The sequence below is a fragment of the Aquarana catesbeiana genome, linkage group LG01 (assembly GCF_042186555.1).
Source record: "Aquarana catesbeiana isolate 2022-GZ linkage group LG01, ASM4218655v1, whole genome shotgun sequence".
Lineage (NCBI taxonomy): Eukaryota > Metazoa > Chordata > Amphibia > Anura > Ranidae > Aquarana > Aquarana catesbeiana.
The window spans coordinates 243,222,463-243,294,551 of NC_133324.1; the positions used below are offsets into that span (position 1 = coordinate 243,222,463).

Sequence of the window (72,089 nt, forward strand, 5' to 3'; positions counted from 1 at the left end):
AAAATATACTGTGACCACCTATCCAAAAATATACTGTGACCCCCTATCTGAAAATTTACTGTGACCCCCTATCTCAAAATATACTGTGACCCCCTATCCGAAAATATACTGTGACCTCCATCCAAAAATATACTGTGACTTCCATCCGAAAATATACTGTGACCCCCATCCGAAAACATACTGTGATCCCCTATCCGAAAATATACTGTGACCCCCATCCAAAAATATACTGTGATCCCCTATCCGAAAATATACTGTGACCCCCATCCGAAAATATACTGTGACCACCTATCCAAAAATATACTGTGAACCCCATCTGAAAATTTACTGTGACCCCCATCTGAAAATATACTGTGACCCCCTATCTGAAAATTTACTGTGACCCCCTATCTGAAAATATACTGTGACCCCCATCCGAAAATATACTGTGACCAACTATCCAAAAATATACTGTGACCCCCATCTGAAAATATACTGTGACCTCCATCTGAATATTTACTGTGACCCCCTATCTGAAAATATACTGTGACCCCCTATCCGAAAATATACTGTGACCCCCTATCCAAAAATATACTGTGACCCCCTATCCGAAAATATACTGTGACCCCCTATCTGAAAATGCTAATGTTTGTTCCCCTGACTTCTTGACCCAGAACAGTCATGCAGCAAGTGAAGTCATAAGTCCTGATCTGTATGCTTGTCCTGGGTCAGGGGCTCATCATGTCAATCAGACAGCCGGGTCAATCCTGACAATATTGTCTAGATTCTTCCTGAGCTTGGAGCGGCTCTGCCACATCAGCTCACAGTGGGCAATAGCCTGCTATCAGCTGACTTTGGGTCACAGGAGAACAAAAGTAAGTGTACTCCTGTGACCTAGAAGAGAAGTATGGCCAACAAAGTTTTGGACATGCTTCTCTTTTAAGGTGGTGATAAAATGCAACTTCATGAGAAAAGAATAGGGCTAACACTTATGCATAATTCCTGCCACTGACAGCAATCATGGGGCACTATTTCTTCCACTGACATCAATGATGGGGCACTATTCCTCTCACTGACATCAATGATGGAGCACTATTCCTTCCACTGACACCAATGATGGGGCACTTTTCCTCTCACTGACACCAATGATGGGGCACTATTCTTCCCACTGACACCAATGATGGGTCACTATTCCTCCCACTGACACCAATGGTGGGGCACTATTCCTCCCACTGACACCAATGATGGGGCACTATTCCTCCCACTGACATCAATGATGGGACGCTATTCTTCCCACTGACACCAATGATGGGGCACTATTCCTCCCACTGACATCAATGATGGGGCACTATCCTCCCACTGACATCAATGATAGGACACTATTCCTCCCACTGACACCAATGATGGGACACTATTCCTCCCAATGACACCAATAATGGGGCACTATTCCTCCCACTGACATCAATGATGGGGCACTATTCCTCCCACTGACACCAATGATGGGGCACTATTCCTCCCACTGACACCAATGATGGGGCACTATTCCTCCCACTGACACCAATGTCTGGGCACTATTCCTCCCACTGACACCAATGATGGGGCACTATCCCCCCCATTGACACCAACAGTGGGGCACTATTCCACCCACTGACATTAAAGAGGACCTTCAGTCATTTTTTTCAACTTTCCATCTATTAAATCTTCAGCCCTTGTTGTTTTAACTTTGGATAGTAAAACATTTTTTTTCTGTCAGTAAATACCTTATACAGCCCACTTGCTGTTTCTTGTCTGGTCATTAGCCTAGGCTTATGACATCATGTACAGCTCTCTCTCTCTCAGTCTTGTGAGAGTTTGCCAGGAAGTGAGGAGGGATGAGTCATAAAAGGGCCAATGAGAGCTGCCGGGCTGGAAGTCGTGCCTCTATGTGTCTGTGTAAATCCAGGAAGTGAACAGGCAGCAGCTTCAGCTGCCCACAGTTAAAAGGGTTGCAGCCAGACTGGGTGGTATAGAGGGTGATATAGTGCCCCAAGGGCTGGATAAAGGCAAACAAAGGCATCCAGCCCCGGGGCCACAGTTTGGAGACCACTGGTCTATAGGTAGCAAGTATGGAGCTGCTTAAATCACCTACTTTTAATTGTGTATAAATTCTGCTTAAAGCGGAACTAAACCTTCAAAAATACCTCCACCTTCCAGCGATGTGGTGGTTACATCCCTTGCAAATTGCCATCTCACTGGATACTTCCAGCACAGGGTTTTTATCCTCTTGATTGGCCGATGGGGGAATGACATCATCCCGCTCTTGCACATGGGAGTCAGTCATTCTGGCACAGCTGGATTATGCCAGGAATGCAGCTCAGGGTACATTCAATAAAAGACTGTGAGCAGGCAGGTAAGTGTGTGTTATTCCAGAAGAGACACAGCATGTGTCCCCTGCTATAAAGAGCACGTTTTTTTTTAAGTTAGAGCCCTTGCACACTGGGGCGGTTTGCAGGCGCTATTGCGCTAATAATAGCGCCTGCAAACCGCCCCGAAAGTGCCGCTGCTGTCATCCCAGTGTGAAAGCCCCGAGGGCTTGCACACTGGAGCGATGCGCTGGCAGGACAGTAAAAAAAGTCCTGTCAGCAGCAGCTTCGGAGCGGTGAAGGAGCGGTGTGTATACCGCTCCTTTACCGCCCCTGCCCATTGAAATCAATGGGACAGCGCGGCTATACCGCCGGCAATGCGCCTCTGCAGAGGCGCTTTGTGGTGGTATTTAACCCTTTCTCGGCCGCTAGCGGGGGGTAAAATAATAAAAGCGGCGTTTTACCGCCGACGCCGCCCCCCGCCCCAGTGTGCAAGGGCTCTTAAGTTTAGTTCCACTTTAATTTCCTAGCAAGGATAAAGCTGACAATATGGAAATTAGCAGCTCTCGCTTTGCCCATGTGCCAGGATAATGGACAGTGGCTTAGGGAGCTACATTAAATATTTAAAAGAGAATTATGTTTTGATGGCAGCTTCAGCAGCTTTATCCCTGGCAGCTTCGGGCCCGGTATGGAAGGGCTGGTGGTCCCCCCTTATCAGCTGCCTTGATGAGAAGGCCTGGCTTGCACTGATGTTGGACAAGAAGACCTGGCTTGCAGTCTCTGCTCTAATTCATCCCAAAGGTGTTCTATCGGGTTGAGGTCAGGACTCTGTGCAGGCCAGTCAAGTTCCTCCACCCCAAACTCGTTCATCCACGTCTTTATGGACCTCTATTTGTGCACTGGTGCGCAGTCATGTTGGAACAGGAAGGGGCCATCCCCAAACTGTTCCTTCAAAGTTGAGAACATGAAATTGTCCAAAATGTCTTGGTATGCCGACGCCTTAAGAGTTCCCTTCACTGGAACTGAGGGGCCAAGCCCAACCCCTGAAAAACAATCCCACACCATAACCCCCCCTCCAACAAATGATTTGGACCAGTGCACAAAGCAAGGTCCATAAAGACACCTGAGTCCGCCATGACCACCATACGCTGGTTTTTACTGTTTGGAGTTTATGCTGTGACAGCTTGCTGTGCTGTGCTGTTTTGAGCTTGAAGTGAATTTTAAAGATGTGAGTTTAATGGTGGAGGAGTGTGCTATTTTAATAAATATCATTACATTATTGCACTATTGGATCATTTTCTTTTTTTCATGTGGAGAGAGCTCCTTATCATTACACTCCGCATATGTAAAGGTGAATTATTGGAGACCATTTATTTCCCCCTTCTGTGTGGGACAAAGCTTTGTAGCCCAACACGAGAGTGTGGGCGAAAGGAGCTGGTGAGTTTATTAACCTAAGGGGAGTGGATTCACAGTCACAGAGGTGCGGTGGAAGAGTGTTTAAAGTGGAGATCTACACTGCATCACGTCACGGATCAATACTTTTTGGATATTTATTTATTACACATTTGTGGACTTATTTTACACTGGTTTACTTATATTCTTTAACTCCTTGTACACATTTTTTGTGCACAGTTATGATATTCACTGAATTGGTTATGCGCACTATATTTGTGGATACAGATCACATTATTTTGATGCACAGGAGTAGGAAGGAGTGATTATATAATTGTACCACTGGTTTATTTTATGTTATTTTATTTATGATTAGGTTTCTTATTTAGCGCTGCTATTTGAATTCATTTGGGGCTAGATTTTGGTGAATCAAATTTTTGCATTTATGATTTATATACTTTAAGCAGCAGCTCAAATTTAGGCTGTTTTTTCCATTAGCGCAGCGTTTTGGGTATAGGAGGGGGCGGATTTTCTATACACCTAACTCTGACATAATGTAACTAATAGACTTGTACACAATGGAAAATTTTGTTTCGTTTTCATTCGTAAAATACATAACTTTGTTCTGTTATATTCGTTATGTTACGTTAATTCGTTTTCGGATAATTCGTTATTCCTGTAGTGTTGATATTCGTTATACTGAATCGATTTGTTTTGTATGTATATCAATTCAATTCACTATTTATGTATGTATATATATTCGTGATTATGATTCGTAGTTTGGAAAGTCGTTTGTTTATTGAATCAATTAACACACACAGTAACGGGGGGGATTTACTAAAACTGGTGCATTAGGAATCTGGAACAGCTGGCAATGGTAGCCAATCAGCCTCTAACTTCAGCTTGTTCAATTAAGCTTTGACAATAAAACCTGGAAGCTGATTGGTTTCTATTCAGAGTTGCACCAGATTTTGCACTCTCCAGCTTTAGTAAATACTCCCCAATATCTCTTCTCCTCTGCTCAAATAAAATACAACACTGTTCTCACTCAGTTCTCAGGAATGCACTTTGCCAGTAATCCAACCTCCAGCACAAAATGAATCAGCTGATTGGACTGTAAGATTTGAACTTTTGTTTCATTAGACCTTTAACGAATTAACGAATCATGTTCATTCATTATATCCGCTATAATTTCTTCGGACATTTTGGATGCATCTGAATGTCTGAAAGATGCAAAATTTGGCCGAATTTCGATTAGTTACGAAACGAATTGCACATCTAGTAACTAATAACAGTAAAAATAGGAGCGCGCCATGGATGCTTCCTGCAAGTATCCTGGTGCTACACACAAGGTCACCTGCAGAGAGTTTGCTGAATTGGAGTCAAGGATATAGCTGCTTTCATAGGTGGAATCACTGCTATCAATCAAAGAGTCTGTGCTGCTGTGCTATTGAATAGCAGAACGGCTTGCACTGTTAATAAAACTTCATGTCTGAGTGCAGATATTAACCGCTTCCAGGCCAGCCGCCGCAGTTATACTGCGGCAGGTTGGCTCCCCTGCGCGAAACCACGTAGCTGTACGTTGGCTCGCGGGGGCCGGATAGCGGGGGTGCCGATGCTCGTGGCCGACGGTTGCGATGACCGCCGTCCACGAGCGATTGTGACCAGGAGACACAGAACAGGGACGAGTGTGTGTAAACACACACTTCCCTGTTCTGTTCTGACAGGAGTGACAGATCGTGTGTTCCTATTGGCTAGGAACCACGATCTCTCACTTCCTGTAGTTAGCCCCTTCAGTTAGAAACACCTCCCAGGGAACACAGTTAACCCCTTCACCGCCCCCTAGTGTTAACCCCTTCACCGCCAGCGACATTTTTACAGTAATCAATGCATTTTTAATCACACTGATCGCTGTATTAATGCCAATGGTTCAAAAAATGTGTCAAAATTGTCCGATGTGTCCGCCATAATGTCAGCCTAAACTGAGAAAAAATTTGCTTTTTTTAAAAAAAAAAAAATGGGGATATTTATTATAGCAAAAAGTACAAAATATTGTGTTTTTTTCAAAATTGTCGCTTTTTTTTGTTTATAGCGCAAAAAATAAAAACCGCAGAAGTGTTCAAATACCACCAAAAGAAAGCTCTATTTGTGGGAAAAAAGGACGTCAATTTTGTTTGGATACAATGTTGCACGACCGCGCAATTGTCAGTTAAAGCGACGCAGTGCCGAATCGCAAAAAACGCTCTGGTCAGGAAGGGGGTAAATGCTTCCGGGGCTGAAGTGGTTAAAGAACTCCTTCAAGGAGTTGCTGACATTGGAACACTATCCACTGCTGGAGGACAGAGGGGCTGAAGTTGGGCTGCAGAGCCAGTAATACAACCACAGTACTCCCGAACTGCCAAGCTACAGAGCAGAACCATAGACATTTGGATATTGCGGCTGATCCCAGGAAAGCAGATAGAGTAGCAGAGTTGATAAAACTGGTTATGGAGACACAGAACTAGTGAATTATTACCATTCCGCTCTGCCTCCCTTAGTCTTTTTTTGCTGCATTAAAGACAGCGTTGATTAGGTATATTGGGAAAGGTGTCATTTGGTGGTGTGAGCGGCTGAGTGTCCCCTAAAAGCTAATTGAGAGTCCTGGATTTAGATGATATCGGTGGCACTTGTCTGGATCCATCAAATCCATATCTGTCGACCATAAGTGGGCTGCATACTGCATGGCTATATACTCCCTCTGGTGAGTTTGCATTCCATATGAGGAAGGCAGAGTGATACACGGATTCATCAGTTTTTGTCATTATCAAGGGTGATTTATTTCACTGTTTCACCATATATTTACTAAATACTATTCTATGAGATTTTTCTGTTTATAATGGCTGGATTGGATTGCATATGATCTGGAGGATGTGACAACATTTGACACCAGACATGAACCTATATGAAAAAGTACATCTGCATTGTATTGCATAAAGTGTGTGGGCTGTTCTCTTAATTGAGACAGCATCTAATGCCGCGTACACATGATCGGAAATTCCGCCAGCAAAACTCATATGAGAGCTTTTTGTCAGAAAATGCGACCGTGTATATGCTTCATCGGTCTTTTGCTGGCGGAATTCGAGCCAGCAAAAGATTGAGAGCATGTTCTCTATTTTTCGGTCTTGAAAAGTCCCTATCCAAAAAAAGCGATCGTCTGTACAAATTCCAACACGGAAACAATTCGACGCATGCTCGGAAGCATTGAACTTAATTTTCTCGGCTCGTTGTAGTGTTGTACGTCACCGCGTTCTTGACGGTCGAAAGTTCAGAGAACCTTTGTGTGTATGCATGGCAAGCTTGAGCGGAATTCCATCGGATAAACCATCCAAGTTTTTTCCGACGGAAAATCCGCTCGTGTGTACGGGCATTAGTCTGGTGAGTGGCCATTTCTTCTATTTTTGCACATTTAAAGCATTGCACTTTTATGGACTATTTAATGGACTATTTGAATTTTTCTACCAATATTTTGACTTTGTATAACTGCACTTTATATGGACTTGTATGGATTATTTAATTTTATTTATTGTTAGCCCTGCAACTTTGTTTCAATGTAACTAATAAGAATACAGCACATTCAGAGAGCAAATGAAGTTATCGTCTCACAAGATTTCTGTCAACATCAACAGTTATATTTTTCACTTCACAAACAGATATAAAAAAAATGCATTCAATGGTATATTTAACAGGGCAATAGGATAATTTAATTGTTAGAGTTTACATACAGTACATTTTAATTTCCACCACATTGTGCAGCCAGGCAGGTGACACATCTGTTCCCTCAGGAGAGAGACACTCACAAGATGACTGAGTATATGCTTCCTGAAGTCTGTATAACTACCTAGTCTCTGTGTTCAGCATCACCAGTCACATTTCTGAGCCTTTTGGCTCAGAGAAACATGTTAATTCTGACATTCATTATGTTAGGTTTTCTTTATGGAAGAGGCACTAAAAAGCCTGCAGTGGGATTATTTATAAAGTCCTTTCCTATGAACGTTGCTTTCAAAGGCAATCAGGGCATGTGGCCTGCATGTCTTGTTGTGGACCGCAAGTTGCGATGTAGCGCCAGCCATTTTTTCAGGTGAGCACTAAAGTTTTAGCCCCGTGATGTCATTGCCTTGCGTAGTGGGTCTACCTCCTGTCCTGTTTCCTGTCATTTGCTAAACACAACGTCTGCCAGAGTACCTTGAACTTACCTTCTCTGCAGCATTTGGTCTTTGGTCAGATACCTGCAGTCAGTTTGTTGTCTAGGAAGTTGGACCTCAACCACTGGGCCATGGTGTGCTGTCAGGATGCAACCTCCCTTCTCCAGGGCCTCCAGCATCAGCCTCCATAGTGCTCCCAAACCCCTCACAGTGCCCCCGAGCCTGCTGCAGAACCTCCAGCCCTCAATAGTGCCCCAAAGTTCCCCTCAGGCCCCTCCAGAGATCTCATCCCCCACAAGGCCATCAAATCCTCTCCTCTGCAGGTTTTTTTTAGCTCACTCCGCAACCCTCACCCCCCTGCTTCACAGTGACATTCAGAGCCTACCAAAATGTTAATACATGTTTTCCCATGCTTTAGTTTGTGAGTATAAAAACATTATTTTTACTGTCAGGAGATGGAAGGTTTTGGAAGAATTTACCAGGCCTTGGTTTCAAAAAGGTTGAGAACCACTGGTCTACGTTATGACCCCAACTGCTGTGACAGGTCCACATAACTAAGTTTCCTCCAAGTTTTCTTGTAGTGAACTATAACCCTGATGTTATGATTTAAAGATAAATTGATATTCAGAAGTGGACTATAATGTCTTGACAAATATAAGCCTGTTGGGTCACCTTTTCCTTTCCAAGAGTACTGCTTATATAAGAACATAACACCAACTACATTTTGCAGATTACGTAACCATTTCCACCGCATTTCCTTGACGCAAATAACATATGGAAAACGTCTTTCTGGTGCAGATGGTCTGTAAAATAAGGATCATCCTGCAATGCAGTAGAAACCACATTACGTGGTACAGTAAAGCAAAAAAGACACCAAAACAAGTTCATTTTGCAAATAGTTTGCATTTAGTTAACTCTATAGTTAGCAAACAAAAATACAACTGTTTTGACTGTACAGTTTGCATCCCAAATGTCTGAAATCTGCTCATCGCATGAACTGCAATGCGTATATGAAAATAAGATTTACAGCATTAAGGTTTTAGACCAGACATGTCAACTAATAATCTGATTTGCTGTGTTCTTTACATGTATGATAAACCATGCAAAAAAATTAGAGTTTGTTTTCTTTGTAAAAAAACATGAATAAAATTAGTAATTGACTGATATAATCATTGTTATCATGCAGTAACACACTGGCAATGTGTAAAATGCAAATATCCCTACCATATCAATAAGTTAACTATGGGGTTGATTTACTAAAAACTGGAGAGTGCAAAATCTGGTGCAGTTGTGCATAGTAACCAATCAGCTTCTAATTTGAACGTGTTAATAAATTAAGCTCTGACAATAAAACCTGGAAGCTACAATGCACATCTGCACCAGATTGTGCACTCTCCAGTTTTAGTATATAACCCCACAGTGTGTTGCTGCTGCCTATTGATTACTTTGTTTTTACTCTCAGTCACAACCACAAAAGAGAGTAGTCACATTCCTGGAGTAAAAAGCCGCAATCTATGTTTATTGATTTAAAGGATAAGTTTACTTTTTTTTCTAAATTCCAGCTCCCCTATGTACCAATAAAGCATCAATGTACTTTTTTGCAAAAATATCAAAGCTTTCCATTAAATCTACAGACACTCACTTCACTTGTCCTCATCAATGTTTCCAAACGTATCCATTAGTTTTGCCTTACTTCCTGGTCAGATTATAGGTCATGACCAGGGCTTTTTTTCTCAAACAATAGGTGCTGGAACTCAACCACGAGCCCCCCCCCCCCCCAAAAAACCCCATCAATAGTGGGTGTGGTCATATTTCACAAACAGTAGAAGTGTCTTAAAGGGGCATTAAATATCAGGATTGCATTACATACAGAGTGCAGAGTTCATGGGGGTTACACACAGAGTGCAGAGCTGTCACTTGTAAACACAGAAACCAGACTTCTGTGTTTACAAGTGATTGTGGTGAGCAGGCACCAAAGGGTCTGAGCCAGAGTTGGTGGAACTGAGTTCCACCAAGTTCCCCCTGAAAAAAAGCCCTGGTCATGACACAGGAAGGAGTTGACCAGCTGACCTTATTAGCACACACCCTGCATCATCCACCCTCCTACCTACCCACCCACTCCCAGTTGCACATTTTTTAAATGAAATGCAATCAATCAGTGATCACCTTTCTCAATAAATACACAATATACAGTCAGATTGCACAGTGTATGGTCATCTTTATACAAGTACATAGGAGGGAGTGGACAGAAACACTCAGCTGTCAAACACATCTCTGCATAGTGGTAACTCGCATTCCCACATGCGTTTTTTTTTTTCTTCTTTTAGTGAGGTGGGGAAGTGTTTTGGAGCATTTTCACTCATTACGCATAGGGCAGCCCATCCACCAGAATGGGCTGCCCCACACACAACAATTGCCCCACAGAAGCTTCAGGACTTCTTTTTAGAGCGGAGCTTGGTGCATTTTTAAATGTGATTATTGGTGCAGTGCATTTCTGAAATGCAAGGAAACCCACAGATGTGAATGGAGCCTCATAATTTTCACTTTCAGGCCCCATTTACATCTAGCATAGTGAGAGCGTACATTTTGTGTCTCGTTTTTCCTTTGACACGCATAGGGCAGCCTGTTGATTTCAATTGGCTGCACTACATGTGGCTTATGGGACATTTTGGTGTTGTGGGTTGCGTGTTTTTTACTGTGCATTTTGCAGCATTTGCCACTCGTTTTTTCACATGGCAAAATGTGTGTTTGCTTCTGTGTTTGGTGTGCCATTAACAATTAAAAGCGCAACTAGTAATTTTAGGTGTATAAAGATGGCCATACACTATACAATCTGATGGTACAAACATCCATGAGGACAGTGAAGTAAGTACAATCACTGATTGATTGCATTACATTTAAAAAACGTGCAGCTGGGAATGGGTGGGTGGGTAGGAGGGTGGATCATGCAGCGTGTGTGCTAATGAGGTCAGCTGGTCAACTCCTTCCTGTGTCATGACCTATAGTCTGACCAGGAAGTAAGGCAAAACTAGTGGATTTGTTTGGAAACATTGAGGACAAGTGAAGTAAGTGTCTGTAGATTTAATGGAAAGCTTTGATATTTTTGCAAAAAAAGTACATTGATGCTATATTGGTACATAGGGGAGCTGGAAAAAAAGAAAAGTGAACTTATCTTTTAATGCACAGCAGACCACATGAACGCCTCCCCCCTCTGATGCATTTCACTCATAATGAGTTTATTGATAGTGTTTATGCAGTCTTATTTAGTGATAAATAGTTATATTAAAGCGGGGGTTCACCCACACCGCCAAAAAAAAAATATTAAAAGCCAGCAGCTACAAATACTGCAGCTGCTGACTTTTAATACATGGCCACTTACCTGTCCCGGGGTCCAGCGATGTCGGCAGGGGACGCTGAGAACCCGCTCGGTTCTCGGCAGCTGCCGCCGCCATCCTAGATGAGGGAATCAGGAAGTGAAGCATTGCGGCTTCACTTCCCGGTTCCTTACTGCGCATGCGCGAGTCGCGCTGCGCGTCCCAAGTGGTCCCCGCTCTCTGCTGGGAGCTGTGTGTTCCCAGCAGACAGCGCGGTGGGGACGGGAAGAGGCATAGACTCCCATGGGAGTCTATGCCAGAAGTGTCTATGTCTATGCCAGAAGTGGGTGCAAATACCTGTCTTAGACAGATATCTGCACCCCCCTCCCCCCTGAAAGGTGCCAAATGTGACACCGGAGGGGGGGGGGTTCCGAAAAGCGGAAGTTCCATTTTTGTGTGGAACTCCGCTTTAATGATAAATAGTTATAAAGTTATATTGGTAGCATTAGTTTATTATTTGAAGCTATTACTTCACTGGAAGATAATTAATTCATGGATATTATTACCTCTTATTGGGCTTATTTAGTCATGCAGTAGAAAAGCTAGTGATAATGTGAATAGTGAAAATGGCAACTAATCATGTTTCTATTTATTGTAGTCAAAACATCTAGTAATGTTATGTTGACTATTGGTTAAGCCGCATTTGGCCAGATTTAATAAAGTAGGAAGTTAATTTCAGCTATATTCACATCAAACATTCAATATGGTGAGGAACAATCCCATTTTTTACAACTCCTCTGCTCATTGAGATTGGGTTGGGCAAAACCGGGTTTTTTATGTTCAGTTAAACGATCCCACTTTAGATTGCATACAGATAGGAGAGACCATGACACATATATTTTGAAATAAAACATTTCCACAAATTGAAATTCATTTTCATACAACATATTTTACTATACCCAACAAAACAGACAACATTATTAGAAAAATACATCCATTCAATTTTATTACTTTCACTTCATTTACTCTTAGGAACTATATGTGTAGAATTCAGCATAAAACGCTAATGCTAATTTAGAATTGCTGCACAGTAGAGCAGGGTCATCTCTAAACTTGGTGTAAAAACACTGAAGAAAAACTGTGAAAAATTGTACAATTTATTTATTGGCATAGTAGTATCACAGCAGCCACCAGATGCCTTTAGATAACAATAGCAAAGGGTATAAAATATACCTTGGACACATGTCTGTCCTAATTGCTTGTGAAAGAATGGGCAGCTTTGCTGGGCCTTTATCTGCTGTCAGCAGCTATGCCTTTATGTAATCTGGCCTAGGTAGATAACAATTGTAAACACCATCTTACAACATATAAACTTTCCCTTAGCAATAACTTTACTGGAAGTGATATTTCCTTTAACAGTTTTTCGTATTTGTACATATAATATACAAGGCTTAGTCTATCATAAGGCAAAAGCAAAGGTGTATAAGATATTTAAAGCGGTGTTAAATTCAAAAACATTTTTTTACATTGCAATTTACCAATCCTCAGCTGTCAAGGCTGCATTTGTTTTATTTTTATTTGTTTTTTGGCTTTTTTCCTTTACTTTTATGTGGTGATCTGGCAAGTAAGTGGCAGTTAGAGTTCTGAGACAAACCATTTACCATTGACAGGGGCGCAAATTCTTTTTCAAAAGGAAAAAAAACTGTTGCTGGAACAACAGTTAGCAGGAGCTCAACCTTAAGGCTCGGTTCACACTTGTGCTATGCAGGAACCGGCGCGATTCCAGTGCGGGTTCCCGCATAGCACCTTGAATCGCCAGCAGTTCCCACTGCCCTTTGCAAAATGCTGTGGGTGTCAATACGAAGTTAATGACACCCCCAGATTGGTTCGCAGTGAGAACTGTGGAATGGTGCAGGAATCAGATCGTGTGTGAACACAGGTGTGAACACCCATGCGATCTGATTCTAGTGCGGACCAAAAAAAAGGGTCCTGCACCACTTTGGTGCGAATGCGATGTGAATTTAGCCATTCAAACTGTATGGCTGAATATTCACCGCACAGACATCTGCACAGCAATGTGTTATGAATCACATGTGAGGTCTGACATTGCACAAGTTACCGAGCCTTAAGGAGAAGTACAGTCAAAGCTTGTTTAGCATAATTCTCCTGAGGATCACAGGAGTGCAGAATGAACTGTGATCTGTTTTCAGCTGAGAGCGGGCTTAAGCCCGCTGTCGGCTGATTTCACAAAGCCGGTCCAGGCTAGGGCAAAATCGGGACAATAAAGTCAGGATCTGCCTACATGCCTGGACCGGCACCCGGCTCAGGTTCTCAGTGACCACTGAGAGCCTGAGCCAGTTTCTCCCGTCCCCTCCACAGCCCAGTGCTCCAGTGAGTGAGGGGGGAGGGGCAGAGCAGACAACGATGACTGACAGTCACCAGCTCTCTGCTCGGGGAGCTCTGAGAACTGAGCAATCAATGGTATTTGATTGCTCAGTTCTCAGTCTTACAGCCAGCGGGGGACAGATGCAGCATCGGACCGATGCTGCATCTACCTAGCTAAGTATGGTTTTGAAAAAAAAAAACATACTTTTCTTTTAATTCAGTAGTTAAATCCATCTAAATTTGCTAGTTCATCCAATGGTGTCACACCCGTTCAGTTTTATTGTCCGTTCAGTGTGCAATTCGAATAAACCGATCAAGCCAGCAAACAGTCCAATAGTCATGACTTCCCTTTTGATCAATTTGGACTTGATTTAGATGGGATTTGATCTACATCAGTCAATCAGCCAGGGCGGTGAAAGCAAACATGCGATTGATAATTTACGATCATATCTTCCAACTATCGTTCAAAATACACTTTCCTGTGTGGGTCATATAGATCAATCATTCCTATCAGGAAAGATCAATCAGAAAAGAAATCAATCATGTATCAAAGGGTGTATGGCCACCATAACACTAGCCTCTCCCCAGATTGACAATGTTGCTGTCCAAGGGTATCTCTGTTGCTCTCCATCCAGAGTGCAGACACCCTAAGACAGGTGGCTGGATCACTAGATGAAAATAAGGGAGGAAAAAAATGCATTTAAGGACTGTAAGCTGCACTATATCACTTTTTTTGTTTTTGGGTTTAATACCACTTGCAATGGCCATTAACATAGTTGGACTATAGTCATTGGAGACAGACAGAGGAGTAAGGAATAAATTGCTTTAAGTCTACCAGCAGTCATCTTCTTGCAAAGTAAAAATTTCATTTGAGGACAAGAAGGTAAGTTGTCCATCCAGCCACCAGGAGAGCTCCGATCAGCACAGTATAACTGAACAGCACAAACGCCAGCATCTCTTTCAGCACCATGAGAAAGTGGACAGCGAACGAATCCCTGGGATCCATACAGAACAAGGAGACCTCCTCACCGATCCTGTACAAACAATCACCATATATACTGTAACATAATACACATCACATCCTTCAACTGTAAAAAATAAAATCATACCAAATTTATGGCACTTTGTAAATTATAGTGGAGTGACTAGGACAGCACTGCAGTGCAAGTTTAATGATATGTCAAATTACCGACAATATTTATTCCAACCCCCTTATTATTCCCTATAAGCTGCATCTATCAAAATGACATATTTATTCCAGAATTATGTGGAGAATGGTATGATGGGAAGAGTGATAGACAATTCTGTAGCTCGCTTTTACTGTAGAAGGTTTATTGACCAAAGAGAGCCATAAACACGAAATGGAGGGCAAAGAAGATTAATATTTAATGCTATAATTGCTTAGAATGCACTTGCTCGGCAGTGCTCTGATTTTAAACTGCTGGAAGAACTTTAATTGAAAAAAAGAAAAGTCAAAATAATAAATTCAATACATTTTCTATGGTTTATACATTGTAGTTGACAAAAAGGTCAATTATCTATCTATCTATCTATCTATCTATCTATCTATCTATCTATCTATCTATCTATCTATCTATCTATCTATCTATCTATCTATCTATCTATCTTTATATGTATAAATATATTAAATCATTATATCTATCCCATCTTCCTATGCTGTTCTAAAATAAAGTTTCACTTTGCTCTTTTCTACATTTAATAGAAAACGACAAATGAGAAGTTTCCGTAAATAGCAAACTAGTTTGAAAAGCAATATAAATACTATTCTGTATAGAGATATTGCATAGAAAATAATGCTTACCTTATACTCTGCTTCCTAAAGCAAAGTTTGCGTAGCTCTTCTTATCTTTGGGTCCTGGAGCAGCTGAGTGATGCTGTCTGCTCCTCTTCCTGTCTGCTAATCTCCAGATCCTTCAGTAATGTTCCTGTATTCAGTCTGTACAACTAATGGACTAGGTGTGGTCACAGACCAATTATTACAGATGATAGGCAGTTTTGTCTTTGTGGCTTTCAGCAAATCCATGTCTATTTTTAACAGATGCAGCTACTCACATTGAAGTTAATGTTTAAATAAGTACATTAAATCTAAAGTATATAGGGAACAGTTAGGCTTTGTGATTTAGAAGGATGTTTTTAATATAGTATTTTTATTTTATAATTATTATTACTATAATGTTATATAACAGCTACTCTGTCCTTGCAGATAGTTAAATACAACAACATAATTTATATTAATTATATTCACAGGACTTCATATTAATGTCACATTTTTTGCACCCTTTTGCACCCTTGGTTATCTGTCACTTTACTGATTAAAGTGACACTAAATGATATGTTATTCTCCCAATATGATCCATACACATAGTGTATATAGAAGAATACCACGCTAATGCCGTGTACACACGATCGGACATTCCGACATTAAAATCCTGGATTTATTTCCGACAGATGCTGGCTCAAACTTGCCTTGCATACACACGGTCGCACAAATGTTGTTGGAAATTCCAAGTGCCAGTGCGGCTCTTCTGCTTCATTCCAAGCATGCGTGGAATTTTGTGCGTCGGAATTGTGTACACACGCTCAGAATTTACGACAACGGATTTTGTTGTCGGGAAATTTGAGAACCAGCTCTTAAATTTTTGTTGTCGGAAATTCCGAAAAACAAATGTCCGATGGAGCCTACACACGGTGGGAATTTCCGACAACAAGCTCACATCGAACATTTGTTGTCGGAAATTCTGACCGTGTGTATGCAGCATAATAGTCTCAAAATACTAAAAGGCTGCTAGCGCCACAAAAGCACAAATTGTGTTAAAAATCATATAGTGAATGTGCAGCGGTTATAAAGTGACAAAAATGACATATGGGGACCCCTACTAATAGGGATCCTCATAGATCCTACACAAGTGTGACAAAGTGAATCTCCTTATTAAGATAGTAATTTAAATGTAGAATAAGAAATTGATAACCAAAGGTTTACATATGATAAAGTGTCATGTGCAGTTAAAGCGCAAATGGTAATCCAAGATATGTTATATATTCGCAATAACATTATGTGTTCATAACCATAACACAAATAATGATAATTGTATCAACAATAATAGGAAAAATAGTATAGAGGAAAGTCCAAAGTGGTACTGCAGAAAAGTCCCAATATAAAAGAAAGAATATTCCAATGGTAATGGCTGGCAATCCCAAAATTCATAGATAGGTCACCACCAGTGGCGGCTGGTGCTCCATTTTTTGGGGGAGGAGGTGGCAAACAAACTTGGGCCCCTGTGTAGGTTGGTTAGTGGCAGGAAAGTCAGCAAATGGTTGCTGCGGCTCCAGAGGAAAGTTTGCCTCTGAGTCCCCAGCGTCAGGCATTTTTTTTTTGTTCACTGGCCCCTGCTGTGGAGAGGGAGCGTGCTCCATGTCCCATTCGGCCTCTCCTCCCGAGGCCACCATGCTGCAAGCTTGTGTGAGCCGTTTGGGCTGTGCAGAGTTCGCCGAGTTCCCTGTTGTCTCAGCCCTTCGGGCACACAGTGCGGGCTGTCATCTCTACTGGCACAGTTGCTGGTCGCTGATCCCCAGTGGAACTCCCCTGTCAAGTGGCCATACTGACTCGTGGCCAAGCTCCGCCCTGACTCCTGGCCAATTGGGTCTCAGGAACCGCTTTCTGATTGGCCAGGAGGAGATGCAGGAAGAAATTAGCAAATATTAATTCACTAATGTCACACAAGTGGGTGAGCTCGGGACGCATAGCTCTGCTCCCTAAGCCTAATCTTTTTGAAGCCAATTAGAGCCTCAGGCTCTAACCACATGCTTCAAAGAAAACAAAACCCATTGAAATCCATGCGTCCGGCACCCTGCATGGAGATTAAGGGCTGGGCGCATGGATTAGGGGGGCAGTGCCCCTGCGCCCCTAATGAGCAGGTCACCAGTGGTGAAGAATATCCACCACCTTTAAAGATTAGGTACGCTTACCTGAAGCTCATGGACCCAATCAGCCTACGCTATTGGGTCAAACAGGCAGGGGTGAATATACATCAGTAGAGGGATGTTTCCATAGCCACTCTCCAAAGGACACACTTTAAAGGAGTTGTAATGGCGTTTTTTTATCTTAATGCATTTTATGCATTAAGATAAAAAACCTTCTGTGTGTAGCAGCCTCCCCAGCAACCCCCAATTACCTACCTGAGCTCCTTCTCTCTCCAGTAATGTCCATGATCCCCTCAGTCATCCAGTACACTCCTCCTGATTGGCTGAGACAGAGCAGCTGTGCTATTGGCTCCTGTGGCTGTCAATCAAAGTTGGTCAGCCAATCAGGGGAGAGAGTGGGCAAAGCCAGGTCGGGGTTCCGTGTCTGAATAGATACACGGAGCTCTGACTAGGCTTGGGTGACCCCTGTAGCAATCTGCTGGCACTCAAAGAAAGGAGGGGCTCCACATGGTGTAAAATTGTAATATTGAGTGTCAGAACACTTACATTCAGCTGGTAGAAAAAGCGTTTATCAGTGAAATCATACAGCAAACAGCATGAAGGATGCAATGGCCTGGACTGGACTCGATCCGACACGTTTCGTCTACTTAGACATCATCTGGGGTGATGATGTCTAAGTAGACGAAGCACACTGGGTTTTACCTGACTTTTAAATAAATCTTCAATATTATGGGTTTACACTATGTGGATGTATTCTGTTTCCTTTTTGGATGGAATATTACCTATGTGGTACTAAGAGGAAATGACCCATGCTTGATGGTGGAGTTGGTAGTCCCTTAAAGTTTCCTTAAAGCGTGTCCTTTGCAGAGTGGCTTTGGAAACATCCCTCTACTGATGTATATTCACCCCTGCCTGTTTGACCCAACAGCGTAGGCTGATTGGGTCCATGAGCTTCAGTAAGCGTACCTAATTCTTAAAGGTTGTGGATATTCTTCATCGTGGTGACCTATCTATGAATATTGGGATTGCCACCCATTACCATTGGACTATTCTTTCTTATATTGGGACTTTTCTGTAATCCAAACACATACACTACTTAATGGTCCTACAGTCTATTCTTCATGAAATGGTTTCTTTCTTTAGTTTTCTGCCTCCTCGTAACATCTGCCATGTGCTCCTTAACCTCTAATGTTCACTCTCACTTCTGTTTAGAATAAGCAATGCATGCTAATTGTCATGCGCACTGCCCTATATGCACTACAAATCCCATAGTTCATCTCAGGATTGAACAAGAAAGCGTAGCTACATTCCTACATACGGGGGGACCATGCAGACTAAATGTGGCCACCATCTAAAAGGAAGCTGGATCACAGCAGCAAAAAAAGAGGAATTTGGAGATTTGGAAGAGGATGGAGGTGACAGAAGGTGCTTTTTTAAGTTTGAAATGCATACTTGAAAATATTTTTTTAAAACTAGAGATTAGTGTTACTTTAAAGTAAAGTTCAAATTAAACTAAGTAGCTATGCAAATAAGAAGTACCAAGATGGCCAGGGAGCCCAAGGCCTCATTCACACAGGTGTACTTAAGCATACATTGCCTGCGTTCTTAGATCTGCTCCCCCACCCACACAGCTGTCAGTCTGGGAGCAGTGGCTGTGTCCATGCAGCGGTTGTGTTCCAATTGACATGAATGGGACTGTCTGTACAAGGATGCACAGAACACCAGTGCATGCCTATGTGGGCAAACACGGCCCTTGCTCATTCCATGTGAAGGAGGCTGAAAAAACATATTCTGTATTTCCACTAATTCGTGGTTATATATTTAGTCAGGTAAAAATTATTATTATTATACAGGCTTTATATAGCGCCAACAGTTTGCCCAGCACTTTACAATGTAGAGGGGGGGCAGTACAATTACAAATAAGGTTCAATGCAGAAGGGACGGGAGGGCCATGCTCGTGGAGCTTACAATCTAAAGGGAGGAGAAGGTGGTACAAAAGGTAAAAGCTGAGGCGGGAGCTAAATATGAGGCATTGCAAAAAATAGGAATTTACCCCCAGAAGGTAAAGGGGCTTTGGAGGCAGCAGACAACAATGAAGATGTTATATGGTATAAAAAGTAGCTTTATTAATGCATGAAACATCGGAGTAAAAACATGAACTGTGTACTCATTATTTACAAGTATATACAATCATATTGGTACCATTGTTTCATGTATACAAAATTCTCCTACAGCGCATGCATTTCCTCTGAAGAAGACCCGATGGGGTCGAAACGTGTCAGGAATATCCAAGCGCTTTTTCAACACATCATTTATGTATATATACTTCTGTGCCCCTTTTATAGCTCGATGTACACATTTCATGTTTTTACTCTGATGTTTCATGCATTAATAAAGCTACTTTTTATACCATATAACATCTCCATTGTTGTCTGCTGCCTCCAAAGCCCCTTTACCTTCTGGGGGTAAATTCCTATTTTTATGATTCTGGGGTGGGCAGCCTCTCCTTTTCCCAGGTGTCTCCTCTCCCTTTGTACATGACTGGGTGGTTAAACACCCCTTCCCCCATTTTTGACACCTGAGTCAGGACATGAACTGTTAGCTGCTATTTGGCTTATGATTAGAGTCCAATTCATATATTTGTTTGTTCATACTTTTTTCAGAAGAACGTTCGAATGTCATACACAATGAGTCAGTTCGTAGGTGACAAATGGGATGCTTTGATGCAAAATTATGAGGCTACTTTTGCACAGGGAGAGCAGAAAAATCTATCTGCTTCCTCCCTGTTCCAGAAACTTACAAAGATTTTGGAAAAGAAATCGGCCTTGTTTTGGCATATAAAAACCTTCAAGGAATATACTGAAGCACAGATTAGCCCTTCTGAATTAAGAGGCCCTCTGCGCGCTTACTGTCTTGTATCCAATATAATATATTGAAATCGCTTTGTTATCCCCCTTTTCTCCCTCTTGTCTCCATGCGATTTGTACTCAATGCGTTTTTTGGTTTGTTTACATAATGTTTCAATTCAAATATGTCCTTTTATTGCATGTATCCCCCTAGGAGGTGGAAGATTAGCACAAATAATTTTGCAATAGAAGGAGATAACGTGTTAACAAATGCAGGGACTCCTTAACTATGAGCCAATAAGCTCTCAGTGTCTAGAACAAATATTCTTATTCCATGCCTTCGGTATGAATCAAAATATGTGGTTATAATTGATGTAACAAATAGAATGATTCCATCGGTCATGGGCTGATACTCAATATCCCAAGTGCCTTTTAAATCAATCTGTTACAGGGTACATGTGTGTCTTGCATGCCCTTTCCATTTAGGTCCACATCTGGTCCACCGGTTCGACCGCCCCCCCTTTATGGGGGGGGTGGCGGTTGCAGTGCCAAGCTTCTTCCTGGCAGGGGGAGACAAGCGTAGTTATCTGCGCTTATACACATGACCATCAGAGGGTTTGACCCTCAGGGACGTGTACTCCCCCTGCCAGCGCCATTCCGAACCCCTCCAGGCACCATTCCCGTGCCTGCGCGCGCATTCCGGGGAGCACGCATGCGCATGATGTCACGACGCCACGTTATTACGTCAGAGGGGCGGCGGTGCCGGAACTCAGTTCTTCGGAATGCCGGGTGACATATACATGGAGTGCTGACAGTCAGCACTACTTCCGCACAGGTGAGTAGGGTGGGGGTGGCCGGCACACACCTGCGATCTATCATCAGCAACCAATCAAAACCAGAGGCCGTTACTTCTTAAAGACTGCAGGTCCCCCACAAGGGATCTGCATTTGATACCCAAAGCTCTATCAGGAAACACTACTTCCATAAGAGGCTCCTGAAACTCAGGTATTTATCAACTCCCATATTAGACTAACTCTTGCACTGTTAGCCTGATTGTAACATATCTTGCAATTTCATACACAGCCACAATATCTTCTTTGGTGCAATTTCCCAGATAGTTTTTTGCACATGGGGCACCGCCGTTTGTCTGGCACTTAGAGGTAAATCTCAGATTCGCATTCTAAACACTTTCACAATTTCTCACTTATTATATTTTTACCCTCACACACTGCTATAGTTTTCCTCCATCACTCACTTATCACTTAATTGCACTATATTCCTTTTTTCATTTCTCACTTTTTTGCACGATATTCTCAATTGTTTCCTTTTTAGCAGTCTCCTTATATTATATCATAATTTCTTCCGACTATCGCACCTGTTCACCATTTTTTTCTTCAGCACCTCCCCCATCCATTTAACCCTTCCCTCTCCCCCTGTTCACTTCTGACCATCCTTTTCTTTCTTTTCTTTCTCTATCCTTTCTTCCTTTCCTTCTTCTTTCCCCCTCTACACCTAGGCCTAGGTATAATTTCTTCCCTTTTCTCTTTCTTTTCCCTGTTTTTTCTTTGTTTCCCTTCTGTTCTTTCCCCTCCCTTTTTCCTCTCTTTCCCCCTGGTCCCCTATTTGTTTTTCCTTTCCTTGCCCCTCTTTTCATGTCCCTTCCTCCCCCACTTTCACCCCCCCCCCTTTTTTCCTCTCCCCCCCCCCCCCCGCTCTTCCCCTTTCCCTTTTTTTCTTCCTTGTTCCTTTTTGCTCCTTTCTATTTCCTCAACTGGTTTGTATATATATTCTTTATTTTATTATATTTTTCCTTTTAACGTAATGCTCATACACCTGCCTTAAAAACCTTGACTAAAATATATAAAGATCTTTACTCTGATACAATTTAGGTCCACCAGCCTGTAGAGAAATTTTATAAATACCCTGATACTTTTATCATTGATCGATATAAATTTTCTAAAAAACCTCTACATGCTTCTACTTATGTCGCTGCTTGCTGTTTAGATCGCGGGTGCTGCTGATCCACATGCCCCTTACCAGGTGTGGGGGTTCTTCCTAAGTGTAAGCCATCGTAAGTCGCACAGCTGCTGCTCAAGATCCCCCCCGGGGGTGGTGGCAGACCGTGGGGCCTTGGTGTTGAAATCTGATGGTAGAGGCAACTTCTAAAATCGCAAGCTCAGAAGATACAGCTATACGCATACCCTTGGGTAATTATGCTCAAAAAGTTTTTCATATATAACTGTGCTCATTATTTACAAGTATATCCAACCATATTGGTACCATTGTTTCATGTATACAAAATTCTCCTACAGCGCATGCATTTCCTCTGAAGAAGACTCGATGGGGTTGAAATGCGTCAGCAATATCCAATCGCTTTTTCAACACATCATTTATGTATATATACTTCTGTGCCCCTTTTATAGCTCGATGTACACAGTTCATGTTTTTACTCCGATGTTTCATGCATTAATAAAGCTACTTTTTATACCATATAACATCTCCATTGTTGTCTGCTGTCTCCAAAGCCCCTTTACCTTCTGGGGGTAAATTCCTATTTTTATGATTCTGGGGTGGGCAGCCTCTCCTTTTCCCAGGTGTCTCCCCTCCCTTTGAATATGAGGCATTGCAGCCAGCAGGTTGAGCTTAATGCCTATGACACATTATCAATTCTGTCACTGGCAGAAAATTATCTGTGATAGGATCACTAAAAGAAAACTAACCTGCTCCCATGTTGTTGCTCCCTCTTTAGTTGAGACATTGAAGAATTTCTCTTATGAAAAAAAAAAAAAAAGAATCTCAAACCAGCAAGGGATCAGTAACTGAGCAACATCATGGTGGTTCAGCTAGCAGGGAACCACACAACAAGAGCACATAAGTACTCAGTTTGTGGTCCTGTCACTGTACATCCCCTCTCCCCTTTCCTTACTCTGATCCTATCCAAGGTTTCAATCATAGACAGAGTGACAGAATGATAGGAGATAATCTCTTCTGTGATCTTTCACTCTTTTTAGATAGCCCATAGTGCTCTTGGAAGCTTTGTCATGTATTACATTTTTATTTATAAAATAAAGTTCCCATGTGTATACAAATTTATATAAAGTATATATACTGTATACAGTTTATATATCCAGAAGATGGTGCCTATTTTTTTTTTACAGTAAGCTAGAACAGTACCCACACATAAAGGGCGGTTTCTACACATTTTTTTTATTATGTTCAGGACTAAAATACATTTTTAAATTAAAGATTGTCACTGATAAAAAAAAAAAAAAAACAGGTTGTCATTTTTGTAATCAATATCTGAAATATTGCACGTGAATACTTGACATCTACAGCCAGCAGCATTCTAGACTTCTTTTCATGTTTATCAGGCTATTCTTTATTGCTTACTGAATAGGTGAAAAGTTGTTGTTTGCAAAGCTCAATATCTTAAGTTAAACAAACAGTGTAATGAATCAGACTAAGGAGTTATGCAACCTCCTCTCTCCACTCTGTATTACTTCACACAGACTTTCCAATAATGCTGTGTTTTCTCCTTATATATTTATTACACTCCTTTATACACTGTAGTGCTATCAATTTATGCAGCATTTTACATATTATTCATACACATTAGTGTAGCACCCTCTAGTGTGCTAGGAGACTAAGGTATTTTTTTTCTCTTGGGCCAGGTACATTTCCAGGCTTGGCTGATAGCCAAGCCGGGGTGTGTTTTGTAATCTGGGTTAGGAGTAGCTCAGAGTGATAGGTGACTCACAGGTGGCATCACTAGGACCTCCTACTTCTTTCCAGAATCTTCTAGTGTTTTCTGGAAAGAGAGGCTGGAGGGGAGGTGGAGCCACCTGGGGTATTTTAGGGAGCCCTGACCAATCCCCAACTTGAATTGGCAGAGGGTAGGCCTCCTTAAATACCTAGAGTCAGCCCAGCTAGGGAGGAGTTGTATCGGGTAGAAGAAGGAGACGGAGTATTAGGCTGTCGGGGCCTTTGAGGGAGCTCCCCAATCTGGGTGGGGTGACTTTGGGCCTGGGCTCAGGTGTGGACGGGACCCTGTTACAACCAACAGAGGTGTCCTGGACAGGAGGAACAGGAAGAGCAAGAGAGGACAGTGGGAGGACACTGCCGGGCAAGTCTCTAGGAGTTCCACAGAGGCAGCCAGGAGGGCTGGTGAGTGTTCACACTGTTGGGAGGACTGGGAGGCATGCCTGAAAGGACTGATGGAGCAGTCTGGGATGGATGCAGAGCCAGTCTGGAGGATGGTGGTGTCATGGGCAGTGGAGTGAGGCAACTGCAGCCAGGAGGGAGCCAGAAGCACTGGGACTTTTCTATTTGCTACACAATACGGGACCGCGGTCCCTGCATGTAAAGGGCATTTGCTTTGGGCCTGGCTGAGCGAGTGTCAGGCCTACAGTGCTAGCTAGTCTGGAGGAGGAAAGAGAGGAAGTGATATGCAGGAGGAGTAAGGAGTGATACTCTGAAGAAAGGAAGTGATGTGCAGGAGGAGTAAGGAGTGATACTCTGAAGAAAGGAAGTGACGTGCAGGGGGAGAAAAGGAGTGATGTATACACAGGATGTATATAAAGTCCCAATTGTTGATGTTTTGATTCCATGGGTATCTCATAAGTCCCCATCCCTATCCACGTTCAATCTCCCTCAATAAAACATAAGAACAAAGCGCAAGGACTGCTTTCATGTCTCTGGATGAATGACAAGTGTGTGCCTGGCTGGGGCAGGGTGACAGCAGCTCCTATGGGGGTACTGCTACATTAGTCTCTGCCTTCAAGGTCTCGATCTCATGCACACATTCTAGGGACAATTTACACAGGAGCCAATGAACTTATCAGCATGTGTTTGTAGTATGGGAGAATACCAGAGTACCCAGAGGACAACTGTGCAAGCACAGGGAGAACATTAAAAAACTCTATGCAGATAGTGTCCTGTGCAAGGCATAGAGTGGGGACGGAAAGTATTCAGACCCCCTTAAATTTTTCACTCTTTGTTAAATTGCAGCCATTTGCTAAAATCATTTAAGTTCATTTTTTTTCCTCATTAATGTACACACAGCACCCCATATTGACAGAAAAACACAGAATTGTTGACATTTTTGCAGATTTATTAAAAACGAAAAAACTGAAATATCACATGGTCCTAAGTATTCAGACCCTTTGCTCAGTATTTAGTAGAAGCACCCTTTTGATCTAATACAGCTATAAGGCTTTTTGGGAAAGATGCAACAAGTTTTTCACACCTGGATATGGGGATCCTCTGCCATTCCTCCTTGCAGATCCTCTCCAGTTCTGTCAGGTTGAATGGTAAACGTTGGTGGACAGCCATTTTTAGGTCTCTCCAGAGATGCTCAATTGGGTTTAAGTCAAGGCTCTGGCTGGACCATTCAAGAACAGTCACAGAGTTGTTGTGAAGCCACTCCTTTGTTATTTTAGCTGTGTGCTTAAGGTCATTGTCTTGTTGGAAAGTAAACCTTCGACCCAGTCTGAGGTCCTAAGCACTCTGGAGAAGTTTTTCATCCAGGATATCCCTGTACTTGGCCGCATTCATCTTTCCCTCGATTGCAACCAGTCGTCCTGTCCCTGCAGCTGAAAAACACCCCCACAGCATGATGCTGCCACCACCATGTTTCACTGTTGGGACTGTATTGGACAGGTGATGAGCAGTGCCTGGTTTTCTCCACACATACCGCTTAGAATTAAGGCCAAAAAGTTCTATCTTGGTCTCATCAGACCACAGAATCTTATTTCTCACCATCTTGGAGTCCTTCAGGTGTTTTTTTAGCAAACTCCATGCGGGCTTTCATGTGTCTTGCACTGAGGAGAGGCTTCTGTTGGGCCACTCTGCCATAAAGCCCTGACTGGTGGAGTGCTGCAGTGATGGTTGACTTTCTACAACTTTCCCCCATCTCCCGACTGCATCTCTGGAGCTCAGCCACAGTGATCTTTGGGTTCTTCTTTACCTCTCTCACCAAGGCTCTTCTCCCCCAATTGCTCAGTTTGGCCAGACAGCCAGCTCTAGGAAGGGTTCTGGTCATCCCAAACGTCTTCCATTTAAGGATTATGGAGGCCACTGTGCTCTTAGGAACCTTAAGTGCAACAGAAATTTTTTTGTAACCTTGGCCAGATCTGTGCCTTGCCACAATTCTGTCTCTGAGCTCTTCAGGCAGTTCCTTTGACCTCAAGATTCTCATTTGCTCTGACATGCACTGTGAGCTGTAAGGTCTTTTATAGACAGGTGTGTGGCTTTCCTAACAAGTCCAATCAGTATAATCAAACACAGCTGGACTCAAATGAAGGTGTAGAACCATCTCAAGGATGATCATAAGAAATGGACAGCACCTGAGTTAAATATATGAGTGTCACAGCAAAGGGTCTGAATACTTAGGACCATGTGATATTTCAGTTTTTCTTTTTTAATAAATCTGCAAAAATGTCAACAATTCTGTGTTTTTCTGTCAATATGGGGTGCTGTGTGTACATTAATGAGGAAAAAAAATGAACTTAAATGATTTTAGCAAATGGCTGCAATATAACAAAGAGTGAAAAATTTAAGGGGTCTGAATACTTTCCGTCCCCACTGTAAATGCTATCCACCGAGCGAGAAAACCCAGTGCCATGTGTGCACCCTGTATTAAATATATTATGTGTAAAATATAATAAAATTGATCTAAATTCATGATAGCTTCCTCCACAGGAACTTGTGTAGGCTGCCACATGCTGCTTACTTGTTGCAAATTACACTTTGACTATGTATTGAAGCCAGGGACAGACAGGCACCTAGTACTTTCAGAAAGTCAGCCTATGTATTGCTTACTGTAGAGGCTTCTTTAATATTACTGTCACAGTACCACTGGATAAGCATCAATATATGGGGGCCGCTCAGGGGAGAATTATATTTTGAATCACACCGCATTCTGTGCAAAAGTTATAAAAACATGTAATTGTTGCAGAAGTGGTAAAAGATAGTTAAAGTGATAGTAAACCCTCAGTTTTTAAACACTTGCAGCAGATGATTTAGCCACATATACAAAGTATGCAGCTTCTTTATCTTTTAATCTTTGCCTATGTTCAAGTTTAAGTTGGTGCCATGAGCTGCCATGCCCCAGGCTTCCTGATTCAGGTTGGGTTCACCCTTCTGCGATGTCAGACATCGCATGTGATTCACATCGCATTGCTGTGTAGATCACATGTGATGTCTATGCGAATTCAGCCATACAGATTGTATTGCAGAATTTACATCACATTCGGACCAAAATGGTGCAGGACCCTTACTATTCTCTCCTTCTCTTTCCTTCCCTTCTCCAAGCTAATAGACTGGTTCCAGACTGCACTGTCCACTGTTAACGTGTTTCTCTGACAACTGGGTGTTCAGGGAAGGAGCACTGAGAGATCAGGAACCAGCAGCATTGAACTTTGTAAACTGCAAGTGCTGGGTAAACATTTTAACAAATAGTTTACTAGGGATTGCTTATTTTATTGTGCTCAACTGATTCTCCTTGCTTTTATGGAAAGATATTTCTGGCTGAACTTACGGGAATCTCTTCAACATAGGTTTTTTTTTTTCTTTTCTTTTCATGTGTTACAAGTAAAGGTCAGACTGAGTAGTTTTAGTTACCCCAAATCAAATTTCTATCCTGTGGCAATGAGAAATGGGATCTTAATATTATCAGCAGCTCTGGTTATTGAATTAGTGCCTCTCTGGCAGACAATCCTTGCATAGGGGCAGAGCATCATGAAGCTGCTCAGGAAGCTTGTTTGTGATAATTGATACTCCAGGGAGATACAGCTTGTGCTAGAGGGTGGACACTACTCCTTGCAGCAGTAACCTCTCCAAGCCATCAGTACACTTTCCAAGCTTTATTATTGGTGAGAAAAACCCAACTAAAACAGAGTGAAAGATAAATTAAGCTGGAGACAAACCTATAAAAAGAATACACAATATAGACCATATAATGTGTGTAAATTATTTTATTTATTTATTTATTTTTTAATTAATAATATTATTATTATACAGGATTTATATAGCGCCAACAGTTTACGCAGCGCTTTACAATATAAAAGGGAGACAATACAGTTATAATAGAATAAAATACAAGAGGATTAAGAGGGCCCTGCTCAGAAGAGCTTACAATCTAATAGGGTGGGGCAGGTGGTACAAAAGGTTGTAACTGTGGGGAATGAGCTGTTGGAAGTGGTAGGAGATTAGTTGGAGACGTGATAGGCTTTCCTGAAGAGATGAGTTTTCAGGGATCGCCTGAAAGTAGCAAGAGTAGGGGATAGCCGGATAGATGGAGGTAGCGAGTTCCAGAGGATGGGAGAGGCTCTGGAGAAATCCTGGAGAGGAACATGGGAGGAGGAGATGAGAGAGCTTGAAAGCAGGAGGTCTTGAGAAGAGCGGAGAGGTTGATTTGGGTGATATTTGGAGACAAGATTGGTGATGTAGCTCGGGGCAGAGTTGTGAATGGCTTTGTATGTTGTGGTTAGTATTTTGAATTTAATTCGCTGGGTGATTGGGAGCCAGTGTAGGGATTGGAGTAGAGGGTTGGCAGACACTGAGCGGTTGGTAAGGTGGATAAGTCTGGCAGCAGCATTCATGATAGACTGAAGAGGGGATAGCCTATGGAGAGGTAGGCCAATGAGAAGGGAGTTGCAATAGTCAAGGCGAGAGATAACAAGGGAGTGAATGAGGAGCTTGGTGGTTTCATTTGTTAAAAAGGGGCGAATTTTAGAGATGTTACGGAGGTGAATTCTACAAACTTTTGACAACAATTGGATTTGAGGATGAAATGACAAGTCAGAGTCTAGGATTACACCTAGTACCCTGGTGTGAGGGGAGGGACTGATGATTGCATTGTTGATTTTGATGAAAAAGTCATGGAGGGGGGCATGGGCGGGGGGGAATATTAATAGTTCAGTTTTAGAGAGATTTAACTTAAGTGGTGCGACATCCATGCTGATATGTCAGTTAGTAAGTTAGTAATGCGAGAGGAGACTGAAAGAGTGAGGTGAGGAGTAGAAAGATAGATTTGGGTGTCATCAGCGTATAAGTGGTATTGGAAGCCGTGGGCGGTTATTAAGTGACCAAGGGAGGAGGTGTAGATAGAGAAGAGAAGGGGTCCAAGAACAGAGTCTTGGGGGACCCCCACAGAAAGGGGCAATGGAGAGGAGGAGACAGAATTGTAGGTGACACTGAAGGAGCGCTGTGATAAATAGGCAGAGTACCAGGATAGAGCAGAATATTGGAGGCCAAGTGAATGTTTATTGAGAAGGAGCGTGTGGTCAACAGTATCAAAGGCTGCAGAGAGGTCAAGTAGTAGGAGTATGGAGTACTGGCTGTTGGTTTTAGCGGTTAGTAAATCGTTAGTGAGTTTTAGTAAGGCAATTTCCGTGGAGTGTTGCGAGCGAAAGCCAGACTGTAAGGGGTCAAGAAGGTTAATTTCACTGAGGTAGGAGCTAAGACGATTGTAGACTAAGCGTTCTAGAAGTTTAGAGGTGAATGGGAGCAACGAGATGGGTCTTAAGTTGTTCAGGTTGGTAGGGTCCAGTGAGGGCTTTTTTAAGAATGGGAGTGATCTGCGCATGTTTTAGAGGGGAGGGGAGGGGAAGGTGCCACTAGAGAGGGAGAGATTGAAGATGTGGGTGAGGAAGCATAGGATAGAAGAAGAGGGTGACCGTAGTAGTTGTGAGGGAACAGGATCCAAGGGACAATTGGTTAGGTGGGCATCCGAGAAAAGTTTTGTAACCTCTTCAGTAGTAGCCAATTCAAAAGAGGAGAGTGTTGAATGTGCTGCTAGGCAAGGTATGTTGGGTGGGGAAGACGTACGCACAGTGGAGATGTCCTCATGAATTGCAATGATCTTGTCTTTGAAGTGATTAGCAATCTCTTGGGCAGTGAGTGAGTTAGTGGGTAGAGGGGGTGGGGGACGAAGCAGCGAGTTAAAGGTTGAGAAGAGCCGACGGGGACTGGATGACAAGGAATTAATAAGAGAGATAAAGTAGGTTTGTTTGGCAGCATGGAGGCATAATTTGTATTTTAGAAGAGCAAATTTATATAGGGTGAAGTCTTGCAGGCATTTGGTTTTACGCCACAAGAGCACGGCAATGTCTCTTGAGATTTCTAGTGTTGTCAGTTTGCCAGGGTTGTAATGGTCGGGGCCTGATACGAAGCTGAGCATGTACACTGTATTTCTTTGGTTGACCATGTCGAGGTCTGTTCTGAGTGGAACTGTCCTGTTAATCCGCTGTATGGTCTTGGCCACCGTGCTGCAGCTCAGTTTCAGGGTCTTGGTAATCCTCTTATAGCCTAGGCCATCTTTACGTAGAGCAATAAATCTTTTTTTTTCCAGATCCTCAGAGAGTGTTTTGCCATGAGGTACCATGTTGAACTTCCAGTGACCAGTATGAGAGAGTGAGAGCGACAACACCAAATTTAACACACCTGCTCCCCATTCACACCTGAGACCTTGTAACACTAACGAGTCACATGACGTCGGGGAGGGAAAATGGCTAATTGGGCTCAATTTGGACATTTTCACTTAGGGGTGTACTCACTTTTGTTGCCAGCGGTTTAGACATAAATTTACACTGTTATACAAGCTGAACTCCCACTACTTTACATTGTAGCAAAGTGTTTATTGTAGAAAATGTGCTCTCAGGTTCTGCAAGGGAGAGCCTGCTCACTACTTGGAGGCATGAAGGAAAGGATGGAGACCTGAGATGAAGTACCAGAGGTGACTCTTGCATGGACCGGGGACCCATAGAGAGCCTGGGAAAGCGTCAAGAGTTCCTGCACCCTCTGTGAGTTAAGTTCAGTTGCTAAAGGAGACAGCGTATGCTACAAAGTACAGATTGCTGGTTCCAGCTTAAAGGCTCTTTTCATGTACTGCTATCTACCTTTTCCTACATTTTTGCCAAAAGAGTCTGCTGGTCTGCTGCTGTTTTTGACTGAGGGTGTCCTGGGCCCTACCCCTCTCTCCCACGTTTTTCCTGTTGTGAGAAAAAAACTTCTCTTTGTTCAAGCATAAAAGTGACTGGTGCCCATCTTTCTACCTTGTGCACCACCCACCATGCCTAGTAACCTGCACCCTCAGGAGGAATGTTGGCCCTCCCTGTCTCTGGGGGTCATCACCAGGCCTCTGAAAATTGGGGGGGAGGGGGGGGCACATTTGGCTTTCATGAGCATCACTGGTTTAAGATGAGGCTTAGGTATGTATTTAAGAGGGGCTGCGGGGGAAGCTGCATGCAGAAAGTTTTTTATCCAACTGCATAGGAATCAGTAAGGTAAAAACATTCTGCCTTTACAACCATTTTAAATAGTATTGAGATATTACAATATTACAGAAAGATTAAAGCTTATCTAAACCCAAAAACAAAAATGGAATATATTGCTGCTTAGGGATGAGCCCGATGTTCGCCCGTTCACCTATTTTAGAACATTATGGGGCGTTCGCGGGAAATTCAAACGCCTGTGGAAAGCCTGTGGAAAGCCCCATAATGAACTGCGGGATCGTCAATGCACTGCGAGATCGCAGTGCATTGACAGCTGCTGATTGGCCAAAGCATGCATCTGACCTGCATGCTTATGCCAATCTCAGCATACTCTGCTGTGGCTCAGGGGGCTAAGTCCACACCCCACACTATGTAAGGCTGCTTACATGGTGGCCGTACATAGTGTAATGAATGAAAGCAGCAAAATGACATTTCTAAAGGAAAAAATTTCATTTAAAACTGCCCGTGGCTGTAATGTATTGTTGGATCCTGGCAATGCACATAAAAATAATTGAAAAAAACGGCGTGGGGCACGCCAAAATTTAAAAAAAAATCGCGTGGGGGTCCCCCCTAAAATCCATACCAGGCCCTTATCCGAGCACGTAACCTGGCAGGCCGCAGGAAAAGGGGGGGACGAGAGAGTGCCCCCCTCCTGAACCATACCAGGCCACATACCCTCAACATGAGGATGGTGCTTTGGGGTCCCCCCCAAAACACCTTGTCCCCATGTTGATGGGGACAAGGGCCTCCTCCCCACAACCCTTGCCCAGTGGTTGTGGGGGGTCTGCGGGCGAGGGCTTATCGGAATCAGAAAAAAGTGTCAAAAAAAGTTTTGGACAAGTCCTTTATTAAGAAATAAAAAAATAAAAAGTGTCCCGTGATGTCCATTCATCTTCAATCACAGCGTCCGACATTCCAGAGAAGAAAAAAAATGGAAAAACTCAGCCTCGATGGGAGGCGTTCCCAAGACTTTTTGCTTTGACAGCTGTTATATAGCTGAGGGTGGGGCCACCTGAAAATACTCTGCCTCCATGGGAGGCGTCCTGCTGACTGCAGCCCTTTCACGATGACAGCTGTTATATAGCTGAGGGCGGGGGTCACCCATTTACGTCACTGGGTGGCCCCGCCCTCAGCTATGTAACAGCTGTCAAAGCAAAACGATGGCAGTTGCGGGGAAGGCTCTCATGGAGGCTGAGTTTTTAGGTTTTTTTTTTCTCGGGAACGTCGGATGCTGTGATTGAAGATGAATGGACATCGCGGGACCTTTTTATTTTTTTTATTTCTTAATAAAGGACTTGTCTAAAACTGTCTCCAGTCATTTTTACTTTTTTGACACTTTTTTTGGTGAATGGGTAGGGGTACAATGTAACTGATACCCATTCAAATAGGGGGGCGGGATCTGGGGGCCCCTTGTTAAAGGGGGCTTCCAGATTCCGATAAGCCCCCCGCCCGCAGATCCCCACAGCCACTGGGCAAGGGTTGTGGTGAAGAGGCCCTTGTCCCCATCAACATGGGGACAAGGTGTTCTGGAGGGACCCCAAAGAACCCTCCCCATGTTGAGGGCATTTGGCCTGGTACGATTCAGGAGGTACGCTCTCTCGTCCCCCCCTTTTCCTGCAGCCTGCCAGGTTGCGTGCTCGGTAAGGGTCTGGCATGGATTTTGGGGGGGGGACCCCCACGACATTTTTTTTTTATTTTGGCGTGGGCTTCCCCTTAATAATAATACAAGACCCAAAGGGCCTGGTAATGGACTAAGGGGGGGGGGAGGGGGGACCAACGCCGTTTTTTTCATTGATTTTTATGTATATTGCTGGAATCCGACAATACATTACAGCCGTGAGCAGTTTTACATGAAATGTTTTCCTTTAGAAATGTAATTTTGCTGTGGTACTGTTATAAACACGGGAAAGATGCGCTACTTTACAGGCAGACTAAGGAGACCCCCCAGGCACGATATTTAAAGGAATATTTCATTTTTATTGTTTCACTTTAAGCATTATTAAAATCACTGCTCCTGAAGAAAACGGCAGCTTTTAAAACTTTTTTTTTGCATTGATACATGTCCCCTGGGGCAGGACCCGGGTCCCCAAACACCTTTTATGGCAATAACTTGCATATAAGCCTTTAAAATGAGCACTTTTGATTTTTCACGTTCGTGTCCCATAGACTTTAATGGGGTTCGCACAAAATTTGTGCCTGTTCGCATGTTCTGCTGCGAACCGAACCGGGGGGTGTTCAGCTCATCCCTGTTGCTGCTTAGCGGTCCTTAGTTTTCAATTTTTTGTCTTTCTTTTCTTTTATTTTTACCTGGTGACCCTGTCGGTAACACACTTCCTGTCTTAAGGTGGCTTCTTTATATTTGGAGGAGCAATGGAGAAACCCTTGAACAGCAGAGGGAGAGAGTGGTATTAAATAGACTTTTAGATTAAAGCTGGATACACACTATACAATTCTGTAGATTTTTTCCTTCAGATTTACCAAAACCATATAATATGAGGTCAAACCTTAAAAGTTTCAATTTGTATGCAATCAGGCAGGCCCTCTTGCACTACACGGTTTTGGTAAATCTAAAAGTTGTATAGTGTGTATGGGGTCTTAGATGGACTTTATAAAAGCGATCAACAAGTTGAATCTGAACTTCAGCTAACACTTTTTATTCAGTTACAGCAACAATTTTTTTTTCCTTTTGGGATAAATGAATAAAAGCGGACCATTGTAAGCACCCCTGTCAGTATTTAAATGGTTTGTCTCAACGCTCTAAGGACTAAGGATGATGAGGGTGGCCTCTTGCACATTTCCTGTTCAAGCACCCCTGATAGTGGAGACAGGGACTGCTAGGGCAGTGGAAGGGTGCAGGTGCCTGGCAGCTGTGGGAGTGAGCTGTATCTTGAAGACACAGGAGTCCTTCCAGTGGTGGCGTGGAGTCTGGTCACAAGCTTTGTTTGACGGGAGCCAGGCAGACAGGTACAGAATCAGGATCAGTTGCAAGGTCAGGAACAGGCAGAAGTCAGTAACGTGCTGGCGGTGGGGTACCAAATCAGGAGGCGGAGCCGTAGTCATAAATCCAAGCCGGGGTCGGTAACATAAGCAAGAAGCAGATATAGCAGGCAGGGGTGATCCAAGAGAGAGCAGCGCTGCCTCAATCTCAAATTCTCTAGGGGAAGTCTACCCTTTTTTCTCCTATCTGGATAGTGAATGTATTGATAAGAATATATGGAATCACTTAGGAGACTGCAGGATAGGATCCTTAATGGTGTTATTACATGTGTTGTATGCCTATATCTGATGTTTTTAAATATCCATGTCCATTCCCCATGTTCTTTGTATGTTATTAATAAAATTCAACTTTTTTACATATTTTTTGTAGTGTATTACAGTTGTGCCTTAAAAGTCCAATTTTTAGCCCCTTGATGCTTCTAACACATTATCGGGGACGTTGGCACAAGTGACCTTTAAGTACCTACAGAGTCACCCTGTATATTAGGTACTTCTATACTAGGATCTCTCTTTTGCGATCCAAGAGAGTTGTCAGATGTAGCCGAGTCAGGAACAAGGTCAGCAGACATGGATAAGAGTCAGGAGTACAGGAACTAAAGCTGAAGACAATCCAGCACTGAAGCCAGGCAGACTCTCAGTTTAAATAGGCTGCTGGGCGCCAGAATCTATGGATGTGTGCGCACGCCAACGCGCACGTGCTCGCATGTATGCGCCAATGCGCATAACCATTCCAGTCCTTGCTCGTCTTGGTCTGTGACTCTGCACATGTGCATTAGCATTAGCACTTGCTGAATGGGAATGAGCCCTTACTGCCAGTTCACACAGGGGCAACACGACTTGCAGGCCGACTCATAGAGGCGACCTGCACACGACTTCAGCGGCGACTTGCAAAACGACTTCTGTATAGAAGTCAATGCAAGTCGCCTGAAGTCGCCCCAAAAATAGTACAGGAACCTTTTTCCTAAGTCGGAGCGACTTGCGTCGCTCCTATTAGAACGGTTCTGTAGTACAGAACGGGATGCGACTTGTCAGGCGGCTAAGTCGCCTGACAAGTCGCCCCTGTGTGAACCGGAATGAGCACCTGCTGCATTAGTTCTCTGACAGACTCGTTCATATTAGCTTTTGTTTCTGCGTTTGGATCGCTCTACAGAGAGCATTTGACAGACAGCGAGGGGGCTTTGTATCTCCTCCTCAGTACCTGCTTTAACCCCTTGAACCCCGCACTAGGATTCTACAACCATGAGCTTTGCAAGTAGTTGCAGAATGCTTGCAGAGCGACAGGGGATACAATTGTGCACATCTCTGGTTGCTGCCTCTGCAGCTAAAAGGGGTAACGGCTGGGGACAGTAAAAGCATCATTCAATCATGGGGTTTTACCTCCCCCAGCAGCTAGTGTGAATGAGCCCTAAAGGCCAGTTTACATTTGTGTTAACCCTCTGAAGTGCAATCTTTGGTGGACCGCTTTTCAGGGAGTGTTTGACAGGCGATGAGGTGGCATTATGTCTCCTCCTCACTGCATGTTTTAACCCCTAAAAGCCCAAACAACCATACTACGGTTGCAAAGTGGTTGTGATGTCAGCCCATTATCTTGAACAGACCTACTGGAAGGATCACCAGGTGATAAAACTAGGTTTTAGGGGGGGGCTCAGAGAAACAAAGACTACTGTGTTAACGCTTATTACAAACTGCCTCATGTAACTTTTGATTTTGCCTTTAGGCCCCTTTTCACACTGGGGCGGGAGGTGCGTCGGTAAAGCGCCACTGTTTTTAGCTGCACTTTACTGTCGTTTTAGCGGCGGTAGTCAGCCGCTAGCGGGGCAGTTTTACCCCCCGCTAGCGGCTGAGAAAGGGTTAAAAACCATCGCAAAGCGCCAATATTGGGAACACATTTTTTGTGGTGGAGATAAGGGGTTAAAAAAATATAAAGACATTTTTATCATTTTTAGTTTTTTTAATAAAAGATACATTTTATAATCTAGTAGTTAAGATGTGTGGAAATTAAAGTGAATTTAAGTCAATTATTCTAAGTGAATAGGGATGCAGTTCAGATGGGAAATTTTTGAGAGACAAATATACCAGCCCATTTCTCAGGCTTCTTCAATAGGGGAAGCAGCAAAATGTTGAAAGCTCAGTAACTTATGGAAACCAATCATAGTCACTTTTCAGTCACTTCAGCAAACAGAGATCTCACTGGTTACTCTGGGTTACTGCAAAATAAAAAATAAATACAAATTTATAAAATGTAAAAAGTGTATGTGTGCGTGCGTACACCACTGTTAGCTGTTAATGTTTTTTGTTTTTTTTTTTAATTTCCTTTACACCTAATTCCTGACAGGCCCAGTCTTGTTTTGAGATGCAAGCGATTATAAAAACTGGGCTAGAAGTATCTCAGTTGGAAATTAGGTGTTGCATACACTGACAGCTTATCATTTTCCCTTGTTACATAATTAGCTGCAATTAGGTCCTCAGTACTTACAATGTTTACATGTTGACTTCTGACACCAAATAGTAAGCCAACCTTGAGAGGGAACAGGCAGGTCTGTAGATGTCTTATAATAACACTTGATATGTGTTTATGACAGTGTTTTCTCATCAGCTCATATTTAATTATGTTTTTTAATCAACAGCTACATACATAGAAATCCTAGAGCAAATAATGTTTTCAATTTTTGTTTTACTCAGAGTAAAATGCAATGTGCGTGATGATGTACAAGAAAACCACCGTGAGGACATAACTTGTGTATACTTTGTTTCCTGTTCTGATCACAAGCCACACCAAATCACAAATCCCAGCAACTAAAAACAACTGCTTGTAATAAAAAGGAACTAAATGGTGGAGGATTCACTGGAGGGTTTAACGCATTGTGTGTAAAGGCCTTTATGTTTTCTGGGACCTGCAATAGCAGAATATTGACCGACTGGCTTATTTTAATGCTAATGGCCCAAAAAAATGTTTTTGGTTACAAAAGGGGCATTAAAAAAAAATTGAATAGCTTTTCCTGACGCCAACATGGCAGCATGCATATGATATAGCTCCGCCCCTATATCCACCCACAGGACCTGTTTATCTCTATAAAAGTCTGACTGAGAGTTACCCCCCCCATTCTCCCTTTTGTCCTCAAAGATCAACACCTACAGACCGTTACAATCAGGATAAGCTCTTACCTGCTGACTATGTCAGAGTCCGTCTGGGTTCAAGCCTCTCCCAGCACGCAGTCCCACATCTTAGGCTGCTAAACGCACCAAGATGGGGAGCCCCTTCTGGTGGTCTTTTTGGACCGAGGTGTTCAGAGGTGTTCTAATCAGAGACGATATCCCTTTGTTGTCTGATTTCCTTTAGATTTGCCGGGAACATGTAGTGCAGGGGCCTGCCTGATTGCATACAAATTGAGGCTCTTAAGGTTTGACCTCATATTGTGTGGTTTTGTTAAATCTGAGGAAAAAAATCTGCAGAGGATTGTATGATGTGTAGCGAGCTTAAAAGTGTTCTTTTGTGTGGATGGGCATTGTCTTCCCTCAAATTGTACTAGCCCTTTTTTGATTAGAACAGAAGCTGGGGAGGACTGAGTCTCTCTCTCTCTCAGGTGCTCTATTTAATGGGCACAAATAGCCAGGTAATGGATGCCTTTGTGATTCAGGCATTCAGAGAGACAGCATCTCATTCTGAGGAACAGTCAATGACAGGTAAGTCTTGCTATTCTAGTAATGAGGATAGAATGAAGGGGGAGCAGGAAAGAATGTATTACTAGGGGATTGGGGGGGGGGGGGGGGTGTTTGCCCAGATTTCTGTTATTTAAATCTGTGCACAGATTTAAATTTGTTCGCGCATGCGCACGGACTGCGCATGCGCGAACTTTCGTTTTCCACCGGAGTTGTTTACCATTCCTTGCAAGGATTTTTTGTATTGTTGAACGCCTGCATGGCATTTTAATAAAGGAACCATAAGTTTTACTACACTATCGGAGCATCTCTTTCTTTCTTCCTGGATATCCATTATCGCTGGGAATGGCTCTCCTCCATGGCTGATTGATCGGAGATTAACCATCTAGCACTTCACAGCAGGATCCATCCATAGAAGGGACAGCATCCAAAGTGGAGATTGATTCATGCCTTTCTTTAAGGGCTGTCCGGTAAGCCTTTAATCTCTCTGGTGACGGGCTTTACAGCGGTGGAAGTCAGATATCCATAGCGGTTCTTTTCATATTTTTCCATGGATGTTTATTTATATTTTGGTTTTGCTTGATTAGAAATATTCACGGACATTATTTTAGTGATTAATGTGCACAGTCTTTATTTGCATTTAATTTTATTTAGTGTTTATTTGCACATAACAAAATATTTTTTCACTGTTTATCTATATCCAGCGCTGTACTCCTTGTATACATATTTAAATTTGTTTCTCTTTGCCCAAAAAAAAAGAGGTATATATGTATTTTTTTTCCCTCTCTCGCTTCCCTTATTTCTCTCTGTTGCCATGCAGTCCCCATTGCACCTTTAACACCACATAACCAAGACCACTGTAATACCAGGTAAGGGCCAACTTTGGGTAAGTAAGAAGATGCAAGAAAAAGAGTGCATTATGCCTTGACGAGCGTGCCTTCTTGTCTATTTTCGCTCCTACTCCCACTCTAGGAGGTCCAGATGCCCCCTGGATCGCCAGGATTTTTCCAGGGCAAGAAAGTGACTCCTCCAGTCCTGGCATAACCAAGTACAAAGGGCGCAAATGTACGCTTAAGATAAAGCACACCGCTTCTCCTCCGAGCTACTTTGCAGCAACTGCTTCAGGCAGATTGCTAGAGACCAGAGTACAAAAGTCACCAGGTGTCAACCTTGCTCAAGAAAGTAGTCCGCGACTACTCCCTGGCAGAATTTTGCGGTCGTCCCGGACAACCAGGGACAGAAGCGGACAAACAGCTTGGGCCCTGCACCAGGTCTAAACCAAGCCATTCAACCCTCTCTAACTAGAGGGGTACCAGGCACTTCAGGGGTGACTCCAGCCCAGCAGATTAGGCAGGGTGATCCCCCAGACCCAGTATTACAGCCAGCCTTCCAGGCAGAGGGAGAAGATACCGCCTCCTCCTCGGCAGAGGATCATGAAGATTCAGGCTTTAAATTTGCGCTGATACCACCATCCATTAAGGCAGTAAAAGCTGCACTGGAATGGGAGGATCTGGAACCTCCTTCAAAGAAGGAGAAAACCTATTATCACACACCATACAATCTGATTTTAAATTGTGTGGCAATGCACAACACGCATTAGGTACCTTTATCCTTTCAGGGCACCCCAAATGCCATGCGATTCTGCTGTGATAGTCACGTCGGAGAACGCACCTTTAAAAACATTGTGCGAAGCTTGTCACCCCTAAATAGGAGCAGGGGCTTCTTTTTGCACGCGTAGGGCAGCCAAGTGAATGGGCCGCCCCCATGCGAGTTGCAACATTGCGTGCAAATCGCTTTTTGAAAATCGCATAACGGGAACACTGGTCCCCGCTACGTGATATCAAATGCCTCTGAAAAGTGACCTAAGCACAGATCGCTTTTAAGTGCAATAGCAGAGCCTGCTGCAAGTGTGAACAAGCCTTTGGGTTCCATAGGAGGAACCTAAAGAAACAGCAACCTTTCCTCTTATGACAGAAATAAGAGGCCTGTTTCAGGAGGAATGGGAGAAGGGAGAGAGAATCTCTTCCTCAACCAATAGGTTGCAGAAGTTGTATCATGGAGATGCGGCTCCTTTATTTAACCCACCAACGGTGGATGCAGCAGTCACCGGACTGGCCAAGAATGTGACACTTCCGATGGAAGACTCTTCCTCCTTTCGCGATATCCTTGATAGATGCATTGACATGGATTTAAGAAAGTTTTACCTCGCAGCAGGTGGTGCTTGTAAGCCCGTTGTTGCTTTAACATCCGTAGCAAGCGCTATGCGATGCTATGTAGACGCAGAACTTGGGGTATGCAATCAATAACCAGCTGCCAAAAGAAAAAATCATCAAGGCTCTTGATGAGATAAAACTCTCATCAGACTTCGTAGGTGAGGCAGCTATAGACATCATTCGATGGTCCTCCAGAGCCATGCTCAGCTCAGTCACAGCCAAAAGAGCCCTGTGGCTAAAAGCCTGGGCGGCCAACCCATCCTCAAAGCAGAATTGCTGTAAACTGCCTTTTGATGGGAAGGTGCTGTTTGCCATCTCCAGGGTTATAGGAGGAAAATCAGGTCTTCTGCCCCAAGATCGAAGGTCCAGACAACAAAGGGGGTAACTATCCAGGGGAGCGCCAAACAGGTACCGGGATTTCGGAGGCTTTCGCCCATCCAAGGACTCCAGAAGGGGTTTGGAGGGCTACACAGTCAACCTTCATAAGATCGCAGAGAGCTAAGGCCCCTGCGGCTCCCTCAGATACTCAGAAGCCCTTTTAACGCCAGGCCTGTCTAGGAGCCAGTTGGAGCCAGGCTGCTCAAAGTGTCCCAGTTCTGGTAGGACCACTGCCAAAATCGGTGGATTCAGTCCACAGTGGCGCAAGGCCATTATTGGCTGTTCAAACGGCAGCCTCCAGAACAATCTCAATAGGCTGAATCAATTTATTTGGATAAAGAGACTCAAGATGGAGTCTCCCATTACCATAATCCAGGTTATTCAACCAGGAGACTGGAGGATTTCAGTGGACTTGCAGGATGGCTACCAGCATGTCCCGATCCTTCAGTCATACCAGCAATTCCTCAGATTTGCGTTGGGGGACAGGCATTACCAGAGCCAGCTGGAGCCTACACAGAATATGGTCTACCTAGAAGCCCAATTCAATACTCAGGCGGCCACAGTTTTTTTGCCACTTCAGAAACTCCCCAAAATCAGGGAAAAGTTCCAACAGGCATTGGCTGCACCAGTGATGTCAGCATCCCAGTGCATGAGTCTTCTTGGGACGATGGCTTCATGTATCCCGATGATCCCCTGGGGTCATTGGAAACGCAGAGTTTTCCAACAAGGCTTTCTGATGCAGTGGAAGAGAGTTTGTCTAGCCCAGCCGATCAGGATCACCAGCCGGATGTGCCAGAGTCTCTGGTGGTAGACAAAACAAGAAACACTAAACAGCATTGTCCATTAGGGCCGCAGCCATGGATCATTGTTATCACAGATGCCACCGCAGCAGGGTGAGGCGCCATCTGCGAACAACTCAAGATCCAGGGCAGAGGGGAATTTCCCACTCAGGGCCTAGTTTCCAATATTCTGGAACTTCGAGCAGCATTCATGGCATTGGCCACCTTGCTGCCTCACATACAGGGTCGCCCAGTCCTGCTCAGTCTGGACAACGCGGCAGCTGTGTCCTACATACAGCGACAAGGTGGGACGCACAGCCAATCCCTCTTGAGAGAGGTGGAATCAATCATGACATTGGCACAACCATATCTCCCATATTTGAGGGCCATATATCTTCCAGGCTGTCAGAACTTGGAAGCGGATCCAGACAATTCAAGGATCCCAACGAATGGTCACTTCACCCTGAAGTATTCAAACAGATCATCCACTAGTGGGGGTGTCCGCAACTGGATCTTTTTGCCTCATCGCCCAACTGCAAGGTGAGCCGGTTCCTCTCACGCTACCCTCATCGATTAGCGGAGGGGACGGAAGCATTGACCCATCCTTGGGTTGTGCAACTGGCCTATGCCTTCCCTCCGATTTCTTTAATCCTGAAATTCCTGAGGAGATTGTTGAAAGAGAATTTGACAGTCATCGCAGTATTACCTTACTGGCCTCGCAGACCATGGTTCTCTCTGGCAATGGATCTCAGCTTCTGCCCACTGATCATTCTGCTGGTGACTCCTCATCTCCTGTCACTAGGAGATATCCTACATCCGCAGCCATCACGACTGGCCTTAGCGGCCTGGAGATTGAAAGGCAGGGGTTACAATAGTTAGGATGTTCTCCAGAGGCTATTAGAACCTTACAGAGTTCCAGAAAGAGGTCAACCAATGCCATTTACTCCAGAATATGGAATAGGTTCACAAGCTTTGCAGCTGGACGTCAGTTTGACCCTAGTGACCCAAATGTATCTCAAATCCTGTCTTTCCTGCAATCCGGATTGGATTTGGGGCTCAGCCTAAGTTCGCTTAAGGTGCAAATTTCAGCCACCTCGGCTTTTACCCAAAAGAAAGTGGCAGCAAACCTGCTGGTGGAGCACTTCATGAGAGCGGTACTTAGACTACGCCCTCCCAAGAGAAATAGGTTCTCTCAATGGGACCTGGCAGTAGTACTCAATTTTCTAACAAACCCTCCTTGTGCTCTAACAATTGACTGTTCATTATAGGATATCGCCTTAAAAACGGCTTTCCTAATAGCCATAACTTCAGGGGGAAGGGTGTCAAATTCAAGAATTGGGGGCAGCCGGACCTTATTCCATGTTCTTCCCAGACAGGGTTGTACTGAGAACAAAAGTGGCATTGATATTTCATCTCTCCAGTGAATGGGTGCTTCCAGCCCTCCCAGCGGAATCAGATGCTGATCTGCACAAGTTGGACATTCCAAAAGTCCTCAAAGCCTATCTCCAGGCTACTTCTACATTCAGACGTTCCGACAGACTTTTCATCATACCTACCGGAAAATTTAAAGGGAAAGCGGCTTCGGCCAGAACCATCCCAGCCTGGATAGTAAAAACGATTCACCGGGCATATAGAGTGGCCGGGAAGGATCCGGAGGTGGTTAGAGCTCACTCAACCAGGGCGATGTCATCTTCTTGCGCGGCATGGGCAGGAGTGTCTCTAGGGACAGTCTGCAAAGTGGCTAGCTGGTCATCACATCATACGTTCTTAAAACCCTACAGGGTGGATCCAGCAGCGCTTACTACAGTAGAGTTTGGGAGGAAAACTATCCAAGCTTATATGTCTATTGTCAAATAAAAACTAAGTTTGCAGCATTAAACCCTCCCTCTCAAAAGCTCATTATGTATCATATGTATGCTGCCATGTTGGCGTCAGGAAAATGGAAAATTGACACTAATACATGGCAGCATACGAACCCTCCCTCCGATCTTTGTACTTTATATGGAGAATGGAGAATGGGGGAGGTAGCTTTCAGTCAGACTTTTATAGAGCTAAACAGGTCCTGTGGGTGGATATAGAGACGGAGCTATAGCATATGTATGCTGCCATGTATTGGCGTCAGGAAAGGAAAATTACGGTAAGTATTTGAAACAATTTTACAATTTCCTTGGCATCAAAACCCATACTATACTCATTCAATTAGGGCAACATATCAATAAATTGAACATCCCTCCTAGAGACAATGGGGTTTGTTTACTAAAGCTGGAGAGTGCAAAATCAGGCTCACTTCTACATATAAACCAATCAGCTTCCAGGTTTTATTGCCAAAGCCAAATTGAACAAGCTGAGGTTAGAAGCAGATTGATTTCTATGCAGAAGTAAGGCTGGCCATACATTATACAATTTTCTTGTACAACTTTCCTTTAGATTTACCAAAACCATATAATATGAGGTAAAACCTAAACACTTTCAATTTGTATGCAATCAGCCAGGCGCTTGCACTACATAGTTGAAGGTAAATCTAAAGAAAATTGAATAAGAAAATTGTATGGTGTATGGCCAGCTTAAGACTGATTTACCACTCTCCAGCTTTAGTAAATAAACCCCAGTGTTCCTGTTTTTTTTCTCCACCATAGGATCATGGCCGAAGACTTCTACTTACTTTGCTGTAGTAAAGCTACAGCTGACTGCAAGGAGTCTGCAATGTCCTGCAGGATGGCCTCTAAGCTGAGGCTGTGCAGAGGTACCCTTTCCAGTGACACTGGTCAGATGCCCTTTTAAATGCATGGTGAGATAATTGTGACCATTTGTAGGTGGCGGTATAGTTTTTTCTTTTTGGCTTGTCTGCTATGGCACAGGTAACTGTAGCGCAAAGCATGTATTTCAAGGCTCAGCCAGGTGGGTAGTGCACATATGTAGTCTGGCTGAAATCCCTAGGTGGCACAGCCGAGTTGGAGTGGTCATGTGACAGCTTAGTAATGTGCTGGGTCAGTGCTCTATTTGAAACCTACAGGCACTAGACCGAGGAGGTGCCTGGGGTCTAGAGGTACATTGCTGACAGCTACAGCATTTTTGCAGTGTCTTCCTGTGCATTCCCAAGCCATGCCTTATAGCATTGGACTACATTCACTTATATTTGTTTGGTAGGTTACTTTCACTGCTACCTGCAATTTCCTCTGGTAAATTCAGGATCGACAGACTACTTTCTAGAAGTCACCATAAGCAGAGACGGTAAATAGGGCCAGTGCAGTAGGTAAGTGTCCCTAGTTAGCAGGTGCTGACAGCAGGTTTACTTTTTTCTACCTATAGCAGGTTTGGACATAAGTCCAAGCATGCATTTAGGATGAGAAGCTTAAGAGAGTAAAATACACCAGCTCACCCTTGTGAAAGACCAGATTCTCCAAAAGTGTCACTGCCACAGGCACCAGCCACTGTTTTACCAGCCCAAGCACCTGGAAATGGCAAATGTTGGGCATGTCTTAGGCAGGCTATAGTAGATAACCTTGTAAAAACTGACTTATGGAAGCTGCCAGAGAAAGGGATGCAAACAGGGAGGTTTTTACTCTCATCAAGTAGGTCATAGACCACACTTGGCAGGAATTGATCTAAACCTCAACCCATTTAAGTGCAACTCCACCTCCTCCTACACCATCATCAGCTACACAATTGTCAACCTTTTCTCTTAGAGCACTCCAAGAGCAGGATCCTGACTCTGTAGAGGAGCAAGAAGATTACCTTGGGGAGTTCGACGTAACCCTCATTAAGGCAGTGAGGGAGTCTCCACCTTCCTGTTTATGAAAGAAATTAGGGAGCTGGTGTGGGATGAGTTTGGAAAGATTGACAGGAAAACATGTAGAATTACCTGCTAAATGACTTCTTAAAAAGGTAGTGATGGGCCTAACACCCCCGGTTCGGTTTGCGCAGAACTCTTGAACGTTGAAAAAGTTCCGACCTAAACGACCGACCCTATTGAAGTCTATGGGACCCGAACAGGAAAAATAAAAAGTCCCCTTTTTTAAGGCTTATATGCAAGTTATTGGCCATAAAAAGGATATGGGGGCCCAGCTACATGTACCAATGCAAAAAAAAAAAAAAAAACTTTCACATTTTTTTTTTTTAAGCATTAAAAATGAAAAATTCCTTTTAAAAAAAAAGGGTCGGGTGGTCCCCTTAGTCTGCTTGTAAAGTGGTGCAGCTGTACTATGTATAGAACCTGCTGCAGCAAAACTCCCATTTATAAATTAAAAAAAAAATGACATTTAAATTGATTTTCCCTGCAAGCTTTCCTTATTTGGACAAGCTAGAATTTATATGCAGGACATGTGGGTGGCAGGGACTGTTTTTTTTTTTTTTTTTTTTTCGAAAGCAGCAGCAGAAAATAGCAGGCAGAAAAATTTGCCTGCTATACTCTACAGCTGGTGGTGAGCTACTGGCAGACGTGTTGAAAGGACTTGTGACACCCTTTGCTATACCATCATCCCTGCCAGTGGAGGCTGCTGAGAGGTCATGAGGTATAGCTGCGGTAGACACATTGCAACAGTGCAATCGGCTGCACATATGCTGAAAGAGGCCCATACAACTGAGCTGTGGGAAGTGGACCAGGAGATAACAGCTCCACAATCTGATAGAATAGGGAGGCTGCTCTCTACTCTGCCTCTGCGGGACATCCTGCCTCGTTGAGGTGGTTTCTTCCCCTCACTTTCCTCCCCTGCTCTATCCGGCACCCAAGTCACATCAGTGACATCATCATCATCCCCTCCATCTTCACTGGAGCCAACTTGGCAATTTGCTGCGGCTGGGGAAACATCACTGCCAATTTGTTGTTTATCAGTTTTCTCCCCTCTCTGTAAGCTCATGTTACTCCCTCCCTCTACCTCAGAACCAACATCAAAATTAAGTAATGTCAGTTCATTTTCAAGAAGCAAGTGGCTGACGCTGTGTTAAAATAATTAAGCTGACTCCTTCATGCATGATGCTGGGGTTATGGCAGGAGTAGCTGTTGATAAGGAGACAGAATAAGCCACTCTGGCAGCTGCGGTGGACTGCGCACTAGTGTTAGCTTGGGTATTAGAGGATGAGGAGGGTTTAGTAAGCCAGTCCACCACCTCCTCTACATGCTGTGGCTGGATAGCACGGGCAACATCACTAAACAGAGACAAAGATGCCCTGCCTGACGACGAACCATGTCCCCCTTTGCTTGTGGACACAGACGCTGCTGGCCCCCTCATAGTGGCATGGGAACATCTGCCTCTCCTTGTTGGCCTCCCAGACATGATGGGGGTAGGTGTATTACCCAAATTTAATAAAAACTGGGAAATGTGTGATTGGATGCACTTTTTTGAATGAAAAGTGGTGTTTGGTTAAATTGAGGACTGATGCTGACAGAAATGTAAAAACCATAAAAGAAAAAAAAAGGGGGAACAGCAGCGTCACAGTCAGAAAAACTGCGGCTGACAAAAAAAAAAAAAAAGGGGGGCAGGCAGGGGACAAAAAAAAAAAAAAAAGACAACCCCCCCCCCCCCAAAAAAAGGTATGCAGCACTAAATATTATGTAATGCTGTGTTAAACACTGACACATTATACTCACACTACACTAACACTCAGAGTCACAGTAAGTGAACACACTAACTCACAAGCAGCAATGGGAGCCCTGCTACATCTATCTCCACTCCAACAACACACTGTAAAAGATTTTGATGGGAAGTCACCTTTTTATAGTGTGGGTGGGACTATGAGCAAGGAGTCGTGATTGGAGAAAGTCATCATCACATCAACTCTAATTGGCGAAGCCTTGCACTTAACCAGCAGCCCTAGAATGAAGCACAAGGTGTGCAGTGCATAGTGGGGAGCTCGGCGGGTGAACATCCCACCGAGCGACCCACAAATTCGGTGTTCGTTGAATGGGTGATGTTCGGCCCGAAGTTTTCTTCGGCTCAAACTGTTCAGCCAACGCTATTTATAGGTAAGATGAAACACCCCACTAGTGGATGCTTCCTTGATGCACCTTCCTAGGCATGTCATCCTCAAATTGGAGGACGTGATATAATTCTGGGTTACCTTAAACTAGATAATAGATTTGACCTTAAAAAGGTGTACTCAGCATCAGGGAGTGCATACCTCTCTATTGTGGCTCTGGTGTCAGGCAGATATGCTTGATTAGGTCATTTAGATGACCACAGGTGTCAAATCAAATCTTATACTGCTAGAAAAAAGCTTGTTTAGGCAGGGAAGGTTTCAGTGCCAGGCCCTCCTCCAAAAACTTCTAGACACTATTACTGAATTTGAACAGTTCTGCAAAGAAGAGTGGGCAAATATTGCAAAGTCTAGATGTGCAAAGTTAGTAGAGACATATCCCAACAGACTAGAGGCTGTAATTAAAGCAAAAGGTGCTAATCCTTTTTCCAACTCAGTGATTTTTGTTTTGTTTTTTTTCAGAGATGTTGGTGTTTTAATTTTTACTTGAATGTATAAGTTGCACTAGTGAATACAGCTTGATAAAACAAAAACCGTGTGTCTTCATTTCAGGCTGCAAAGCAACAAAATGTGATTATTTTAAAGGGGGGGTGATTCTTTTCTAGGACATATATTTACAGGTCTCGTTTTTTCTTTTCAGAGGTACAGAACCTCCCCCCAGAACACCAAGGTGAACTAGCTCATATTGAGTTTTTTTTTTAGTATTCAGACAACAGTAACCAATGCCTTGGCCTGTGCATTCCCCCCTTGAAAACTGTAAAATTCAATCTACCAGAGAGGCCATTCCTCTCCAGAACCCATTTCTCCTTCCTCAGTGGCACGATCTTCTTCCCAAAGCTAGAGTGATTCGCCCATGCCTGGTTGGTCTGAAACTGATGGCCTGACTCTTGAAAGTATCAGAGTAGAGGGTGCTTGGACAGGGTGATAAAGCACCCTATTAAAAGGCAGGACACCTAGAACAAATTGGTGGTACAATAGGATTTAGTGGTGGTGGTGGTGGGGGGACTCACTCAGTTTGCAGCAGCAGCAGCATCTAGCTTTGACCCAGCAACACTACAGGGACAGAATGTTTTAACCTCCCTTTCAGATGTCCATCAACATAGCATTCAGTTCACTTAAGGTCCAGGCATCCAACATCTCAGCCTTTATGAGAGCACATCATAGAAACATGCAAAAAAAAAAAATTAAAAAGGGAGAAAGGCTGGTGCCATGGAAGTCGGCTAAACATTGTTTTATTATATGTGAACAACAATTTCCCTCTAGGATTAATAAAGTATTCTGTATCTGTAACAACAGTCAAGAATCCAACGCGGTTTGGCCATCAGACCTCAATCATGGCTAACAAATAAGTGACACAAAAACAGCTTAAATAGCCACAGATTCCTGAAGTATGGGAGAACTTGCAGTAAAAGCAGATGAGAAGAGTGGTTATCATTCCAAAATTGTACTCTCTGCCTAAGATGCCACAAAGATTCTGTATAAATCAAGTGGTGTTTCCAACCTTTTTTCATTGGGTCAAATGCATCCATTTAATGTAGCAGAGATCAGAGAGTCTATCACAGTCAACAGTTCAGAAAAAAAAAACAGCCATTGGTAATGTATCAAGGGGAAAAGCAAAGCCAATAAGGGCTCCTTGAGAACCCTTTCTTTATAAAGGACTAGGACCATTAGCCAGACGTTTAGGCTGAAAATCTGCAAGGTGACAACATAGTCTTCACCAAATGCATTTTGTCATAGTACTTTCTGCTGCCTTTAAGAAAAATTAAAGTCTACCCTGCCACACAGGGTCAGCAAGTTATTTCCCAGATGTGTGGTGTCATGGAGATGTCAGGAAAACTGAAACATTTCTTTCTTGGCCATTGTAGCGCACAAACCCACCCCAAGTAGGAGTATGTATCTAAAACACTCCTGCTGGGATAGGGTTTACACTACAGCTATAGCTGCACAATCCTGAGAGTTGAAAAGAGATAGGGTCAAACCACATGTGTGCTGCAATGCAAAAGTCAAGAAAGAAAAATACAAGTATTTGTAATCAATTTTTCCATTCTCCTTTACACAATTATTATTGAATTGTGTATTCTTCTGCTGCCACTCTATTCATGAGCAATCAACACCTGAAATTTATTAAAGAACCCTCATATCTGTAGTGTTGATCTTTTGGTTCCCCACTGTGCTCACTGGTTCATTCCACCATCCCCTATAGGACACAGGAATTTTTTGTTTCTCAAGAAATTTCAGTTAGCAATTCCTTTTCAATAGAGCTCCATGCAATACCAGGGCAGGTAAGCCTTTACAGGCAAATTTAGTACTGCGAGTTTCAGTTGGTAACAGGGTTGCTTTAGTGTCAGGTTTGTGGAATTAAGAAGACTGACAGATTACAAGGAGCACAGTGTTTTAATTCTACTAGAGAGCGTAATCTTGGAGGTTATGTACACATAATAAAACATGATCAGTCAATATCATGCTCGATGAAAAGAAACATATTCAAACACCACCAGTATTATTAAATGCGTGATTTGATCAGAAAATAATATTTTATTGTAAAAAAAAAAAAAAAAAAGGGAAGTGCAACTAATCCTCCATTTTATTGTGACAAACAGTTATTTTGGAGGAAAGGACCTTTGGAACTATTGAATTGCTGAATAATCAATTATCTGTTTCTGTATGGTCAACAAAAAGGTGTTAAGTTGTAACATGTGTGACTATCATTGAGCCAAGTTATAGGTCTGTAATTCTGCTCTTGCCCCTTTAGTTGCATGTCTCATAAGCTTTCAGTGCCAACTTCGCTAGTCCCTCCAAAACCACATCTCGACAGGAAGCTAAAATGGTGTGTTAAAAAAAAAAAAAAAAAAAAAAAAAAAAAAAAGTATTAACAGACCCTTTGCCCTATAACTTACACTTAAGCATCTCTGATGGCATACCTGAAATATAGTTGCATTTTGCAGTTAACATATAACCTTATAAACTCCTTTAGTTGCCTCTAATGTAAGCTTCATATCTTGGCTGCACTGTATGCAGTTTATGTCAAAGGGCAGCCTAGTACAAATTGGGGGCCCAGATTTGTGAACTACATATAGCTCCATTCTGTTTTAATCTAGTTTTGTACAACAGTGTGTAACCACAGCTAGGTATGGTTGCAGCATTGTAAGTTTATGTACAGTTAATAATGGATTAACTATACAGTTTATATAAAATGTATATATTTCTGTATACAGATCATACACAAAGCCATAGAGGACTACATTTCTCAATGTTGCCTTGTTCTCCATGTCTCTTCAATTTCGTGCAGCAGAGGGCAGCCAAGTACACACATCATTTTTGTTAAGCCGCTTATTTAAAATGTCAAGTTTCCGTTTAATTAAACACTCTGCGCAGAATTCCTCTTCATTGTGTGGCCTCATCTACAGTTGCAGAAATTACCTTCTTTCATAAGCCAACTGCAAGTATTTAGCTCCTGTTTCTTGCTGAACATGAAACATGTTTAGGCCCTGCCTTTGGAGTGCTGCTATAAGGTATGCAAGTGTGAAAAGGTCTTTTGTTGGCCCAAAAGTAACAAGTAACAAATCCAAGGGCACTCTGAACTGCACACAATACTCCAAGCACCAAACATTTGGTAGTCTTTTGATGCTTGCCTTGGGTGCTTCTGTAAAAGATCTTGTTTCCTCTACACTTCAATGTTGCAGAAAAAGCCCAACATCATCTTTAACATGGTTCTGCTTGATGCTTTTCCATCAGAGATTTAATCCATGTTGTGCCGTTGATAAGTTTTGTAGTGGCAATGATATATTCTGTTCCACCATCCTCCAACTGAGACAGAAATCTAAGGGCAGCAATTTCTGCAAACGTCACTCCACCAAGGAAAAAAATGAGCATCACCTTGTTCTCACCCTGCTGACCTGCAGTAAAAGAAAGACAGGCAATTATACAAAATGTTAAAAAAAAAAAAAAAAAATTATATTTATATATATTTATATATATATTTATTCCTTTTCCTCCATCAGTTAGCTTGAGAATAGTTAATGATTTAATTTAAAACCCCAATTATGGAGTAGCAGACGTCTCAAACCTACATTATGGTTCTCACTACTAGATTTTCACTTTAAATCTGTTTACTAGCAGAAAACATGCCAGCTGAACAAAACCCTTATTGTTGTTGAGAAACTATCCCCCTCTCCAAACCCCCCACCCCCCCCCCCCCCTCCCCCACAAGCACAAATATGTACACATTTCATGTGTGACATATATAGCCATTGCTTATCATATGTGAGACAAAAGAACCAGTAAAGAAGAAACGCTGCAGGTTTACCCCCACTCAGACTGACAGAACAGGGATTCAGTCAAGATCCTAATGACCATCATCGCTATTAAACAAGGATTAAAGGAACCAAGGCTTTGTAGAAAGTGACAGATGATATTTAAACATACCCCCACATCATTACACACCAAGACTGATTTTCTTTCATTGTTGCACCAGGAAGGAAAACGGTTACATATAGCAACCAACATACATCCCAGAATCTAACTTTGTTGTCACAAAGGGTTCTGTCCATTCTCTTCTACAGTTACTCAGGCTAAAAGTCTAAATAACAGATCTTTTAGGAACTTTCCAGCATGGTCAGAGATGCTTTATTTTTTTCATCAATTCTGGACACACCATTTATTTTAACATACAGCTTTTGCAAGTGATCCTCAAATCTAATCCATCACTTGCTAGAACTGCATATAAAATGTCTAATGCCCTGGTTTTGGCCTCCAGTGACACAGTGAGTGAGAGGAGGGAGAAAGACAGCCTGTGAAAGTGACATGCAGAAATTATGTTTTACAGCAAGGTTAAATATTTTACATACGTTTCTTCATCAGACCGGGAGGCAGTGACTGCCGCTCTTCAAACTGGGGCCCAGGAAGGAGTTTTAGGACCTCCTCAATGCTTCTCCAACCAGGCCGGACCAGTATTTGTGCCAGACGCACACTGAGAGGAGCATAGCCGCTGTACACATAGGAGATGTCACTTGGATTCTGAATGTAATAAAAATAGCTGGGCTTAAAATCGTTTTTTCATACAAGTCATATGGTAATAGAGAAAGCAAATGACAAACAGTGCAGCGTGCCTTCTACAGTCAAAACTAAAGCTGGCCATAGATGGAGCAACTTTCTTTCCTGCAACCATGGGTAGCTCCCTTGTGCGTGCGGGGGGGGGGCAATAGTTGCATGAAAAAATCCAACAGGTTGGTTTTATCCAAGTTGATTGATCAATCAATTTGGGTACAATCAGCCTGCACATACATGGTTCGAATCTCGGCCGGTTCAGCAGACACAAACTGTTCAGCTGGCTTTAGAGGCAGATTCATTTAAAATGACCAAAAAGAAAATAAAAGGTTAAAAATTGTGTTTCTTGTTTAAAGTATACCTGTTATAATAAAACTATGGAGGCTGCCATAACTGACCACCTTTTGAAAATACTAGTTGCTCGGCTGCTATGATGAGTCACTCACTTTAAATACTTTCAGAGTTACCCATCTAAAACAAGCATGCAGGTCTTTAAAGTCACAGAAAAGAAGGAGACTGGCCACCTTTCCCTCTGCTTTATTCTTGCCATCCTAGCTACGTTATTGGACAGCTGTGGGAGAAAATTAGGTGCCCAGTCCGACCTCATAGCTTGGCTTAGGAAGCACCTAGCGACATGGGACAAAGTATTAATTGTACTTTGATATTTTATATGTTCCCATATGCAGATTTGTTTCAGGTCAGACAATTCGCATTTTCAACAAAAAAAAAAAAAAAAAAAAAAAAAAAAAAAAAAAAAAAGGTAAAAAAGGTCAGCCGCCACAGCTTTCTATTAAGCCAGGGATAGGCAACCTCGGCCCCCCCACAGCTGTGGTGAAACTACAAATCCCATCATGCCTCTGCCTCTAGGAGGCATGCCTGTGATTGTTAGGGTCTTGCAATGTCCTATGGGACTTGTAGTTTCAAAACAGCTGGAGGGAGAGGTTGCCTACCCCTGCTTTAAATCTTACCATGAAATGAAAGGTATAATTATTTGCGACAGACAAGAACATCACTTTTTTGCTCACTTTACAAGTACCATTAACTTATGAAATCAGCAAAAAACATATTGTTTGGCGACTATGGGCTCTATACTTTGCACATTACAATGTGCCTTATTCCATACTGTACCATTTGCCCCAGCTCACCTGCTCATTGACATCATCCATCCAAAGTCGTAAGGTCTTCCTGATAGTTGGATAATTATTCCTGCTACTAGTCTGGGATTTTAAAAGCCCTGCCTTTTCCAGATTGTGCAAAGTCAAAATGTGTTGATATCCATAAGTCTGCATGAAGAAAAATAGATAATTTCATACATTGAAAACGACACAGAAAAGGGGAATAGATTAATTAAACCTGAACTGAACCCACTGCCATCTTAGCGTCTATAAAGATCTGCGGCTACTATGGTGCTGACACATGACCGGCTAAATATGTGCTAGACAGCGCTTGTAAACCAATGTGCAAAAACATGAACAGAAACTGTTTATATTAAACTTAAATAATGAGTGCTCAGTCCAAAATTGTTACTTCTGTATTCAGGATCCAAAGACAACAAGATCAGTGACAACTTAAACAGGTTCACTCCTAACCTGCCCAAATGTTATGGGATATCTAAATAGGATATTCACAGATACAAGACCACGGTCACATGATTTGGTTCAGCCTTTAGTGAAGTTTAAACAGTTTGTCCAAATTAACTATTACCTTTCAGTAACAGATGCAGCAGCTGTTTGCACTGTAAAAACTGAATGTAGCTTCAGCTATATATAGTATACAGCGCTATATTCTGGCAGCAGGGCGGGAAATTCCTGTCCTGGTCCAAGAACAAAACATAGTCAGGCTGAGTGCTTTCATTCACAGGGAGCTTTGTGTTCTATGAATGAATAAAAAGCTTTCTTTGATTGGCTGAGGTGGAGAGGTGGGCAGATGACATCAATAGTTCCACCTCAGCCAATTGGAGAATGTTTTGTATTTATTCATAGAATACCATGCTTCCTGTGAATGGCTAAGCAGCACTCAGTCTGATTTGATTTTGTTCTGGAAGCAGCATGGCATGTTCCCATCCCACTGCCAGAATATAGCGCTGTATACTGTGGCTACATACAGTTTATACAGTGCACACAGCTGCTGCATCTGTTAGTGAAGGTAATACTTTGTTTGGACCAGCTTGGTCCAAACAAACTATTTAAACCTCAGTAAAAGCTGGAGATTAATTTGACCCCTACTACAGCTATACGGACCTTATTTACTTTTATTTTTTCATGCTAGAAAACGCATAGTCTTGTCTTGGAAGAGTTTTACTCCTCCATCTGTAGAGTCCTGGAAGGCTTTGGTGAATAAGTCCCTACCCTTTTACAAAGCCACATATATGAACAGGTGGGGGTGCTTCTTAAATTTGAAAAGGTATGGGGGGGGGGGTGGATGGCTTCACCTCTCACTGTAACAGACTAGTTTCAATCCTTTATTAATGTTATCCTTTCTGCCACATGAGTTTTTTGATGTGTACCCCATTGCCTCTGACAGGTGAATGGTCTTTCTGAAATATATGGTGGGTCTTATACCTTATCTCATATCTTATCTTTTGGAGAGTATGGGTGGTTCACTCACATGGATCCCTATATTTTGGTTGAGAGACGGAGAGACAGAGAGACACAGACTTGCTTGTACAGTATACTATAAGTGCTTGTTGAAAACAAAACAAAAAAATCATTTTTCAAAAAAATAAATAAAATAAAAGCTGGAGATTAGATTTGAATTCAATATTAAAAGTACACTGGAAAGGCTTCAAAAATGATGTTTCAAATGCATTCTAAAAAAGTGATTCATAAAAACCTGTGTATACAAGCTCATAAAGACTGGCACTGCTTTTGATCATTTCAAATTAAATTCCCCAGCAGGCATTTCACATACAAAAACAATGTGTGTAAGTCACCTGCAGAATCTCCTTCTTGTAGAAGTCCAGCACTTTCTGCTTGAGCCCAGTGTTGCAAACAGACTGAAGGCAGATTAGTCGTAAGACTTCTATCAGGGGGTCTCTCTTTGCAATGCGATCTTCTATGTGGGGATTTACCTGGTCAAAAACAAAAAATAAAAAGGAAATATAAAAACTTCAATTTAACAGGATTTTTTCTTTTTACCTGGAGATTTATCTGACACCTTTTGAAGGAGGGGCAGAAAACAGATGGCTACCAAAACCTAGCAGTCACCAGAAGCACAGTTGATAATGGCACTATTACATTTATTTACATATTCTTACAGAATATTCCTCAAAGTTTTGAAATATTTGCCCTTCTTGGCCAGGGAGTGTGCAGACTGTGGTAACATGGGAATAAATGGGATAACTAGTTAAGTTCTTGCTGCACTAAACACCCTATCTGGTTGCTATAAAGAGAACTACAGACAGACATGTAATAATTATAATAATATTTCATTCTAATAGTATATTCTATAGAACCAACAGTTTACACAGCACTTTACAATTTAAAGGAAGTACAGTTGCAAAGCAATTGAAGACAAGAGGGAAAGGAGGACCTTACGCCTGAGAGTTTGCAATCAAATAAAGGGGAGACCAAGTGATTCAAATGGTAATAACTGTTTGGGGGGAGGGGGGGGGGGGGGGTTGATGGAGAAAGTAACATTTCAGCTGTTGAGGAAAGCCTGTCCTGATGTTACATAAGAAATACATTTTCAGAATCACCCAAAAAAGGCACACAGAGTAGAAGACACCCAGACAGATTGGGGTAGGGCATTCCAGAGAATGGCAGAAGCAAGCATGTGGGAGGAAATGAAGAGGGAACTAGAAAGCAGGAGGTCTTGAGAGAAGCTAAGAAGACATTTTTTTCAAAGATATATTTTAGTTAGTTATTTTCTTGAAAAAGGTTGTACAAGAGAAAATAAAAGACATTCAAACATCAAATGTCTTTAACCTACATCAACCACAGACGGATACAATGAGTACCACAGTGCAAGAATAGGAAAAGGTCCACGATGTGGATTAGAATACAATGATTCTAATATCCTGGGTCTAGAGAGGTCAACGTGAGTTGACTAGAAATCCATTTACCCCATATTTTATCAAAAAGAAGACAGTTTCGGCAATTTAAAGATAGAACCAACCTTGTCTGTGTCAAAACCTGACATAAATTCTTGCTCCACTGTTAATTTATCAAAAAAATCCTCTGATGCTGAAAAGAAATTAAAAAAACACACTAGGTCAAAATAGCATTCTTGAAATTCGTATCAAAGCATAATAAAAATATGCCTATTCTATTATACATTAGAAACAGAAGTGCTCACATGAATGCTTCTCTGAAATTTAAAGAAATGCCTCAATCTAAAAAGGTAGGGGTGGGTACCATCGTCCATATTGGTTTAAAATTGAGACGAAATACCTGGGGCTGCTGCAAACAGGCCCCTTGGCGGAATTGGGACCCTCTCAGTACCCAAGGATTGAGCAGGAATAATAATAAAAACAACATTTTATTATTAGAAAAACCATGATTAAAACAATTGTACAAGACTATATACAATCAATGGTTACAACCGTGCATTGTTCATACGCAAGGTTTCAAGGAGTCGACGAACCCCAAAGATCATAAGATCACCGATTTGTAGATCTTGACTCAATCCTCTACATGTTTCGCGGCTTGGGCCACTTACTCAAGAGGTGCTTCTCTGTAATAATTAATAAAAAATATATATTTTTTTATAAGTACCTGAATTGGACTTGGTATTAGCCTTTTGGAATTCCTTGTAGAGCAGCACTGGGAACTTATCAGGTGAGGTATTAGAAAAAATATGCCAATAAGGTAAAGCTGACAGGAGTGGACCGCAAAGTGAGCAGAAAGAAAACATTGTCAGTCTGCTGCTCCTTCACTTTACTATTAGTAGGGTAGTTTCAGATGTGTATTACTTTATTGTACCAGAAAAAGTAGTGTGCTCTGTGCCAGGGCTGTGAAAATCTCAGATTTGTCTGGAGTTCAATGTTAACAATTTCAATGACAATCTTACAAAAGGATGGGATGACTCTGCCTGCAAGAGTTTAAAATCTACAGGAAATGAGAGTAGTGATAAATGAGGATCGAGTCTTAAGCTGTCAAACAAAGCAGCCATGTCTAGAAAGTGAGGGACTGCTAAACTGCTTGTTGTCTTGTGGTTTAGGATGAGAGGTTTGTGGAGATTAGTATGCAGCCCATTTAGTACCATCGACCCTTTTTGGAGCTGTCCCTGTGCAATCGTGGAAAGGAATTGGAAGATTAATGCGCCACTCAATTGGTATAAGTCCAGAATAGGCTTTGTGTTCAACAACATGTGTCATCACATTTCAGGTGCCAAAAATCAAGCTGGAGCAGCAAATTTACACAATCCTCAGCAACTATTTGTTTCACCGATCCCTAAGCCTAGCATATCCCAGACTTTTACCCTCAGGTAGCTCAGCCTTGGTGAAGCAGGATCCCTGTAGTCCTCAAAACCAATGGGCACATCTTGCTGAAAACAAATTAAGCCTAGTTATGGCCTAGCTAGCTGCCATAACCCCGGTATCCTCTTCAACAACGGGAGGTCCGCTTTCAGATAAAAGTGGTCTCAGTGGTGGATTCGGTGTTCAAACCACACATGTGAGGTATTGCTATGATCATTAGAGTGAGAGCAAAAATTCTAGCACTAGACCTCCTCTAACTCAAAACTGGTAACCTGTAGAAATTGTTAAACGTCGCCTATGGATATTTTTAAGGGTCAAAGTTTGTCGCCATTCCACAGCTCCTTAATCCAAGATCTGGGACCAATACAGATGGTGTACATCATAAAGAACAAAGCAGCAAGGAGCGCAGGAGTTTGTAAACCCGGTATCAAAATTCTTTATTAAAAACGCAGCACACTTACATCAAAGATGCCTGTATCTGCGGCAGTGCAAAAAAGGGAGATGGCTTATACAATGCCAAAGACCATGACCACACACACACACACACACACACACACACACCTCAGATCAGATGAACCTCCATTCAATGGCGCCAGAGAAGATGACAGCCGGCGGCTTCTACGGATGTGCTTCCTGCACCTCTCAGACTAAGCAGAACACAGCATTACACAGTAGGTAGGCAGCAACACTTTTTAGGGGACCCACCATGCCAAGGATTGACAGAGGGGGCGGGACCCTGAAACACATTGCCACCCACTCCTGTGATGCTGTGTGGTGCTTGGTCTGAGAGGCGCACAAAGTATAACCGTAGACGCTGCCAGCTGTCATCTTCTCCGACGGGTGGGGTGCCATTGCATTGAGGCTCACTGAGATGAGTAGTCTGTGCGTGTGGTCTTTGGCATTATATATAAGCCATCTCCTTTCTGCACGCTGAACTGGATACACGCATCGTTGATGTAAGTGTGCTGTGTTTTAATAAAGAATTGTGATATTGGTTTTACAAACTCCTGCGCCCCTGCTGCTTTGTTCTTTACCATCTTCTTAAGTTATATACAGGACAGTGACAGACAGGGCAACAGAAATGCAAATGTTGGTGATTGGGAGATTACATGGAAGAGATGTAGAGTTGGTATCATTGGTATGAAGAAGGCTAACCAAGTATGCTGACAATGTGACCAAGAGCAGAAGAATACACAGAATATAAAAGAAGGTAACAGACCTAAAATTTCTTCAGAATAATTGTGCTTCCTGATAATACTATATGAAACAACAAGATATCTTACTTGTTATATCCTTAATGAGTTCAGCAATGGATGTATGGTTGGCTAAGGAAGCCCTTTCAGCCTGCATATGCGGCAGCTGGGACACAAACTGCTTGATCTCCCCCACAGTTTTAGCATTGTGTCTCCCCTAAAGCAGTCACAAAAAACAAAAAAACACCACTGAAAAATCTGATGTTACAGCAAACAAGTTATGCATTACAAGTATAAAATTAAAAGGAATAATCTAGTGCCCCTAAAATATTAGCAGCAATGCCAGCTTTGAATTATTTCAAAAACTGGGGATATTGCTTCCATGTCTCTTCCAGGATGTCCAGTGACATACTTGTACACTAAGACCAACAGGAAATATTTTCTCTGTTTGAACTGTTTAATTTGTATAAATCTAAATAAAAAACTGTGGCTAAACTGATAAATTAATATAGCAACACAATCTATTTAGTGTAAAAGTTCTATAGCCCTTTAGTTCCGATTCCATCCGTGGCAAATTGTCAGGTCAGAACAGTGAAGTCAGCTACATTTTTTTAAACCCAGTAATGACGCAACATCCTTGGATCCATGGATAATAGTAAATGCATGCTGACCAGTAAATAAAACTATGCAATGTAACAAGCATCTGTCACCTAGGAAAACACCAGATTAAAGTTTCTAGTACTGGCAGGATCCATTAAGAATGCCCCATTTTGTTTTTATAAATGTAGCTTTTACTGAAAGCACTAAAAAGTATCCAGCAGTAGCTACTGTCAGTACCTGTTGTCAATGGCTTAATGGTGAATTTTTCAGATAGCTTATGCCCTCAATTTAGACCTTTTATTATGTTCTTGTCAACAGCAAGCTTAATTAAAAAAAAAAAAAAAAAAAAAAAAAAAAAAAAAAAAGGGAAGAAGGACTGCCATAGTTCACATTTTGTCATCTCCCATTTATGTATCTCTCCAATACCAGAACAGTTTTCAGACGGCAGATAAGTTGTAACAGTACAAAAGGTGGTTGCAGGCACAATAAGACTTTCAGTCATATATGCCAATTGCCTTGTTTGCTTAGCAAAAAGCTCTATGGTAACAAAGATTACATATCATACTACCAGCTGACATTGGTTACACAATATTCGGTCACATACCATAAGTGGGGTGAAATATGGAGGCACTATAGGTATAACAATTTAAATTGCCTATTAACAGTTTACAAGGGAGGATGCACGTACTGGTGTGACAAATCAGCACATACAGAACCTTATGTGACACACTGCGTATAGCAAAAAAAAATAATGGGTCAATTTTATAATCATATCTAATAACCCATGGTGCCATATTCTTGCCAGTACACGGGCATATCACATGGCAAACTTTATCACCAAGTACAATGAAAGGGTTAAGCACTTAAACACAAGATTTACAGCTAGCAGTGGGACTGCAAATATTCGGTGTGACCACATTGGGCAAGTCCTGGCATGAGGGTGATAATGACTCTGAGGTGTTAAATCTCCAATTTCAGTAGGGTATCAAATCTCATTATCACTTTCTATTGACGTCTTTTGTTCAGTCGCAGTATTTAAGATGGACTGATCTAGATGATGCCATGGAATTAACCTTTGTCACAATACAGGGGCCACTCAGCTTCTGCAGGTTTTCAGCTGTTGTCTTAGGCCTGTAACCTGTTCTAATTCCATAGAACAAGACAGCAGGGTTTATAGTCACACCTCATTAAATAGTTATGGACAAAACCTGTACAGCAGCTTTATGGAAGCCATCAGTCGTTTCACTTCCACTGTGAGATATGCCAGAATAGCTGCACTGGAAAAGTTTGTTTCCTTAGCCATGTTCATCAAAAGTAAAGGCTTTATTCAAAAAAGACATAATACACACAGCATATTCAAATCTATGCATAACATTTACTTTTTATTTCCAAACAAATCAAAGCTTCAGTTCACCAAAGACATTACCATATGCTTTAGATTAAAAGCCCAATTGACCTTTTCAGTGTAAATCTGCTAAATATATCCCAGGTGCATGAAAACAAGTGTACAAGGTCTTACAGTGCATCGTCTTTACAAAGCAGCCACAGCCCAGTAAAAAGCCGTTCTTCTGCCAGCAGCTGCAGAAAGTGAGAAAGCAGTGGTCTCCCTGCAGAGTTCTGTCATGCCCACTGCCTGGAGTTCTCCAATAAGCAGAGATCATGAACTATGCTCCGTGTAGAGCCTTCCATCTGAAAGCAGGAGGTGAGTTGGATCTCTGCAGAAAGACCATTGCTTTCCCACAGAAGATCAAGGATCCCACTCTGCACTGACAGTCACCAGCTCTCTGCTCAGGGAGCTCTGAGAATGGAGCAATCAGCAGTGTTTGATCACTTGGTTCTCAGCCTTAGAGCCGGTGGAGGACAGATGCAACATCAGACCGATGCTACATCCACCTGGGCAAATAGAATTGTAAAAATTAAAGAAATAAAAAACACACACCACGACTTCTTTTTAAGGATTGGTAACCTGCAACATATTACAATTTGCTTGATTTGGGTTTAATACCACTTTACATTACAGCAACTGATTCACATGCAGTGAATCTCTGGTGAACATCCCATTAAAAGCAGAAATTAAGCCAACCACCGGTATACTCCGGTTATTACTTTTTATTGGCTACATAGCATGAAACAGTATAAATGCTAACGCATGTCAGCTATTGCATGAACCATTCACTGCTTTAAAAATATACTTCAAGATGCTTCAAATTTTGTCCGATCATAAAACATGCAGTCCATATACGCATATAGCATGCCAAAGGCAGGACTGCTCCTAATAATGCTTACATGTACACTCACTTATGACTCAGGTCTGGGCAGACTGCCAGACATTTAGGCCCTAAAGAGAATAAAGAGAAGGGCATTCTAAAAAACCCTAAAACATATTGGCATGTTTAATGGATACCTGAAAGCAAATAAAAAAAGAAAAAAAAAAAAAAAAAAAAAAAAAAAAGAAGATGGAGGACAAAAATTTGAAAACCCCGTCTTCAGATCTTTTGCATTTTGCATGTTCACACTACGATCCACTCAATGTGAGTTTCATGGAATGCTTCAACCCCAATGTTATAATATGTTAAAGAGGTTACCTCAAAAGCAGCAGAGATAATCTTGGCCTTTTTACTGAGCACTGAACCCACAGCATTAAAGTTTTTGTCTCTGATCTCAGCATAGAGCTCCTCCGCAGAGTTTAGAAGTAGTTTCTTGGGCTCAGTAGGTAAATCCTTCCCACCTTCACCTTGTTTTTTGGCAGCAAATTTCTCTGGAGGCAATTTCACATGGCCTGTGTGAGCAGGGATATTTCATTAGGATTGTGCATTGTCAACATTTAAAGTCTCATAAAAACATTTTTACACTGTTCACTCCATAGGAACTTTGATCACTACATCAAAACTTGGCAATATACTGGTAAATGTTGGTGACTACAATAATTGGTAACATACTGGCAACTCCTAATGAATACAATATCAATTTGGTCTTTTTATGACAGTCTTTGCATGTTCAGAGAGAAGGTTTCCCAAAGAAAAAGTTGCTATCAAAGACTGGTAGCATTTCCTTCACACATGATTTGGCATTTAAAGTAAACAAAACTTCGCCTTACCAATTGTATTTCACTCTGCAACGTGAGCTTACACCCTGTGATGCGTTTTTGGTGCGGTTTTTGAGTCACATGTCCTTTATAAATATAAACCATACAACAAACATGGTAAAAAAAATAAATAAATAAAATTGCAGCCCTTACACAAGGTAGTCCATCCTCCAGGATCTTGTAAGAGAACACTCCCTCATATTTTCCTTCTCTTCCCACTATACCGGAGTCATGGTAATATAAAGTAAAAAAACAGTCTCTTGGGACACCAGAAGACTTTGGGGTTTATTTACTAAAACTGGAGAGCACAAAATCTGGTGTAGCTCTGTATAGAAACCAATCGGCTTCCAGGTTTTGTTGTCAAAGATTAATTGAACAAGCTGAAGTTAGAAGCCGATTGGCTAACATGCATAGCTGCACCAGATTCTGAGTGCTCCAGTTTTAGTAAATCTCCCACATTGTGAAAAAAAGAGTCACTGCTTTTACTGTCACTAATCCGGTATTAGGATATAGGAAGATACCCAGCTGGTTGCCCTTTGCGTATCTAAACACAATTACTACCTCCTACGGAACGAACAACTGAGAAACTAATCCAGAACACAGCCTCAGCACATGTTTGGTCAGGTTGTGATCAGGAGTTGCTCTCCTACACACAGCCTCAAGGTTTGCCAAATTAATGCTGTGTCTGGGTTCAGAGAACTGTTCCCAACAAAAGCCCCCCCCCCGTTTATATATGCTGAGGATTTGTTTAGCAGCAGTTCTCTGAACACAGGTTCAATTGTCATTTTACATGCCCTGAGGCTGTTTGCAGAACAGCAGCTCCAATCCCAGACTAAGCACTCTTTGACCGGAGGACCAGTTTCCCTACACACAGTCTCAATGGTAACAACACATGAGGTATATAAGCTGTCCATACTAAAGTCTCTTTTTCAAGTTCTCAGAGTAGGAATGACACTTACTATTATGGATGCCATACACTTCATCAATAAGCCCTTCGTAAGTTAGCTGTGTTGCCAGAGGTGTCAATAAGTCCACATTGCGATCAAGCAACAATAGGGTGTCAAACACTGGAGTTATCTGGTTGTGGCTCCCTCCCAGTTCTCGCTTCATTCTGATCATCATATTTGCAACATGCTGCAAGAAGACCATTTAGTATTAAATCTTGCTGGTGAATGAAAACCTTTCCCAACCTCCAGACTGGAAACTAAGGTGCCCCATAGGAACACTATAACAAGACATATTTTGCCGTTTGCTAGCTTATGTGATGGCTGTATTAGTTTTCATTTTTCAGGCTTAGAAAAATTGTTACATGTTAATCTTGCCAGAAATGTACGGTCCTTATCACTCTCTGAGAGGTAATCTTCCTTTTATAAACTACTACTCCCATCACCCCCCCCCTGGAGAAGTTGGAAATTCAGCCTGGGTGGCAACCATGGCCCCTTTCATAGGCTGTGGGCAATAGGAGGAGTGAGCAAAGCCAGGGACAGAAATGTGTTTTAATTGCAGGTTTAACAGGAAAAAAAAAAAAAGCCTGAAAAAAGAAAAAAAAACAATGCAGGTAATTAGCCAGAGAATAGCAATATATTTTTTGTTTATATATATGGTTTTAACCACCCTTTCTAGGTCTGTACGCATTTAGTCTAACTCTTCTCAAATGCTGTTTTGCTGAAAGAGATAATGGTAAAAAAGGATGGCAAAAATGCTGCGGGTGTCCATAGAGAACAGTAATGCTAACACACAAGCACAACATGGAAAACCAAATAAATAAATCAGCAGATTTCTAAAAGATTAAAAAAGTGCATGTCCTATTCTAAACTAGGTGCACAGGAAGGTCTCTTCCCATAGAAAAAATAAATAAATAATAATAATTCTTCAGGTTCTCCTCCCACAGTCTATACAAGAGTATAACCCAATTAAACGCTGTCTGTGTGAATAAACCCTACCAATGTGAAAGTCCAGCTAAGACTTACCCTGGCACACTCTCCTTTCCCACAGATTTGTGGAATGGTTCCATATAATGCCTGCAGAGTGGTAAGCCCTTTAGCTGCATGATATAGAGTGGTCTGGTCATTCTCCAAGCAACATTCCTGGTAAAATGAGTGAAAGAACACACCAATACTGTTAGGGAGCATCAGAAAAATAAATATTTTACCAGTAATTGGCCCATGTGGATTTCCCATATACAGGTACAAGTAAAGTAGGTCAATATAAACAAATCTGTTATACCCCATTTACACAGTCACCAATAATCTGCATGTATTATTACCATTGTATTTACAAGCCAACCTGAGTAACAATACAAAACAGATAATAAATAAAAGGATATCATTTACACACTTAGGGTGCGGGATTACAGATCTGCGCTGTCCGCTTCCCCTTTATGTATATTAATTTGGTGTTTCACCAGAGCTCAGACAGCAGCGATCCCATTTAATCCCTTCATTAGTATATCTTTGGTGCTTGAATTATTTTTTTTTTTTTTTGTTCATAATTTACACACTGCTCTTCAAAAGAGAGTTTTTTGCCCAAAGCTGCTCGTATACAAAATAAAACTAAGAAATTTATTCCAAAATATCATAAAAATGTAGCGCGCTACCCCCGTAGGAGCTGCTAGTTAGTCCATTCCTTTTCGTTAGTGTGGTTCCATTACCCCCTTCCTTGCACAGATATACACAGCAGACAGTCCAGAACAGTTGAACATTAAACTTTATTCTTTTCCCTTAATGCATGGCAGAAAAGAATGTGCAATATGTACACTCTGTATCTTCAGGAAGTATGAGCTGCCTCTAAATCTTTGGTTTCTGTAATGGTAGTTCTATCCTTTTCCCTTAATGAACCGACAGGGCCTCTCTGAAAAACACCTTGGGACTCAGATCTTAGAAGTGCCAGGCCTCACCTGCCTATCTTGACTGCTGCAATCCTTCCCGGTCGGCTCAGGAAAAGTCCAGGCGCACCTGATCTACTGCAACCTCTTGACAGCCGCTTCCTGCTCCGCATGTTCAGAACCATACCAGCCGATGATGTCTGATCCATGACTCCTGGAGATTCTTTAGGTAGCTTAGTAAGTGAACCATCCAGCGCTGAGGTCTCTGAACCCTCAGGCCTTCAGGTTCAAGATCTGGTGCTATCGAGCACTGAGAGCATTACACCCCCAGGCCTTCAAGCCTGGACCCCTGAGGGTCACATTCTTGCTGCTTCTCTGGATCACATTCCCATCTCCAACCACCTCCTCCCCTTGAGCATGTGATCCCCACTTTATATAGGCTTAATAGCCCCTGCCCACTCAAATTAATGATTGGTTCAGGGTAGCCCATACAAACTAACTGCATCATGTGTCCAAACCACCTTCCCTCCAGCACCTCTCACTGGAAGAACAGGGCATCACTCATAACAGAATACAGGTGATCACACCCCCAGTTTTACTCTGTCACTTCTCCCAACCAAATCAAACCCAACCAGGCTTAAACCGACAGGGCAATGCACTGGCAATTTTACCTAACACTAAACCTTACTAACTAGTTAGCACACACCTAAGTAGGAGAGCGCTACAAAAATACAACACTACGACATGGCCCTGTAGCCTATTGATTATATTGCCAGAGAATCCTTAGTTCTAAGCACTGAAAACAGATGCAACTCTCAACCTAAACCCTAAAAGAATACCCACACATTTATACTATACCTCAAAAAACGAGAAGTGTTAGAGAAAAAAAAAAAAAAAAAACCCACCACACACCCACACCCACCCCAAAAAATAAAAAAATATACATACTCACTCTCGGCTGCAGCGGTCCACCACCGGCTCTAACACTGACAACCGAGAGATCAAGACTTCTCATTACTCAGTTCTTGTTCTGCTTTGAGCAGAGATCGGTGACTGTCAGTTACCTGCTCTCTGCTCTGCCCTCCTGGAACTCTGGGCTGTGTAGGGGGCAGAAGAGGCTGGGTAAGGCTCTAAGCAGCACGCCAAGAGCCTGACCAAGCTGCTGGTCAGATATCTGGGTGGATCTGGACATTGTCGGGGTCTTTCCAGAGCCTGAACTGGCTCTGCAATGTTAGCCAATGGCGAGTCCCAGAAGTTACTCATGTATTTAGATTCAGGACTGTCCGTAGGAGCTGCTGCATATCACACCCAGCCTGCATGAGACCTGCCCTTTAAGCCTCAGTGTGTGCACGTAAGGTGGCTGAAGAATGAAGCCTCCAGCAATGATTCCTGCTGGAGTTTTACCCAAAGCACACACAGACAATCATGTGGATGGAAAACAGGGGAAAGGGAGCTGATGCCATTCATCCTTCCCCTCAGGCCGATGAAAAGAGTTGTGTGGGACAGTTTCCAGGAGGAGAGGACATGAAAAGCTTCCTTCCTGGGAAATAGAGAAGCATGCGCACTGACAGTGGCAACGCAATAACCAGAGGATCAGCTGCTACTGCGTTGCCACGACAATAGGGAAGCCCATGGATACAGCAAGATCAACCAGTTATTTACAAACAATGTCAAGTTACATTTGATAAAGCTTCTGCATTAAGGGTTAGAAAACAATATTAAAGAAATGTACACTGAATATATTTGGGTTTAATGACACTTTTATCAGTTATTCTTATCCTAAACTTGTTTTAGCTAGACTTCAGCTGCCCATACCTGGTTTCCAAACTGAGGCGGATGGAGGAATCCCTCCATTTTCTCCCCCTTTCCAAGCCAGAACATTGTTTTGTGACACTGGCACACGCTGTCGTCTAAATACACTTATCGTTGTTTCACCTGATTGGCTTCAGCTGCTGATCAATGGAATTTTTTTTCAACTTGTCCCTTTGACAGAAGTTGATCAAATAAACGACTTCTGTTGAGCAGGAGAGCCCGCACACATCTAATTTCAAATTTTGATCTGTGTAAAACTGGCTTTACACCCAAATGGTACCAAAAGATATAGGCTCTGTGTGCAATATTGCCACATGATGGCAAACTGAACATAAAAAACCACTAACACAATATAATATGCCTTCCAAGTGCACAAGGTCAACTTAAAAATATTAGGGCTTTCTCATCCTAAAAAAAAACAATATGACACATCTAAACAAGGATGCAATTCAGTGATTTATACATACATCGGGCTCATATTCTTTTTACTCTAAGCTCCTAATACAACAACAGACAACCAAAGGCATGCCAAGATTTTAACTAACATAATTTGGCAGATTCCACCATTCAGAGTATGTACCCACAAAGCAGACCTCATATACAGTATCAGTTTGTTGCTCACAGTACAATATGCACAGTATAGATAATCCAATCAAACAGAGCAATGTGTTATACAGGTCTTTAAAGCAAAATTTGTCTGGGCAATATAGTTATCTAGCTTTGGAAAAGCCTTACCAAATGCTATTCATAGGGACTCCTTGTGTATGGCAACAGTGTTTGGTTGCACGCGGAGATTAAGTTAAAAAATGAAAGCGTTTTTACATTATACACTTTGTTATGCTTTATGCTTATAAATTGTTAAATAACTAGTACATACTGTAAGAACAAACAGTTAATCACCTTGAAAGCATTCTCAGATTCCATAGACAACAGATCTCCATCAAAAGGAATCAAGTTTAGACGATATTCTTCCCGATGGAAAAAAGATCCAAGAACACCAAGATCCTTTAGCCGCTGTTCACACAGCAAGCTACGACGAGGCACAAACAAGATGTGAAAGTCCCGTTGTGGAAATCGATTTTTTTCTTCTCTATGGAATAGAATTGGTGGAAGGTAAATTTTAACCATATACAAAGCAGATAGTTCCTTATTTTTTTTTACTTTAAATGACAGAGATGCTTTATAAAATAAATCCTAATTAACTTCCCACTGTGTAGATGACACTGTCTAATACATGCACTTACATTCCACACTCATGTCCATTGCTTCAATTGTTTCTGCGGTCCTTACAAAGATTCTGTGCTTAAAAAAAAAGGATTTTTCACCCTCCCTCTCCCAACAGTATTCAGGTCTGGCAACCGGCTACTCAGGCACCAAGCACTGCCCATGGCCATATACCTGGAAGTGCTGGGACTTTTAACCAGAACTGCAGAGCACACAAACAGGAGTGAGGAAGTTTAAGTAGATCATAAGTCAAAATTTAATTTAGAAGGAGCAGGTAAAGGTAAAACCTCCTGTCAAATTATTTTGCTTAGTGTCTAATTTAGGATATTTTTCTTTACTTTCTTTCTCAGAAACACAGCGGGTAGTAACAGGAAAGCTCTCCAAAGTAAGATAAATCTTTCTTTGTCAGCTGTCACTGCAACAAGCATCCCTATTGAAAGATTTCATCTCCACTTCTCCTGCAGTGACAACTCAAAATGTTGGATATCACTTACTTTTGGATAAGCTTTTAGACAATGGTTGCCTTGACAAACCGAGAGGGCGAATCTGCCCAGCTAGGGAAAAAAAAAAAAAAAAAAAAAAAAAAAAACTGACAGGGGCTTTAACCGTTCTGCACTATATCCAAAATTTAAAAAAATAAAATAATCTGTGGCTTTACATACATGTAAAAAAATAAAAAATAAATAAACACTAGTGCGCCTTCTACACAGTACAGAAGGTTAGTTGAGAGTTTATTATTCCACAGATTACTTTTAAATCATAGAATGATAAAATCTGGAACCTGTGGTTGGAGCACCCTGAAGCTATTACAGAACTGCCAGTGTGACCGTCCTCCCAAGTTCATTTTACTGGTGTCCCAAGCCCATTTTTGGTATTGCCTCTGAAGTTTCTATTTCTTAACCACTTCACTCTTTAGGTGACAGTGCCCCTTATTTATGTACCCAATTTTCAGACTCTATCGTTGTGGAAGCTTGTAGATCTGTCGTTATTCTTTCTGTCCTATGATGTTAAATGCATTAATGTCTCCTAATCATATCTTACCATAGGGCCTTTATGCATCCCCCCAAATGGCAGTTGAAGCACCCTGCTTTGTCTGTAATTGCGGACTGTATCTATGTCATTGATTGTAATTTTTAACTTGATTGTTTTTTTCTCTCTGGCAGTGGTTTCCTCCTAATGCAACTTGAATATTCAATAAAAATAGAATTTAGAAAAAAAATAAATAAATAAATTATAGCAAGAGGGTGATCATACAGAATCTAAAATGAGTCTAAGCCAGTTAGATGTGTTACAGCTAACTCAATTACCAGTGTTAGGCCATACACGGAGTGAATTTCTTTCCTGCAACCACGGGCAGTGTTGACAGGGAAATCCCCTCCACTGATCCATTGTATTCTCCCGTGGGGGGGGCGTCTTCGCTGGGTGAAGATAGTGGTTATTACTAGCGGCTATACCAGCTGCTAGTGATAATTGTATGTAAAATCCGGCAGGCTGGTTGTACCCACGTTGATCGATTGATCAGCTTGTGTACATTCAGCCTGTCCATACATGGTTCGAAGCTGGCTTTATGACAGCAAATTGATAATTTAACAAACAAACCTTCGAATGTTCTCAGCGATAATGTCCATGAGTTCAAGTCTAGGCCTGACAAAAAATATGATGTTTTTAACATCAGATTGTGGCAAAGGCCCCAACTTAAGCGTAAACATTTTTTCAACTTCATGTTCCTGAAAATGAAAAAATAAAGATGGATTAATCAAAAACGTGAGAGGCATAAGAAGCACTACAAAATAATAAAAATGAAAAATACCTTTAAAAGTGAATACTGTGCAATTAATCCAAAAGGTCCTGTCAGATATTCATCCCACACAATAGCCTGCAAAAAACAAAAAAAATCAATTCAATGTTGTGAAGTTGCTCCAAAGGAGAGGGGTGGCATTGGGTGTTAAAAATCTAAGTGGTTAAAATAAAATTATTACACAGAGCAGGTGTACCTTCAGGGGTTTATGTAGCACTCGATGAGAACCCCAGCAGTACAGATGTGGCCAAAAGTAATGGTATCCCCTCCCTCCATTGGTCATGAAATAAACTGGAATTGATGTAAGTACATAAAATCCACCTTTCTTTATGTCATTGTCCAAAAGACAAAGACACTCATGAGGCTGCCAGTTACAAGGCAGAGGCATGATGAGACTTGAAGTTCTGCAACAGCTGGAGGGCCGCAAGTTTGACACCCCTGGCCTAGGCGATTCCACTGGCAGTTTGGCAACACGCCTCCCTGCCCGCAGCCTTCTAGGACACATCACCGGTTCCAAGACGCTGCAGGAGCATTCACAAAGTGCAGTGCAGCTGGCACACGCACAGTAGGAAGCCAGCTGTGAATCTGCAAGCTGTAAGAGCCGGCTTCCCACACTAAACAGGACAGCACCAGGAACCCGAAGACTGATGAAGAACCAGCCCTAGTGAGGATGGCGCTGGATCCTTGGAAAGGCAAGTGTCACTTTTTTTTTTTAAGTCAGCAGCCACAGGATTTGTACTTGCTGACTTTTATTTAATTTTTTCAAATTCTTGGGTGCTTTAATGCCCTAAATTCAAAAATAATTACCTCTGGTTTATAGATAACGAAACTGGAGGTAATGAAGATCTACTCTATGTTGATTTACAGAGACAGGCAAAGTACAGTGTGTAGCAGGGTGGCATGTTTGCTGCCGCAACTGCCTCTCCCCCTTCACTGGTTGCCAACAACTCTGTTGGATCCACCGCCGACAGCCTCCTAGCAACCAATGACACTGACAGTGGACTGAGCCTCATGGGGAAGCTGAGGGACTAGCTCCCCATCCGCTCTCATCTTGTGATTGACAGCAGGCAGAGTCTATGGCCAATAGCAGGCTGACTATTGACTAAGGGATCCTCCCACTGCCTGATCGAATCACAAGGGGGGGGGGGAACATGATGGGAAACTAGCATCTCTAAATCCCCATCAAGCTCCGCCCACCCAGCTATAAAACTCCTCCCTGCTGCACTGTCTATGTGACAGCTGGGTGTCATCCATCCCAGAAGACTGAGGACAACTAGTGGCCAAAAGGGTTTCACTATCACATAGAATGTATTTGAACACCCACTGAGTGATATTAAAGGAGGGCTCCAGCCTCACAAACACTGTAGCTGCTGACTTTTAATAAGGACACTTACCTGTCCAGCGAGCCCGCGATGTGGCCCCCCCCCCAAGGCC

General features: G+C 42.4%; 2 protein-coding genes across 2 annotated transcripts in view; both read right to left on the minus strand.

The window, feature by feature from the left end:
* Positions 1–11,021: 11,021 nt before the first annotated feature.
* On the minus strand, positions 11,022–15,587 carry LOC141127503 (uncharacterized). The gene is made up of 2 exons (XM_073614056.1): positions 15,416–15,587; positions 11,022–14,627 (listed from the first exon to the last, which is right to left on the minus strand). Exon 2 carries the CDS (start codon positions 14,597–14,599, stop codon positions 14,459–14,461), a length of 141 nt encoding a protein of 46 aa, XP_073470157.1. The 5' UTR covers positions 14,600–14,627; positions 15,416–15,587; the 3' UTR covers positions 11,022–14,458.
* A 34,899-nt stretch (positions 15,588–50,486) lies between these two features.
* Positions 50,487–72,089, minus strand: part of VPS33A (VPS33A core subunit of CORVET and HOPS complexes) — a 22,340-nt gene continuing 737 nt past the window's right edge. Inside the window, exons 2-13 of the mRNA XM_073626906.1 lie at positions 70,668–70,733; positions 70,457–70,584; positions 68,534–68,723; positions 64,968–65,084; positions 63,957–64,131; positions 62,498–62,691; positions 59,403–59,529; positions 56,817–56,884; positions 55,633–55,770; positions 53,846–53,983; positions 52,502–52,670; positions 50,487–51,550 (exon numbers count right to left, since the gene is read on the minus strand). Coding sequence (XP_073483007.1) covers positions 51,357–51,550; positions 52,502–52,670; positions 53,846–53,983; positions 55,633–55,770; positions 56,817–56,884; positions 59,403–59,529; positions 62,498–62,691; positions 63,957–64,131; positions 64,968–65,084; positions 68,534–68,723; positions 70,457–70,584; positions 70,668–70,733 — 1,704 coding nt within the window. The 3' untranslated portion in view covers positions 50,487–51,356. The remainder of the gene's footprint in view (positions 51,551–52,501; positions 52,671–53,845; positions 53,984–55,632; positions 55,771–56,816; positions 56,885–59,402; positions 59,530–62,497; positions 62,692–63,956; positions 64,132–64,967; positions 65,085–68,533; positions 68,724–70,456; positions 70,585–70,667; positions 70,734–72,089) is intronic.

What these genes read in the sequence shown, in the direction of transcription:
- LOC141127503 (XM_073614056.1), bottom strand. Translation starts at nt 14,599, where the DNA reads ATGGATCCCAGGGATTCGTTCGCTGTCCACTTTCTCATGGTGCTGAAA.